The 71,078-nt window shown below is 41.7% G+C and overlaps 4 protein-coding genes across 11 annotated transcripts in view; all 4 read left to right on the top strand.

Annotated features, from left to right (window-relative positions):
- Positions 1 to 19,831: 19,831 nt before the first annotated feature.
- Positions 19,832 to 32,449, top strand: hepacamb (hepatic and glial cell adhesion molecule b). Its single transcript, XM_064350965.1, has 7 exons — positions 19,832 to 20,061; positions 24,507 to 24,848; positions 25,282 to 25,563; positions 27,724 to 27,817; positions 29,833 to 29,900; positions 30,719 to 30,789; positions 31,154 to 32,449. Exons 1-7 carry the CDS (start codon positions 19,974 to 19,976, stop codon positions 31,472 to 31,474), a joined length of 1,266 nt encoding a protein of 421 aa, XP_064207035.1. The 5' UTR covers positions 19,832 to 19,973; the 3' UTR covers positions 31,475 to 32,449.
- Positions 32,450 to 34,339: 1,890 nt separating this feature from the next.
- Positions 34,340 to 43,193, top strand: ccdc15 (coiled-coil domain containing 15). Its single transcript, XM_064350960.1, has 10 exons — positions 34,340 to 34,898; positions 35,433 to 35,582; positions 36,413 to 36,601; positions 37,877 to 37,993; positions 38,203 to 38,364; positions 38,770 to 38,889; positions 39,549 to 39,652; positions 40,333 to 40,527; positions 41,146 to 41,294; positions 42,352 to 43,193. The coding sequence occupies exons 1-10, from the start codon at positions 34,689 to 34,691 to the stop codon at positions 42,468 to 42,470; spliced, it is 1,515 nt and encodes a 504-aa protein (XP_064207030.1). The 5' UTR covers positions 34,340 to 34,688; the 3' UTR covers positions 42,471 to 43,193.
- A 530-nt stretch (positions 43,194 to 43,723) lies between these two features.
- Positions 43,724 to 60,369, top strand: slc37a2 (solute carrier family 37 member 2). Of its 4 annotated transcripts, none has more exons than XM_064350961.1 (18): positions 43,724 to 44,527; positions 45,990 to 46,071; positions 46,340 to 46,430; positions 46,796 to 46,874; positions 47,419 to 47,554; positions 48,149 to 48,225; positions 49,502 to 49,668; positions 50,051 to 50,088; positions 50,199 to 50,336; positions 50,525 to 50,615; positions 50,973 to 51,035; positions 51,148 to 51,233; positions 52,583 to 52,631; positions 53,489 to 53,562; positions 54,304 to 54,382; positions 55,515 to 55,612; positions 55,822 to 55,886; positions 57,979 to 60,369. In XM_064350961.1, the coding sequence occupies exons 1-18, from the start codon at positions 44,469 to 44,471 to the stop codon at positions 57,992 to 57,994; spliced, it is 1,488 nt and encodes a 495-aa protein (XP_064207031.1). In that variant the 5' UTR covers positions 43,724 to 44,468; the 3' UTR covers positions 57,995 to 60,369. The 4 variants fall into 4 exon arrangements, with proteins under 4 accessions (XP_064207031.1, XP_064207034.1, XP_064207033.1 ...); XM_064350964.1 differs by lacking the exon at positions 43,724 to 44,527 and adding an exon at positions 45,131 to 45,363; XM_064350963.1 differs by lacking the exon at positions 43,724 to 44,527 and adding an exon at positions 45,319 to 45,456.
- Positions 60,370 to 63,248: 2,879 nt separating this feature from the next.
- Positions 63,249 to 71,078, top strand: part of pde9ab (phosphodiesterase 9ab) — a 16,974-nt gene continuing 9,144 nt past the window's right edge. For all 5 annotated transcript variants that reach the window (XM_064350955.1, XM_064350956.1, XM_064350954.1 and 2 more), the window contains exons 1-8: positions 63,249 to 63,332; positions 64,729 to 64,923; positions 66,261 to 66,331; positions 66,616 to 66,693; positions 66,976 to 67,019; positions 67,502 to 67,556; positions 68,290 to 68,360; positions 70,033 to 70,120. In XM_064350955.1, the coding sequence (XP_064207025.1) occupies positions 64,855 to 64,923; positions 66,261 to 66,331; positions 66,616 to 66,693; positions 66,976 to 67,019; positions 67,502 to 67,556; positions 68,290 to 68,360; positions 70,033 to 70,120 (476 nt within the window). In that variant the 5' untranslated portion in view covers positions 63,249 to 63,332; positions 64,729 to 64,854. The remainder of the gene's footprint in view (positions 63,333 to 64,728; positions 64,924 to 66,260; positions 66,332 to 66,615; positions 66,694 to 66,975; positions 67,020 to 67,501; positions 67,557 to 68,289; positions 68,361 to 70,032; positions 70,121 to 71,078) is intronic.

Here is a 71,078-nt window from a genome sequence, read left to right as displayed (position 1 = left end):
AATAAGGTATTGCTGTAAATCACAACATATTCACATATTTCACTTCAACTGTCTTGACTCTAGCAGCTCACTGTTGCATCATTTTCAAGTGGGAATTATATTCTTTTCATCAGTTCAGTGGTCTAAAATATCTAGGGGGCCAGAAACATATCCAAAATCTCTCCAAAAATGAATGAAATGCTTTTGTCCATTATAAAGCATATAAATGGCATGGCATAATTTTTGAAAACTTTGTCTTGTTTATTTCATGATTCAGTGAGCAGTGTTTTCACTGCTGTATAGGCATATCTTAGGGCTATTGCCGGGCTTATCTTGTTGCTATGACAGAATACGATTTTTGAGTGGTGAAAGAATATTTTTATGAATGCCCAGATAGACAATATTGTCCATTATGTCATGGGTGGGGGGTGTAGTTGCAGGTGAGACTGCAAAGAGGGGGTGCTTGTTACATGAATGACCTGAACGACAATGGTGGCGCTGCGAAACTCCGTATTTGGCATAGTTGTCGTGTATCGCCTACTAATATAACTACCAACGTAATGGCATACCGACCACTAGGGGGTATGTGCTGAGAGGTTAAAAGACGTTAAAATGGCTCACCAGAATTATAGGCCGGGTCCAATAGTAGGGAGGTCAAACCTGTTTTGGCGATCTTTCAAAAAATATATTTTGACAGTTTATTCTTCATGAATATAGACGTTATGTATTCATAATTATAGACGTATCTGGTGCTCGAGAATCATGATGACCTACCCCTGGACTATGGTACTTTGAGTTGTCACTGTCCAATGTGGGTAGCGTAGCTGGACATTTTGATTCAAATAAGGTGAGAATGGCAATATTTGTATTTAAAAAATAAAGAAAAAATCTGTTTGCGTGTAGCTGCATATGCATGTGTAAATATAAACATAGTAAGAACAGACTATTGGTCTGTAAATGTTTTTTCTTGGCACCTTAGAGAGAGGTGTGCTTGCCACTGTCATAACGTCATGTATCTTAAATGAAGGATTAAAAAGTACAGAGAATTTTCTGAGACAGCACATGTGAATTCTTGTCATTGCTGCTCAAAATTGTAGCGCTAAAAAACCAAATAATGAACTAAAAACACAATACTGAAATATTTGGGCTACTACTGCCTTTCATTTTATGCTCATATGTGTCCATTTTCATTAGTTGCATAGCACAGAAATTTAAATGGATTTTGTGAAGTGGCGCGGAACTGTAGCTTGTATCAGAAGTATATTTCTTGATGAAGAGCAAACACTGAGCACAGCAGTTGGCTGCTGTAGAAAAAAAAGAGTAGCTATTAGCTGAGGTACAAAACGACAACATCTATAACATAGGCTGCTGTGTAAATCAAGCACATCTACTGCCTGCTAGTAGCAGAGTGGTTGTTGCTTTCCCCTGTGTTTGTGACTCATAGGAACAGTGTCACAAATGGAATGCATCTGTCACTTCAATTAAATCTCCGTTGTGGGCAATGGAAACCTCCAGAATCCCAGGACTAATATGATTGTGATGGGTATCTCAAGATTAAGTTTGTCATAGTTTTCTGCTTTGCCAAATCGCATGCTTCTTCATACTTCAAGAGCTGCAAGTCCCAGATGAGGCTGTTATTGGGTTCTTGCTGGTTTCTGGCCGCATGCATTAGTCGTCCCTCCGATTTCATAAATTTGTCCGTATAAGCTCTTTTGTGGACAGTACGGATTACCAACCTGAATCTGGATGGACACAATCAAGAAAATAAGCATTTACTCACTGTGCCTGCACTTTTCATGCTTCATTTGCTCTTCATTTTAAGTAAAAAAAAAAACATTTAATGTTTAACGAATAACTAAAAGAAAGAAAAGTGGAATGTGCTTTGTAGTAGCCAGTATTATGTGCTTATGATCCTGGGACACCACTGATTTTTAGTTTACCATTGATACTGTATGTACAGTATGTGATTACTTTAATTTACCAGATGCTTCTGCAGAGCAACTTATAGTGCAAACACAAACAAAATGCAGAGATTCACTATCAGTGTTGTCCCATTAGAGACAGCAAACGCAAGAACGGCAAACTCCGGACAACCTGTCAGTTACCCTGTTGTGCATTAAACTAAGAACGAAGCTACACCAGTAAGCATTAAGCTGCATGAAATGGAAAGCAGAAACAGATGCGCTTTTGGCGACTGATCTGATTCACTGGCGGTGCTTTGCAGCGCTCTTTTCACGGCGTGTTTCCTGTGGCGTTCGCGCGGGGGCTTTCGATGACGAACATAACTCCCATTGACCTGTAGCTGCACAGCCCCGCTGATGCACGGGGCCAGGTAGCACTGTGGCCCCTCTCGGCGAGGCACTGGAAAGAGTCTTTTCCTCATGGAATCATTAACCCAGCTGTAGCCCTTCAGCAATTTCCCAGCAGTGTCTGCTTGTTGCTAGGCAATAATGCAGACGGTATCCAGTAAATGTCATGAGAATACTGTATGAGCAGTCTTAAATACTAAATGCTATACTAAATAGGCCCTGCTTGTGTCATTCAAAGGCTGTTAGGTTCTCTGCAAAAAAAGAAAGTGAGCTTTTATGGTAAAGCAGTCAGGCATGGATACTCATATTTGGTAGTTTGTACTTTGGACTAAGCGGAATGTTCCTCTCCCTGTTAACAAGAGCAATACAATACCTAATTTTTTTCGACTGTAATTTACATACTTTTCATGAAGTGTTTTCTCATTTATTAACACTTTTGTTGGTTCATATACACAAAAGGGGTCATTTGAAAATGGCTCTGAGCTCTGGTATTTTTTGGAACAGTAAGCCTTTTGGCAGAGAACACAAAAATGATTTTAGTGGCTACTGGGGGACAGGGCTGCAATTCTATTTCAATTCAGGAAATTAACTGAAATTCAGTTCTTCAATTCAAATATAGCCAACATATTCCATTCCAGATTTTTCAATTACTTAAATTCATTTTCTGTTTCCTGAATTGACAGAATTAATAAGAACTTAGTGCCTGAACTTGTGTATGTTTAACTAAAATTGCATAGCACATTGGTATGTTTCCTGACCAGCACCAGAAAACAGGACATTTGGGGAGGCATACACATCACCTGGTTTAGATTGTAGTGTGGACTCTTCTGATTGGTTGAGCATACCGCCCCACCCAGGGGAGTCTGCGTCTCCCTTCCAGATTTAGGCCTGTCCTGCACAGTCTGCTGAGGTCTAGGTTGCTAAGCTTCTCTGACACAGGAGGGTTATTTTTAACTGCTGGTGCCACCACTGGAGATCCCCTCACAGGGAGCTTCAGAATTCATTTGGGCTGTCATGTTTCCTCTTCTTTCAGTACCCTGATGTCTTGTGTGTGTGTGTGCGTGTGCGTGCGTGCATATGAGTGCGTGTGTGAGTGCATGTGTGTGCATGTTAGGTAGGTGCAGTTCCAATGCTAAATCTCATTGCTATAATTAAGAGTTTCTGTGCACATTTAATGTGTTTTACAAGAAGCAGAGTGAAGGACAGTTGAGAGTGGGGATATTGTCTCTCTCTCTTTTTCTCTTTCTCTGCGAAAAATACTTACATTCCAAGTGGGATGCTCTTCCTCAGTCACTCTGTGTTTCTGCTCTCGGTTTTTTCTTGTTTCTTTTTAAACAATGACCCCGTTTCTGCTAAACACTTCAGTGCTGAGCTCTCCTTCCCTTTTAATTAAAGAGGGCTGTCAACAGGAAGGGAATATCACACTCATAATGCATAAGCACTGTAATGTGGAGACATTTGCTCCTATTCACACAGATGCTTCTGATCTCTCTGGCAGGCTAAAAGCAGAGATGCAGGGTTTACAAATGTTTGTTGTTTTTATTATTAAAGCTGCCTCGCCCCCTGCATCCTTTGCATTAAACTCCCGTTATATATCACCCCCCCCCCCCCCCCCCACACCCTGCATTCTCTTTCCATTCCTGGTGCCTGGATGTCATTAACTATCCTCACAGCAAGCCTCACAGCCTGCCAACTGGAGATTGTAACCATCTGGCATGGAGTGAAGAGAAGTTCACAGTTCTCTGGTTTGCCACTGCATTGAGAATGTGTTGTGCTTTGATGCAGGAAGCCTCTTTAACCCATGTCATATCCTCCCAAGACCCACCAATTCATTTTTGGTCCCTGTATGGGACATGAGTCTCTGGTCTTAATCTTAAGAATTATATAGTTTGCTATACTGAAGCATACACTATGAGGGATATTTGATTAAAAAATAAAATAATGTTTTAAAAATTATTTTTAGCACTTAATGTTTTTGCCGACCAAGACATTTGTATTTTGTCAAAAAATGAAACTTCTTAAGATTTTTTCGCGGTCAGGTCTCTGGAGTATATTAATAAAACTGTTCACTGCTGTATTAACAAAGTGGAAAGGATGCCACCCACTTCACAACACAAGAAGGGACCTGCTTCTCTTGGCTTGAAGACAACTGGGCTGTGATACAACTTTTTGTTGTGTCATGTAGGGTTTGCATGGGCAGTGGGTTTAATTAAGTAACTGTGCATAGGAGAGCAAGCAGGTCACAAATATACTGTATACGAAGCACTCTGTGCAGCTCTTGCAGAAATACAAATGCACACAATTCTGCATAATTGTGATGTTGGTAAATTGAGGCAAACATAAGAATGAGAGAATTTGTGAACAAATGTTTTATTTCTTCTCAATTTCAAGGTACAGGTGTTTTACTACAAGTCTGGGGTGAGGCATTGTTATTCCCGAAGGGGTGGAGTCACCATATATTACCTTTGTTTGCAGATTAAACATTATAATGCAATTGCCATAGAAGATGTGTATTATCTGTACTATTCACCCTAATGTGTACATTATTGACAACTCATAAGTTATCTCCAGCCTCTGTGGTTTTTTTACAAAGGTGTTAGACCTCATTTATCACAAGGCTATCAGTCACCAGTTGCCTAAATGAGGAAGATTCCTCACTTTGACCCAACACAAATAAGGCATATACCTGTTCCAGATTAAAAGCATTAAAAGATGTCTGTGACAGATTTAGCCTGTTCGCTAGTCTTCATTCTGTCAAGTTTTGTGTTTTTTGTGCATTCAGAAGCAGCGGGAACGGAAGTAGCGGAGGAAGATAAGGATGCCACAGCGACTGAGCAGCTGGGTCCCAGGGTTGGCATAAGCATAGAACAGCATGCCCACTGCAATAACAACCACCGCTATCACCTGAGAGAAAATATCAATGTAAAAATGAGTATATACATATATAAAGTAGGTTTGGGGTGTGTCTTGTTAGTGAGCTCCATCTCACTTTTTTCTGTTTCCTGCATTATCCAATCAGGGTTGATGTCTGTGACCCAAGCTAGTGTTTCACAGCATGCGTTTTTGTCTGTTTAAAAAAAAAAAAAAATACTGCTGTTGGTGCATTCCTTATATAAGCACACATTTAAACATGAGCTAGTCGGTTTAATATGGGGTTAAATGGAATCAGTTTGGGGGGGGGGGGGGATACATTGTTCATGTTATGTACTATTTATGTTCACTTTGCTACTTTTGGTCTTATGATATAAAGAATATAAATATACAGGAAGAGGGAATTATGCATTCAGATGACATGACAGATGAAGGACTTTTCTAAGTTACAGGGTGATGTCGCTTTGCCGGTTTAATAAAGCTGAATCAATTGCAATAAACTGACCCTTCTGTTTTTGTGTTCATTAGTTTCTTTTGAATCTCTGACAACATGGCAGTATTATTACAGTGTGTCCAACCTCGCTTAAACTTAATTATCACATTTTGAAAAATAGGCACGTATCTGAGGTTACTGCATGACTATGAACATGTAAAGCATGCCCACCTTACATGTCTGAAAGTTAGCCGACCAGAAAAGAGCTCAGTCAGAGCGCAATGTACTGTGCCACAGATTACTGATGTGCCGTGCTAGGACTCACTTTTTCAGCCACTCAGAAAGAGATGTCTCCGAGCTCCTCAGTGACGCAGCAGGTGTTCATTGGAACAGGTGCAAGAAGTCTTTTCCAAGAATGGTGTTTAGCTGATTGCCTTTGTCGCAAACACCAGGTAAGTGCAAACATAGCAACAAACATACCAAGATGAAAACCATCCACAGGGTAGCTCTGGGCAGAAGATATAATTCTGAGATATTAAGCTTAGGGGTTTCATAATACTGGATCTTATCACTGTTTTATAGTCGGTTTCTCTATAAACACGCGACGTCTTCACTTTACTACCTGAAGTTACAAAAAAATTAAAACAGGACAAAGGACTAATTTAGAGTTTTTTTAGGGTGGGGACCTTACACATAAAATCTTGTAAGCTAAAAATGTAGAAAAAAAATTGTTGAGTATTTGAGAAATCATGCATAATATATAAAAATTAAACAAGCAAGTGAAGATGTTAATTTTGCAATGCTTTAATTTGTTCATTATAATAACAATAAGTCAATGTCCTTTTTATTTATTTTTTAAAATATTAATGATATAATTGTTTTATAGTGGGTTTGTCTATAGACATGCGATGTCGTCACTTTGCTACCTTCACTTGGAGTTTCTTATGGTGGGGACCTTACACATAAAATCTTGTAACCTAGAAATGACAGATGTAGTGGAACAAAATAGTTCAATCTAATATCAAAAACATGGTATACCTCTTCAAATTTGATTTTTCTGTGGCTGCTGGACACACAGTTCGTAGGTACTTTAGTGAGACGATCTGGGAGGCAGCACCTCGCCTGGACGCGTATGCGGCTCGCCTGAACGCGTACACGCTGCTGCAGCTGCTGGTCACTGACTGGGCCGGGCACAGGAGAAGAGAACATAAAGGTGCTGCTCGGTGCAGAGTCTGGGACAGAAACAGGAGCACAGGCCATGGGGAAGTGAGAATCTCTTTGGACCCAAAAACCTGGTTTAGAGTCTCATTCTTCTCCATAACAAATAAAGCCAAAGCATTAAAAATGAAAAGCAGTCATGCCAAGGAGCTAGCTAGTGCTTCTTAAAAGAAGACAATCGGTACTATTTGCTGTGATTTCTAAACAGCACCAAAATATTATGTTAAATACAATGTTTCTCTCTTGTGTTTGAACTATATCAATAATAGTTGGTGACTTGACAGAGAATTACCCTTCATTCGGTTGAATACATGTTAAAACACAGTATTACTACAGAACATATCTTGGTAAAAGTAAACATGAAATAAGAACAACACCTACCTGTAAAGTTCAATGTAGCAGTCATTGTACTGTCAAATTTAAAGGAAGGGACAGTATTGTTGGTCCTGGTAACAAAGCCCTGTGATTGGAGTAGGCCCTTAACTATGTTTGAGGGATGCTTGCTGCTCTGTGGCATTCTGAAGTCAAAGCTCTTGGCGACATCAGACTTGGTGCTGATGCCCTGTCCAAATATTATGATGCTTCTAGATGGAGAAGCTGGGGCTGGGGTCAGGGAAGCGAGCGAAGTCAATCCTTTGATCCCAAAAGTTAGCTTGGATGCTCCTGCAATTGCTAAACAAAAACCTCTTTACAAGTGTAGACAATATAGTAAATGCACAGTATGTAGAGAGAATGTTTTGTAAGTTAAATTGCAATGATCGCTATGTTTCTGATGTGGATACAGTGCAGACTAACAGGTATAAGGAAGCTGATAAATATCTATTACCCCTTTCCATGGCTCTGAAATTGTTTCGTCTGTCTTTACTTTGTGAATTCTCCATATTGCTTTCATCACCCTCTGCCCTGGAGGAGGGCCTTGATTTAAATCTCTCTCCTTGGGGAGTGACACTGAGTTTGATTCCACTCTGATCCCCAATTCTGTAGTTCCCTGAGCCCCAACATCATTGTCTACAGGTTCGCCCTTAGTTGGGTCAACCTTGGTAAAGGACTCAATTGCATCATCAAGATACTCTGCCTCCTTCTCCCCATTGAGGAAGCAAGAGGACGTGATGCTGGTTGTACTTTCCTGTTTCTCCTCTGGTTTCTTAAATGTACACCTTGGGGAAGAACCTTGAGTGACAGAAGGGAAGATGGTGGTGGATACGTCCAGGTCATCATCCACAGATTTCTCAATCATGTCCCCTAGTTGTAGCTGCACCTCAGGTTAATTAATCTCTGGCAGCTTCCCAAAATTCAAGGGTGTCGGTGCTGCAGTCATAGAAGAGACAGAGTCTGGATTTGTTTCAAGCTCATCATGAGGGCTAGAGATAGTAAACTCTGTTCCCCCAAGCATTGATTCAGTGGCAGTCTTATCCTCAAGTATGGAGAGCACTGAGAAGGATGCTTCAGTAAGTCTGTTTGGTGACTTTTCTGAGTCATCATTGCTGTCTTTGCTCTGGGACTCCCCCTCCTTCCTGTCCTTGCCCTCTTACGTGGGCGAGGAGCTTGTAGAAGCTTGATCACCAATTTCAACATTTTCTGTGGTTGTGGAGGTGGATTCTGAGGAAGACTCAATAGCTACAGTGGTAGTGGTAGATGAACCAATAATCTGTAGCTCACCCTCCTTCTTGTCTTCAACCTCTGCTGTAGAGGAGTCTGGTTCCAGTTTGAAGTCATCTGAGGTGTTGGTGCCAAGTTTGATCCCATCTTGATCAACAATTTCAACATTTTCTATGGTTGTGGAGGTGGAGTCTGAGGAAGACCCGATGGCTACAGTGGTAGTGGTAGATGAAGCAATGGTCTGTAGCCCACCCTCCTTCTTGTCTTCAACCTCTGCTGTAGAGGAGTGTGGTTCCAGTATGAAGTCATCTAAGGTGTTGGTGCCAAGTTTGTTCTCATCTTGATCACCAATTTGAACATATTCTATGGTTGTGGAGGTGGAGTCTGAGGAAGACTTAATGGCTACAGAGATAGTGGTAAATGAACCAATGGTCTGTAGCCCACCGTCCTTCTTGTCTTCAACCTCTCCTGTAGAGGATGGTGGTTCCGGTTTGAAATCATCTGAGCTGTTGGTGCCAAGTTTGATCCCACCTTGACTAGCAATTTCAACATTTCCTGAACTGGTGGATGCAGTGTAACTGGAGGAAGTGGGGGTGTAACTGAGGCCTAGAAGGAACAAGTTGGAATGGTCAGTGAACATCTCTACATGAGTCATCTTATATATAAGCATTAATGCGAAGAAAACAGATTTTTTTCGAATGACTTAAGAAGAAGTAGTGCAAAATATAGAGCAGTTCAATTCATGATTTTCATTTCAAATCCTTGAGCTCAAAGGAAGACTTGGGCAACATGACTCAGAAGTAAAAGTAATTATAAAAGGCACAAACAGAAACACAGTTTCACCTGATCTTTGTTGGTTGCTGTGGGTTGTCACAAACAGTGTTCTTTTTCACTGGATTGAGACCAACAGGAGAGAAGTTCACTGAGAAGAACACAAAAAAAGACTAACATGTAATTACAGTATTCGTCCAGCTATACCATGAGAGGTCATTTGAGCAGCAATGAGTAAATTAGCTTAAACCACCCTCAATGGGATGCCTTTTTACCTGATCATTTAAATAATAAAGGCATAACATTGCTGTACCTGCTGTCATGCATATATATTATACTACACTGCCACTTTTTATCCTAGATGTTGTTTGCCATTTTATTGCACTCAAACCAATGAACTGGATTAGCAGGGTGGTCGATGGACAAAAATTGTGACCATAGCACACACAGATTCACCTAAACACACACTCACACACACACACAAACAAAAGCAGCACAAAATGACCAAAATTTCACCTCATCCTTTTGGGCACATTTTAAGGCAGCATATGTGTGTCCCTCTTTCTTCATTCCTCCTTTGGAGGGCCTCACTTTCTTCATCTTCCCAACAGAGCACATAGTTCATATGCAGCTCAGTGAGGCTGTGGCATTGACTGAAGAGGTGCTGGGCAGATGATCCTGACTTCTGGTGCTGAGGAACATGTGGTAAAGTTTCAGAATTTGCTATGGGTCCTACAGTAAATACTGAAGGGGTCTATGGGAGTCTAAATGAAAAAACTTTTGACTTACACAGTTTGCAACATCATGTCAATTACATTATCAGAGTCTGCATAGGGACTCACTTTACAAACCACTAAGGCCTCAGTTGGTGGAACTGATACTGATGCAAACTGGAAGGTGAGATTCGGATTTACTGCACTATGCATACTGTGTAATGTATTCATGCTTCAAACACCTACACTCAATACCTGAACATGAACCTTAAGTTTGACAGCTTAAACCAGTTGCGTTGCATTTGACAATGGCTGAGGAAATCCTTACTTCCTCTTTGCCGTTCTGCCTTTCCAGTACCTTTTGAATCTGACATACACTACCGGTCAAAAGCTTTATAACACCTCCATTTTTCCAGTTTTTATTGAAATTCATGCAGTTGTCTCAATGTACTCTGAAATTAAAGCATGGAACAAATAAACAATTAGAGTTAAAAAAAAAAAAAGAAATCATGGAATCATTCTGTTTAACACAATTAATTCTTATTTTTGACTCATCAAAGTAGCCACCTTTTGCAGACATAACAGGTGAACACACTCGTGGCATTTGTTCTACAGTGGGAATCAAATATTGTTTGGAAAGATCTTCCCAACACTGTTGCAGAAGTTACCATGTTGCACTTGTAGGTTGCTTTGCTTTCACCCTTCTGTCCACTTAAACCCAAGACAGTCCAGAGACTGTGCTGGCCATTCCATGATTTGAAGCCTACCGTCTTGTTCTTTTCTTCTAAGATAGTTCTGACATAGCCTGGATGTATGTTCTGGGTCATTATCTTGTTGTAGGATGAACCCCTGACCAACTAGGTCTGAGGAGCACAGCTTGAATCTCCTTCTGCGTAGGGGGGGCTGTGGAGTCCCGTGGGACAGAGGAGTTCAGGACCTGCTACAAGACATTTTTGATGGTTCAATGTCAAAACTAGCAATTTATATATAATTCTTCCTTCAATAAACTGCCACAGAAGTTTTGTTGCAGAGGATCACACGCTGAGAATGAAGCCGTGTCCCTTTTATGTTCACTTGGGAGTTGAATGTTATGTGGCACCTGACCTGCTGACCTGTCCATCAGAGGGCAGGGATAGGTCCTTTCTGTCAGGTGGCTGACTCATCTTACTGGACTCTGACTGGCCCACCACTTGCCCTCTGGTCGCCACTCGGTCTCCATGCAGGGATAGGCCTATTTGTCATCATTATCATTAGTATTATTAGTTATGTCACACTTACCCCTGTTCTATGCCAAAATAATATTTAGCCATAGCCAGATGACACTGTTGTTTGTGTCACATTTGGCATAACATGCTGTATGTTGCACCCTTTATGAAGTATGACATTTACTTATGTATGATTTATGAAGCCATAATGTTGTGAAGGCATTATGCTACATTAAGCCTTTATGAAAAGCACTTCATTTGAAGTTTGACCGGGTTTTCCGCATTTTCGATTGCAGTACCAATAATTACAAATATTATAATGGTATGGTGTTAATCACGTAAATTCTTTTTGTAGCTAAGAATGATCGACTTAAAATTCCCTTACTAATTTAATGCTGTTTCAGTAAATCTGGAACTGAAGCTGTGACCGTTTTGAAAAGAAGAATAAACGTAAAACGACTGGTTAATAAAATTCCCTAAAGAACCAAACCCTGTTGTTGTAGTTTGATAACTAACTGGCTAAATTATAATCAGACGTGATTTAAAAATCGCACGTACAAGATATAGGCCTACATTGGGCTAACCCGTAGATAATTTTCCATGTGCGCTGTTATGCCCTACAATGTTGAATGATTCTTTGATAAGATAAAATAACATGATGTAAAGTAAATGTCTCTTACTTTTGAATACAAAACAGCAGTTTCAACAGCAAACTGGAATTTATTTTTTTTGCTCACCATGTTTTACACCAGTTGGTGCCTCCTGGCACAACTGATCTCCCACACAGCCTGTGAAGCTGAATAATTGGTTTGTTTATTAAGTGATTACGATGAAATACAAGAGAAAAATGTAATATTTGATTGCGAAAATAAATTATGACCTTGCGTTTTATATATCAGTGTAAGAATTTTATACTACTGAAGGTCACAGTGCAAAAGTTTGCCATGATTCTGGAACGTTAACTGTGTCATGCAACACGCAAGCTTCCCTGAGCAACAAACTGACTTTGTTTACACTCATTCCCGATCCATTGATAAATCATTTAGTCGTCATCTGATCAGTGGTCTATTGGTGGTTATGTTTCATGTGTTGTATCCTGTATATCCAGTCCCGTGCTTTTTGACAGAGAATTTCTCACAGTTGATGTACTCCTTGTCCAAACCGATTTGACAACCACCACCGAACAACAGGATATCTCGCTACTCCCCCGCACACTTATTACTGGATGTAATGTGTCAGTAGAATGTTGGTAACAGGAGAAGACGGCACGCTGGAGTGTTTACATTCACATCCAATACCGGTGGTATCCTGTGATTCAAATTCAATCTACATGCGATTTCTCTGTTTGGACCTCATCAAATGTAACACGTATCGGATTAGTCAAGAAATCGGATATATGTTGAATAAAATACACTCTATACAAGTGTACACAGGGGCCTAAGTGTGAGCATAGCTGTGTCAGCACATAATGTGAAAATATCAGTTAGAACCCTGTAATTATAAGGTCTAGAGGAGTCAGTTCCACAGGGCTGCCTATTCTGCACAGTGCCAAGCAGAAGTACAACGGAATCTGATGATTACAAAACCATTTTTGCAAGACTACGGTGCGAAGAAATTTTTTCTATAAAAATTCACATACCTGCACTCCTTTGAGTGGCAGCACACCTGACCTGGCAAAGTGACTCATCAGCCTATATACCTTATAGACATTGCTTATGAAAGGCATTTCTGGCATCCTATTTAATGCTTCCTCCTTAGAGAACGCGAAATATCACTGTGATGTGCGTATGTGTGCGTTAAATAAGTAATTTAATGCAGGATTGAGTCGTTTGGACTGGTCTGAAGCGCTCCTCCCACTCACTATACAAGGGAGTAAAGCCAGACACCAAACTGACTGGCAAATTGAATAGCTCTGCCGAGATAAGTGAAGTCCTCTCCATTGCTATGCATCCAAAAGCCACTGAAGAGCAGCAACAATAGTTGAGTGGCACAGGCTAGTCATGAACAAGCTTTCAATATCCAACACAAAGAGAGCCAAGCTCCCTTAAGAGCGGATTTATAATTTTATTTAAAGGTGAATCTTGATGACGTCTTTAATAAATCAATACATGTCATGAAAAAAAGTGGTTATGTAAACATGTTTGGCTGGGAAGCAAACAGATAAATAACAAACCAAATGCTTTTTGAAAGAGTTGTGTTTCAATATTTAACAGGCTGCAAAAACAATGATCAGGGTGGAATTTTTTCTTTGTTCGCTTGTAGGGAAAAAAACGCCGCCCCGCCACAGCTCATGTTTTAATTACAGTGTACTAATCACAAAGGAGAGGAGAAACTGGAGCATGCAGTAATTACTGCGGTGTTAACTTGCCTTTTCTCCTGACAGAAGGTCACATTATGCTCTCAAAGAACGTGCTTCTTCAGGTCCCTTCATGTCAAGTTTTATCATGACCTGAAAGGCCAGAACCCAAAGAGTGTTACATGCTCCTGATGCATTTCACATCTCCTGTGATCAACCTAAATGGAAACGGCATGTTTCCGGTGCTCGACAGTCCTGACTGTTGCTGTTGATTCATTCTTCTCACCTATTCATTCTTCTGACCTGAGGTTGAGGCCACTTCACCTGGGAGGGGCGAGGAGTATGGCCAATCCTAACAAATGATGTCGGCCACAGACTACAACTTCGCCGTTCATTTATTTATTGAGTGTGGGGTATTCCCCAAGACAAGGTAAGCCTAGAAATGGATTGGGTGTTAAATTTGTCATTAAAAACAGATCCTTTATAGATTCATAGATGCTTGGTCTATGAGTATCGTGTATCATGTCTGATACATTGAAAAGCCTTAGGAACTTCCCTAAGTTTAAGGCTGCTTTAAAATAACAGCATTGCTGTACTATAACTATTAGCTAAAACGTTTTTAATAAAGACACAGAAATGTCTCTGCTGCAGTGCTCCTCAATGGCTTGATACCGGGTCTAGTTTCTTGTAGTCTGATGCAGCAGTGAAAAGAACAAAGGATTTACATTTGAGTGGCTTTGAAATATCTATATAATATAAAGCAGTCTGTTTTAAATAGTCTGAAAATAGTCTGTTTTTCTAAATAAAAATGGATGAGAAATAATTTATTTACAGCAGACATTCTCCAATCTTACAGAACAGTTCTCTGTGTTGAATATATATTTGGCAACAATACATGCTCTCCTCTATTTAATAATGAATCAACATCCTTTTCTGCAAGGCAGCAGTCTATGCCAAGGGAGGTCTTTCTAGTTCAGAGTGGAGAGGGGTGGGGTGAGAAATCTTTATTCCCTTTTAAAGTGAATCTTTTTCTCTGATCGATGGCCATTACTGTGCAAAATCTGTATTTGACCATTTAAAGGCCTTAAATACGGTGTTTGTGGACACAGAAAATATTTCTTATTTCTGCTGTCTTTGATTTTAGTGCACTTCCATGGGAAAACCCCATATAGCAGTACTTTAGTTATTCTGGGCTGATAGTTTCAAGGCAAGGTGGAAGTTGTGTGGATGGATGTTATTAATTCTTGTGATTTCTTCTAACAAAAGAAAAGAAAAGAAAAATCACCTGTGAAACCTGTATGGCTACATATTTAAATGAATTCAAACTGCTTAATGGAGTAAATGTATGGTTAACAATCTGGAACATTTAAGAGAACCTGGAAATACGGTGTGTGCCATTCTAGTTTTAATAATCTGAATAATGTTTTTTATTTTTAGTGCCTTTTATCCCAGCATATCAAAGGGGGGAAATTCAACCCAACCACTACAAATGTGTAGCAGTTGCCCGAGAGATGCACAGCAGCTGGATGCTCACCACGTATCAGGTGAGGTGGAGACGGACAGATTATTAAGCCAATTAAACTGGGGTTGATTAGTCGTCCAGATTGAAAATTTTGCCAGGGCACCCCCTGCTCATGATTAGCAGCTCTCTTGCTGTTGAATGAAGTGTGTTTTTTTTTAGGGTTGGAGCGAAAGCCTACAGGATGGTAGATCTCCAGGAACTGGGCTGGGCAGCCCTGACCTATAACAAACCAGCTCTTCTGGAAGGGTCTATCATCCAGGTACTGAACAAACACAGTCCAACTTTACTTGAAGAATGTAGCAGGAGACTTCACAAGGTGATAGAACTGTCAGCACTGACCAACTTAATTTGTAGCTCACATAAAAAACTTTACATTTGCAGCAGTGATTTTATAATGATTTTATACTCGGCACATGTGCTGAAATGACACCATGTGAGACTCTTTCTGCAGCAAAGCAGAGACATCCTTACGCCTCCTATTGTACAGCACCCACGGGCTCGCGGGCATCTTGTTCTTTTTGCTTCGTAAATCTAGACTCCGCCTCTGTGTAAGAAGTGAGCAGGATTTCAGCCGTTTCGGAGTGCTGCCACCCCCCAGCCCGCCCACTCGGTCTCCCACGCACCCTTACACCCTGCATGGAAATGCTGATGGAGGCTGCGTTTGGAGGGGGTGGACTCCGGCTGGGAGTCAGGAGACGTGAATATTCTGCAGTTTCCAATAGCAACACACACTGCCATTGCCGCTCACAAATTGTCCTTGTTGTTTTGAATGCTTGAGTCAGTGTAATTACTGTTTGCACACCATGAATATGGCTTATATTTATTAGCATTGTAAAGCATTCTGAAGCTTCTACTGAACAATGTTTACATGTGAAAGAAAGAGAATGATTGTGTGTGTATTTTAGAGACAGTGTGAAATGTCCCAGAAAGACAAGGTGCAGTACGCATGTGTCAAGTTCATGTATGTGAGAGAGAATGTGTGTGTGAGTGTGTGTGTGTGGGGGGAGGGGGGAGGGTGGAGAAAAAGAAATAGGGCATAGATTCATGAATTTATTAAAGAAAAATCATATAACTGATCTACAGTGACTAGTTGTGATGTGATTGTTACAGACATGTTCTTTTATATTGTATAATACATGCAGAAGTGTGGCAAAGGATTAATGGGACAAGGCTTATGACCAGTAGCTTGCAAGCATGACTCCTAGGAATTAATTCCATGAATGTCCCCAGCAATGCAAATGGATCATGTAAAGTCCAGGTTGTGTCAGGAGATGTGGATAATGCATATCAGCGCACACACACACACACACACACACAATGTTATGGGATGTGTTATTTGTCACTAAATATGCAATATTTCAGAAATTTAAGAGTAGGCCAAAATTAGAACAAGTGGTAGCAAGGCTTTGTTTGCCAGAGGTTAGAGAACAAGTCATATTTTGACAGCTGAAACTGCTGGGCTTGGATCCTACTTTATTTGCTGAATATTGCCTGTACTTGTAATGAACAGCTCACCCGTGGTGTTACCCCTACGGATGGACCACTGTTTTCAAATGAAATCCTTCCTTGAAATAAACAGAGTTTTCTCCAGGGCAGCAATTAGAGATTGTTATTAACTAATATCAACAGCAGTGGGCACGGTTACCTCCGCAAAAACAGTTAAAAGACAGCAATATAAATTCTTGCCAATTTAACACTGGTATTTTTTCAAAGATATGGTAGCATATCTGATATGTTGGAAAATGGGAATTATGTAAAATATGTCGAGTTCCTGATTCCACCAATTTCAACAGTCAATGCCCTGGTATCTTTTTCAGCACTTGCTGAATGCTGAACACAGGTGATATTGCATGCTAAAACTCCTAACTCCTGTAAAATATGTATTATTTGTCACAGTTCATATATACCAAAGACTGGCAAATCTAAAAGCTGACAGAATTACTATTATTGCCTCTAAGTGGCTCTAAGTATTTGAAAGCAGAGCTAAGCACCATAATATTATTAACAAAAGACTCAGTCGTGAGGTAGTATTGCTTATCTATTCAATACCTCTAATGGAAATGAAATTCATTCCTGTTTTTTGACAGATATGATGATTGTAGGAAATAATTGGTAAGTCCATCCAGTAGCAAAATATACACCTTTTGGCAAACTACCAGGTGAAAAATCCAGTGATGCCTCTGCTGCCTAAGAAATAATGTAAATTCCAAACTGGCAGGCCTCATTGAACATGTCAACATGAAACATATGACTTTCAGTTGCCTTCTTCGCCTGGATGTTACAGACTGGGAATTTAGAATAAATCCTTAAGGCAATAATGACCCTGTCGTATGGTGTGGCCAAACTGTGCCCCAGCTTTGTGTTCTGGTGTTTCTTCAGAGAGGCTTTAAAACCTACTGGAATAGGAGACGCAATGTCACCCTAGATTTGTGTGCATAGATAAGATCCTCAGCATGTCTTTTAACTGCCTTAATTAATAATTTATTTGAGTTTTAATTAAGGAATTCGCCATGTACCCATGGGATAACATGTAAGAAAGTGGTAATGTCTGCTTTATTTCTTAGATGCTATACAGGGTCTTAGATTTTTGTTTTTTGCTTGTTTGGCAGGTTAAATAAAGTTGTATTTATATGGTGCGTTTTACAGTAGCGTCTACACAATGACACTTTACAGAAAAAAAACAAACAATAGAGAGAAGAAAAAAACACTAAAATATTAACCGTATGCTCATTGCTCACAGGTGAGATGGAGGATGCAAAGTATAAGTATTTTTGTAACAGTTGTTTTGAAATCTGCTTTGTAACACAGTAAAAATACAAGCCGGCATTGGTTTATATCGTATAGTCTTTTTTTCTTCTGTGGCATCATATTTTGGCAGATTTTTAAAGTAACCCCTGTTGAGCATATTGTTCTCTTCTGCATGTTATTTTATTTTACTTTTTCAAAAAATATGAATATACATTACATCACAGGCTTTAAAAGTTTATATACAATTTGGCTTGTGTCTGTGTGAAATATCGCCCTCTGCTGGCAAAACGAACAAAGAGAGGCTTGTGTAGTATCAGCTCAACGGCAGACCTTAAATGGGTGCTACTGTTCTGAACACGTGCAGTCAGTTCACCATTCTTATTTGCCCTTTATTGTCTGTTCTTATGTTGTCTTTTCAGACAAGTCAGAGGCAGTCTGTGCTAAAAAAAAAAATAATAATAATAATAATAATAATAAATAAATTTATAAATGCTAAAATATACAGTCTAACTTTAAAGGAAACTATATACAGTGCTCTCGAAAATTATTGGTACCCTTGAAAAAATAATGTAATTTAACTTTTTTTTCCAGGAGTAGACAATATAGCTAATTTCCCCCATTTATTCTATGTTTTTTTTCTATGTTCTATTACGTTTTTGCTCGTCATTATCAGCAGTGTCAGTTTTGAAGGGTATTGTGTGATATAGAATATCACAAGATGCATTAGTACATTGTATGTAGTGTAATGTAAATCTGTAAAGATCAAACAGGAAAGATCAAATGTGAATGTTGTGAATTACCTTTTAAGTCATTCTCAAGGGCAGTTAATCTTATTGCTCCACTTAAATGCATAGAAGGGCTGCTCTGTTCAGACATTGCTGAAGGAATGGTGGGGTCTTGTTCACAGTCCCTCTGACCGTGACAGATACAGATAATGGACTTTGCCAGGATATAAAAATGTAAATGAGAACTGCTGAACTACAAAGGGAAATTCCTTTCCTTTTAGCTACCCCCAGACCCCCCCCCCACAACTCTCTCACACACACACACACACACACACACACACACACACACGGTGAACTTTGTCTCCAGCCATTAATCCTGAGTCAAAATGTCAGAGCAAATGGGAATGTCTTACTTTTGTCTGAGCCGGGGCATATATTTTCTCAGTAACGGTTCCCATGGCTTTTCTCATCTTTTCTCTGCACTCAAGGTTCTTCTCTTTTTTTACTTGGGGAGCTGGGGAAGGGGAGCCCTCATGGCCCCCCAGCCCCCCTCCCCCCACAGAGTGCAGGAAGGCTGTGCAGAGTACAAGTAGGTGCAGTGTCATGATGTCTGAGGGTCCAGAGTGGAACCCTCCTTTGTAGAATCTCGAGGGCCTTTATGAGCACCGGCCATTCTGTTCATCTTAATTTGATGGGTTTCTATGCAAAAGTTCAACCAGAAAAGGAAAGTCTGAGCGCTAGAGATTAGCTTGGAATTCCACTTGTTTCACCAACCTATCCCCGCCACTGCCCCTTCCCTTCCATAACCCCCCAAACCCCCCCCCCCCCCCCATGAACTCAGAGCCCTGTTCTAATTTATTGCACTTGTGTTGTAAATGCGATTGCATTTGCACTGTTCTAATTTATTGGCAAGCAGTGTTTCTTTCTATTGGGAAAGTGCAAATTAGTATGAGAGCATGTACTCAACATGCCCCCCCCCCCAATGGGTATAGGACTCCTTAAATAGCTGAAGGAGCTCAGGTGTGGGTGGAGTTATTTTCCTAGGGTGGAGACAAATTGACAAGTGATTTTAATACTTAAAAATTAATTCAAACTTTCACTTTCACTTCCACTTCTCTGTGGACCATCACTTCTTAAAAACCACTGAACTGTAAATGATAGAAAGATTTTATAGTATGGTTTTAAGACATGACTAAAAATCTTACCCCATAACATCTTTATTAGAAATGTGTGACAGAAATTTGACACACATACGCATGGAGGTACGCACAAGCACACTCACCCACAGAAATGCACACAGTGGCACACGTCTACGCACACAAACACAGGCACACGCAGACACACAAAAGAGACACACACAGTCACACATACATGCACACACACACACACACACAGACACACAGACACACACACACACAGGCACACACTGCTCTCTTACTGCGGGGTTCTGAGTGAAAGAGCCAGTGTTGGCCGGCCCCAGGACTCAGGAGCTGCACTGTGCTGTGCTGTGCGTTTCCAGGGACGTGCCCTGAGTGGACAAATCATGCTAATTGTCTGGGAGAGAAACCCAGCGCTAGACCCAAGATGAAGGCAGAGAGAGAGGCTTCCTCAAAAGCGTTGCCTGTCGCTGCACTTTTGCTCAAATTGTGCCTTCTCCTGTTCTCTCTATCAGGTAAGAGAACTTCTACGGACTTGTTTTTGAAGGAAAAAACTTTTTTTTGCAACTTTTCAAACAACTGCAAACTGCCTATGCGGTGCAGGGTGGGAGGGAGTGAGAGTGTTTGCGTGGGCATGTGTGTGTTCGCATGTGTTTGGCTCTGTGTGTATGTGCGTGTGCCCGACTTCTTCGCTGCTGAGCTTACAGTTCATGCTGAGAACTTTTGAAAGCACTATAGCACGGATTTGTCTTTGCACAACATTTGTCTTGAGTGTTTATACCTGAACAGAGCATCACTATGTACTTCTTAATTATGTTGTGTAGTTTAAAGTCTTATTTAAAGGTTATTTATTGTATGAGGGAATGAGTTGAGAAAACTCATAGAAAATAGTTCTGAAGTCCTGCGTTTATGTGGATAAGAGGATGGAACAAAAGCCATTGAGATGCTATATCATTCAATAACATGCAGGTCTAACAGGGCTGTAAACTTGCATTAAAAAACAGTTTCGTCACTATCATCATTCAAATTTACTGAAAACCTATTTTCATCACAGATGTGCTATTTATTTTCAGATGTGCATACACTACTTTAAAGAAATTCTTTATATACTCTCATTTATTCATCATATTTCCAGGGCAGAAAAAAATAAGTTATAAATAAATATTTTTAAAATACAAAAATGTTTTCATCAATTAAGATGTTGAATTTTTTTTGTTTTGTTTTGTTTTTTTGCAGTGTACCACTGGCTTTATAGTCACCTGTCTTTAATAGCATATGAAGTTTTTGCAAAAAATTAAAATTAAAAATGATTCTGAATAACCAATATATAGATCTGAAAACTGATCTGTCTACACCGAATGCTGGGAAATAGTTAATATAATACATAAATTTCAAGAATCATAAGCTTACAAGTTGTATGTATGGAATTTTATTTTTGACAAAGTATTTGCAAGAATGAATCCCAGTACTTCGGCTCTAGTGTAAAAGATTTTAACCTGTAGATACACTGTTCAAATCAAGCTATAATAATGGTTAATGTGAGATATGAGCAATGTGAAGGGAAATCTGCCAAGCGAATGCGCATATAAGTGATGAAACTGCTTGGATGCAAAGTATTTCGAACTTTGAAGGCAGAGAACAAAGGTCTGACATTGTCACATGATCATTTCGAATATGTGGAATTTTCCCATAGATGAGCCAAAAATAACCAGCCAACTTATTAATGTGAAAGAATAAATCTATTGTTTAGCAGTGTCATTTGGCAGCCAATCAAAATGGAGCAGAGGTCAAGTACATTATTAATGACTGTATGGGTTCAGAAAAAATAAGGCAGACTATTTTATTAATCGAGCAGACTTGGATATGTTTGTTTCACAAATATCATTCAATTTGAGCATGTAATCTGAACACAGAACTACTGAGGAACTTCAGTATTTCAACATGATAACCATAATGGATGTTTTTAACTGAATATTCCAAGATACCTTACAAGGACAAAACTGTGCCTGGTTCAAAACTTTAACTAGTTTATTTTTTTCACCATTTTACTGTACAAAAATGGGGACCATTCAGGGCCAATGACCACAAAATGTTCTTCTTCTTGAATGCTTCCTCTGGGGAATATAGGATGGTGGCTCTAGTAGATTTGAGTAATGTGCAGTAATGACAGTTGTATATTTAAGCCACATGAATCCTCAAAATAATTCAACACAAGAATACATAATATATAGAACAATAGGCCTTGTAAAAAGGGTGATGCAGTCCAGTGAGATAAGTTTAGCATGCATTGAGATGGACTGAATGGTTATGTCAGCTGGCCAGCTCAATATGGGAAAGCAGTGGACACGTGAATGGCGGAAGAGAACACTTCACTCTTGGCCTTGTGTATGGGGAGGTCTGTTTGAAGGGTTGGCGGAAGTCGTGACCCCAGGAACAGCAATCAGGAACTGCAGCATTCAAACTAACTTCCTGTGTACCAGGGGATGCCCAGAATCCTCCATTAATACCAGCAAGAACCATGACGTCATAGTACTTCGGGTTATGTGGTCGTGGGTGGTGGGGGGGGGGGGCTCGGCTGTGAGGGGCAGAAGAGGAGAGACAAGGTGGGTCGCAGAAAGTGGAAACCCAGTTTGGGGATTTAGGTGTTGGGGTATGCCTTCTGTTCTTGAAGGTGGGAGTAGGAGATGAGCTCTCCGTAGGCGGCGGCCATGACAGTGGTGTCTCAGGGGCTGCCTCCAGCAGAATCACTGTGGGACCCTGTGTCTCTCTGGCTCTCCACGGTGACAAAGGAGGCAGCGCCTCTCTGTGCGCCCTTTTTCACCGGCTGCCAGGGAGGAAATCGGCCCCAACAATCACGGCCATTGTGCTAAAGCACTGGCAAAGCCTCTCTACTGCCTGAAAAATTGTCGCCATGGTGACAGCGCAATGCCACCGCAAGGCTCTCCCCGGAGACCACGGGCTCCAGGGCAAGGGTGGGCGGGAATCTCCTCAGCCAATCGGTTCGAACCACTGCCCTGGGTGACGGCCAGCAATCTTCACTGTCAAGGGTTTCCTTTAGCCCCTGTCCACCTCTTTCTCTCACCCCCAACTCATTGGACTTGTCTAACTATACTAACAAGGAAGTGACTTGGACTGGTCAGGCAGGATATACGTTACAGTATTCAGTAGTGTTTGTCCCTCTTGTGGCTGATATAATGCTGGCATTGTGGCTACGTCTCCAGGCCGGGCTGTTTTCCATTGGACAGGACACCAGTTTGGATGCAGTACACACTGTGTACTACCTCTTCCCTCTGTTCAAACTGATGAGCAGTGGAGGACATATCCACAATGAACGTTGATATAGTTAATCACCATGCATTGGCTGAAGTGAAGAGGCATGGATGTAAATAGTCAAACTGGGAAATGACTGAAAGGCAAGACTGAGAACGCGAGAAACAGACCCCCTTACTCTTTGTGATACTGTAAGTATGAATCATGGCCTCAGGTTAGCTTCCATCTGAAAATGCTGTCTCCCAGAGCACATTAATAAAACTTAATAGTTTCTGACAAATAGTTGAGCCCAAAAGTAAAACAATGTCATGTTCTTTATGTATGCTGAAGTAACCCTTGTCAAATGGTTAAAAGACTTAAATCTATCTATCTATCTATCTATCTATCTATCTATCTATCCAGCTACAGTATCTATCTATCAATCTGTCTGTCTGTCTGTCTGTCTGCCTGTCCGTCCACCCATCCGTCCGTCCGTCTGTATGAAATTAAACATATCTATTTATTAAAATAGTTTAGATAAATGTACTTAAGACAATTGTTCATCCCTCCTCTCACAATGGAAAATATACTGGCAATTCCACTGCCAACACATAAAATTTAGTTGTGTTTTGCAAGACACTGTGATAATGTGTTTTAGCATTAATGAAGAGTAGACCTGAGAATAAATATGGAGAATAAATGCTTTTGATACATGTAATGTGATTGTAATGCTATCAGAACAACCTTAGGATTTGGTCTTCCCTCTGCAAAGCTATGGTAAACCCCATCAAAAAGATTAAGGGTTGGTAGATGGGGTGGCAGTGACCTGTAATGGTTGGAGATCTGCCCAAAGGTTGCAGGTTTGATTCCCAGGTAGGGTATTGTCATTGTACCTTTAAACATTGAATCTAAACTGAATTGCATCACTATATATTGAGTGGTATTGTTCATTGCACTAAGAAGAAATTGTGTTTGTCACTTTAGATAAGAGTATCTGCTAAATACTAATGACGTAATGTGTTATGTGCAATACAGTGCATGGATGTGTTAGACTAAACTGTTTGGAACAATAGGAAAATATTAACAGACTAACTCCTGCTGAATGTCATGTTAATGTCCTCAGGCCATAAGTCTTATCTGTCCCTTTTTTCTGGGCATTCTGAACCTGGCTATCTCATTCTGCCCATGAAATCATAAAACCTGCGTAAGTGTTTAAAACCCTCCTTCTCCTCCTGCACTGACTGTGATAAGCATTCTAGTACAAAATTTCTGTGTATCATTCAGGAGGGTTCTACACATTGGAGGTGGTTTAGTTCACCATTATTCAGCAGTTGAGGAACACAGTAAATAAAAGCTATTATCAGCATGATCGTTTGTACCATTTTACTTCAGATTGCTTGTCTTTCCCCAGTGGGTGTATAAAACGCATTTTACGGCAAGAATCAGAGGTTCAATCAAAAGATCAAGAGCCTGAGATCTTTTCATTATGCTTCAAACTGATCATAATATTTTATTTTCAGCTGTGGTTCATAGAAGGAACCATTAAAAAGGGGGAAAAATACAGTCTCCTGTGCTATCGATAGATTATACATCTCCACAGATCTCCACTGTGCTGTGGAGAGCCACATCCTTTTGATTGGTCAGGAGAGAATAAATGGCAGCTCGGCTCTCCTATCACACTGCGAGTTCTGACCGTGCCTGCTCCCTGCAGACGGTGTCCAAGGCGTGAACATCACCAGCCCAGGGTCCCTGATTCGGGGCACTCTGGGCGGGGAGGCCCTGCTCTCGGTCCGCTACTCCAGTACCAGCGCCGACCAGCCCGTCATCAAGTGGCAGCTGAAGAGGGACAAGCCCGTGACGGTGGTGCAGTCCATCGGCTCGGAGATCATCGGGAACCTGCGGCCGGAGTACCGCGACCGCATCCTGATCTACGACAACGGCACCCTGCTCCTGCACAACCTCAAGCTCTCCGACGAGGGGGCCTACGAGGTGGAGATCTCCATCACCGATGACACCTTCACCGGCGAGGGCAGCGTCAACCTCACCGTGGATGGTACGATATTGCCGTGGTGACGGCAGAGGACAGGATACCAAAGTCACTTGGTTCGCCTTATCTGTTTATTTGTTAAGAGTATTAATATCATTATGCATCCAAAAATGTTTACTGAGCACAGGAATCAATCAATTTTTTGTGGCCATTGCCCTCAGTCTTCAGATTAAAATGCTTTGGAACTTGTCTTTATTTAGGGTGACATGATCTACCTATCAATAAGTACGTACAAGGCAAATACTGTAATTTTTCAATCGTCTACACTCTTCATAAGAAGGCTAGCATGTTGAAGCTAGTGAACTTCATATTTACTTGTTTTTCCTGCACTTAGTTCTTGGAATCCTCATGAACTGCTACAAGCAGCATAACTATGGCAAACACTATGGCAAACTGTTGTGAGGGTTCCCTTACAGGTGCCTGCTATGTTTTTCGACAGAGCCGGTGTCTAGACCCTACGTCCACATGGTGGCCTCCACAGTGCTAGAGCTGAGCGAGCACTTCACCCTCAACTGTTCCCACGAAAACGGGACCAAGGCCATCTACAGCTGGCTGAAGGGAGGGAAGCCGCTGGCCAATGACTCGCGCCTGCAGCTGTCTCCAGACCATAAGATCCTGACCATCGTGCGGGTGCTAATGTCTGACGACGACATCTACAGCTGCTCGGTGGAGAACCCCATTAGCAGCATGAAGAGTCCGCCCGTCAAACTCACCGTCTACAGTAAGTGGAGTTTCTCTGCCCCACCCGTTTATTACTGTCAAATAAGGACTGATTTTAAATTTTAAATATAAAACTTATAAGTGTAAGGACAACTTGGGAAATGCTCTTACAATTATGTTTAAGTTTATACATTTTATGAATGAGGCCTCTGGGGTCCTGTCTTCTCCTGAAGGATATTTTTCATTTAAATCATTGACTTAAATCGGTTTTTGTACAAAGCATGGTGATAAGATATGGTAATGCAGTTTAGAATTTGAATAGGAGTTCTGCCAACATATCTTTGACTGTGGGTGACTGTAGATTCTGTTATACAGTGGTGATTTTCCATTTAGCTCCAGATGCCCTGAGCTCACTGAATGTGCTAGAAGACTGTGCTGTACTGTGCATATAGGCATGTTTTAAAATGAATAGATAGAACAAACACATTTATCTAAATAGGAAGAACCTACAGTATTATTTATTTAGCTACCTGTGCCCTCTGGCCTGGCCATTGATGCCTCAGCACTGAAACATTGTGGGGGGGGGGGAGGGGCACACGGGCACACAGCTGGAGTCACCACCACACCTGTGAGTAGAGGCTGGCCAAGCCCAGGGAGGTTTGACCACCTGGTCTGGAGAAAAACAAAGTGCGACAGATACTAAAACCACTCCACGCTCTGTACGCGTAAAGACTGTGTTCCATCAGGCCAACCCATGCGATTAGCTGAGAAAAATAGAGGTGTAGAGAGAGAAAGAGAGAGGGAGAGAGAAGGAGAGCAGTGAGACGCGGACAGGAGTACAGTACGTAACATCCACTGATGCCTGCCTCCTGCTCCTCTGCTTAAACACACTCCAGTGCCCCCATAATGAAGACAAAGGCTGCATTGTCCCTCCCAAGCACACAGAGAAACAGAGCAGGGCTTTCATTTGCTGTCAGACCACAGGGATACATTCCACTTAGCGAGCATGGAATTCTCACGCACACTCTGTCACAATGATGATGGTTATGATAACAGTGATAAATGGTTACTGAATTGTCATTATTATTATTATTATTAGTAGTAGTAGTAGTAGTAGAAGTAGTAGTAGTCATAAAGTTCACAGTAAGTACATAAAAAGTAAGAGAGCTCTTTAATACAATTATGAATATGTGAGCTGCATAATTATCGAATCAGGGAATTAAATTAGAAAATGGATTGTAAAATATTTTGTATGTTTGTTTCATTATAATAATGGTCATATTATTCAGTTACTTCACCTGCAGAGATTTAAAATAAAAATTAAATATTATGCATGCAGGACACTCTCTGCTTCATAATTGAACTCCTCCCATACCATTTTTATACTTTGTTCAGTGGGACCTCTGCCTCGCTTGGTAGCTGGTCCACATTAACGGAAAGAAAAACAAATCTCTTTGAGCTTCAAGCACGCCCTCATCAAGCAATTAGGGACAATGGGGTGAGGTAGAGTGGGGACACTCCTTACAAAGACAGGAATGTTTGTGAAAATTTGTCCATCAAAGACCAGACAGAGTGTTTGTCCCAGTATTTTGATACAGTGGAGAGAGAGAGAGAGAGAGAGAGAGAGAGAGAGACCAATTGAAAGAAAGGGATGGAACCCTTTTTCTCTCCTCTAGCCCTCCCCCTCACCCTGCTCACACAGACAAACACAGGCCCAAAGTGCCCCCATTCAACCCCTACCTTCAGACTAGGCAGCTGGTGCCAAAGATTTGGTTCATTTACCAAGATCTCTATTCTTTTCTGAACTCTTTTTTCATTCTTCTTGTTTCCTACCGAGTTGTTTCTGTCAACCCAGAGGTCCAGATTAATTCTGTAACCTGTTTTCGCATAGTGTTACAGGACTGTCCTCCGTTGATGTTGTGCTAGTTCGTCTTTCTACTCAGCATTTTAAATCAGCAACTCAGCAACAAAGCTCAACTGCATTAAATGCAGTCTTCATTTATTGGTGCATTCAAGAGTTCTGGAAAAAAAGAAGTGGTTGGGGAAATTGTCCCCTAGTATTAAACATTTGAAGCACATTTCGCCAGAACTTTTCCCTGTATTTTTGTTCCCTCATGGACCCATACTGAGTTGTCTTTTAAAAGTGTGTCTTGTACGATTCACCTGCTTTTCGGTGTGTGGCCGTGTTGATTGCGCTGAACCTCCTTTCGACTGTCCGCAGGGCGGAGCTCACTTTACATCATCCTCACCACCGGGGGCATCTTCCTCCTCATCACCCTGGTGACGGTCTGTGCCTGCTGGAAGCCCTCCAAAAAGTAAGACTGACCTTGGATGTGTTGCAATCCAGTTTTGGGTCCACCCTCATACACTTTACTTGTAAACTTCACTTGGGAGGATGTGATGCACATACCAATAAAGCAAGTACACACTTGCATTTAGCAAGTGTGAGGGAGTGAGAGTGGCGAGGGTCATTTGCACTGAGATCCACTTCACCCCTTTCAAACCTTTTCTGTAACCTTACCTTTAAACTGATGATTTGTCTGCACACCCAACCTGTTTCCTTTTACATTTTTGGATTATCAATCAATCAATTAATTCCTTCAATAACACATATCAATAAATATATCAAGTTTTGTGTGCTAGAATTTTTCTTTGTCATAAAACTGTGTAAAATCCAAAAGAACAAAACACTTCTGGGTTAATTGACACTTATACAAAATCTTTTCCATTCTGTATGTGTTTTTTATTTATAATACTGTAATGAATATGAACGTGATTTTCACCGAACAGGAAGTCTGCTGTGAATTGTGGGCCATATGAGCTTGCAGAGTCTGCTCTGGTGCAGACTCTTTCACTTGAAAAAATTTGAGGTTGTATGGCACTGACTGAAGAAAAAATATGGACCAAGTCCCTGTGACCTCACCCATTGACTTACCATGGGCTTGGTGAACAGTGTTTTAAAACCACGGAAATGTAGTTTTTGGGCACTGCCATGTTGTACTAACATGAGACTGCACAGTAGGGAAAAGAGGAGACCATTATATGGGCGTGAAGTTTGGGTGAGTCTGGGCCGTGTACTAAGCGTGTGAGATCCAGTGACTGATATTAAAATCTTGTCCTAATAACCCAATAACTTATCAAATCAGAACATGGGAGACATTAGATGAAAAAAAGTCCTTAAAGATGGCGAACCTTGATCAATTTCCAGTTCAGTCGAGGACCTAGGTGACAAGGACAAATAAAATAAGTTATTGGAATGAGCCCCAGATGTTACTTTCACATATTTTTGACCCATTTGGCCTTCCATACTAGAAAACGACACAAGGAAAGGAAGCAAGGAGGTAAAACATAAGCGATTGGAATGCTCCCCTCGGTTTTGGCTGCCTGGTTGTCACAGTTACTCACCAATTTGAAGCTACACATGTGTCACAGCTTAATGATTGACAGCACATTGTGGCTCCAGTCCAGGGTTAGTGTACCTTCAGTAGATACTTTCCCTCCTACACAAACATAAGCACACACAGAGTTATTTTTCTGGCTGTGTTAAATAAATAAATAAATAATTTCAATACAGTTTTATTTGTATAGTGTTTTTCTACAGAGATATAGTCACAAAGACGCTTTACAGAAAAACAGGAAATAGGAAAACTGGGAAAGACTGAGCATGAAACACCAAAACAACAGTGAGGTAAAACTATAGAAAACTTGTAAGCTATAGCAGCTATATTAGAATAATTCAAATCAAAGCTATTCAGGCTACTTAAAATGTGCATTAAGATGGTGTGGATATTTCAAAGGGAGAACAGTAAGAGAATGATGAGATTGGCAGATAATATCAGTGATGACACCTCCCAAGTGTTACATTCAGTCTCAGCTTATGCCATCATGAAGGTGATGTACTGTCCCACAGTACAGACACATATGTTTTGAGTGCTCATTCATTCCAGAATCCATTCATATGCTGAACAGAATTTGAGGCCCAACAATATGATTTCAATTTGATCTAGGCGGCATTTCTGTGGATATATTGCCTATATTTTGTGTGAATGTATCTGTCTTTCATGTTTGCAACTATTGTACTGTATGTGAAACTGTGCTGCATTTCTGTGTAATCAGGTAACGAAGTATCATCCTATCAAATCATAGATGATGAAACTGAAATGATATTCACAAATGTGTTCTTTCCACTGAAAATGTTTAGTATAGTCAAGAGCAGTCCACAAACTTGTGTAAATGATTGCAAAACCACACTGCGAGAAACACAATATAAATGCACAAATGCATGGGTGAATAACAGAGAGAATTGCATGATTTGCCTTTTTTGTATCAGAAAAAAACGCCAGAGAGACATGCAGAGTTCCTCAGAGAGTCCATGCCATAATGAAGCCAAGCATGAGGGTGAGTGGCAAACAAGACCAATGGTTGCAACTGTTCATCCAGCTCAAAGTTCAAAGCTCAAACATCATGGCGCAATTACCAGTGAAACTTACGGTCATGTTATATCTGCTATTCCTGTCTACTTAGTACAAACATTATATATACAGTTGTGTACCTCTATTCTCCTGGGAAGGCTTTATACTAGATGTTGGCGAATTGCTGCAGGGATTTGCTTTCAGTCAGCCAGAAGAGTATTAGTGAGGTTGGGCACTGATTGGCCAATTAGGCCTGGCTCGCAGTTGGCTTTCCAATTCATCCCAAAGGTGTTGGATGAGGTCAGGGCTCTGTGCAGGCCAGTCAAGGTCTTCCACACCATTCCTGAAAAAAACCTTTTCTGTATGGACCTCGCTGCGTGCCCAGGTTGGAAGCAAAAGTTGGAAGCACAGAATCATCTAGAATGTCATTGCATTAAGATTTCCTGCACTGGAACTAAGGGGCCTAGCCCAAACCATGAAAAACAGCCCCAGAACAAGAGGTATCCATATACTTTAAGTCATATAGTGTACGTATTTATTATATACTAAAAACAATAGCCTATATATTTTGAAAAACAAAATTTGAATATTGTGATGATGCAGAATATGTTAATTTTATTCCAAACAGTGGCAAAAACAGATGCATTTTAATATATGCTACATATTTTGACATACATTCCTTGTATTTTCCAATTAATATTGCATTTATTTAATATTTCATGCACAAGCTACGTCAGTATATTTTCAGATGCATAAGCACATGACATGCTACAGCCAACTCTGCTTGCTGCTTGCTTCACACAGTTGATGTTGTACCAAAAATGACAGATCATGAACGGAGGAACCCAGTGGCCCTGTACGTCCTCAAGGAACAGGTGAGCTTTTTGTGTATTTATCTTATCTGGTTCTCTTGACAAAGCAATCATTATAAAGCAAGAAAGAACATAATTTAAGTTGTATATATTGCCACTGAGAATACGAAACAGTTTTTTTTCGAATGTATTATGAAATATGTGACTATGGCCAAAAGGGAGATTGAGACTGGAGTGAGTGGGTGGCAGTGAAACAGAATAAACATATATGCTCCAAAACCGTCTTGAGTGAAAGTGGCATATTAGAAAATAATGCATCAAAATGTTTTAAAAGTTACTTATGCTCCAAAGAAAATGTGATCATTCATCTGACTATGTGGCACTGAAAACATGAGCACTGAGCATTGTATTTGTTGCGCTGTTGTAGGATTCCCCCGAGAGGGAGAATGGGTCACCGTGTAACTCTCGCAGCCCCTCGGAGCCCAGCAGCCCACCGAGCTACATCAGCTCTCTGCCCCCTTCCTCATGTTCCCCAGACCCCCCAGCCCGCTCCTCCCGCAGGTACCCCCGAACCCCAGCCAGCTCCCCGCCTTCCCTCCATCACAAGTCCCACGGCCACTCCGCTACCTCCCCCCCTCACCCCCGTGGTTCAGGTCGTGTGCCCCGCTTGCCAGTGGGTGTGCCCACGGTCCACCAAACGGATGAACCAGCCCCCTCCTTAGAAAGCGCTTCCCAGACGCAGACCTAACTACCCTCTGATGTTCTGCCCTTACCTTTCATCAAACTCCATTTCCCATAGGCCCCTCGTCCAGTGGCACTGCAGAAACATGTCCTCCTGCATTTCTGTTTGACTGTTCACAAATGTGCATAAAGCCAATTTATGGTTCCAAGAACATTCCCGGAATATCAATGTAAATGTTATGATGTATTTAACTGGCTTCCTAGATATTCCTTCAACATCATTTGACACAAGAAAAACAATTGCAGGAACATTTAGAATGCTATTCAGTTCTGTTGTTTCAATTAAAGGAGAAATTGAATGATTTATTGTTATACATATTCATTTTATTCTGTATGTTTTTTCCAACAAAAAAGAAATATGGCACTTCAGTATCTCAATTCAGAACATTATAAACATTGTAGAAAGAACAAGTACCCATAATGTTTTTGAAATAACTAAATAATAATTATCAGGCGATTTTACCAATATAGGGAAATGACACATTTATGATTTTTTTTTTTTTTTGTGATTTTACGGAACAATAAAATACTTTTTAAGACTACTTGAGAAATGATAACTCACCAAATGGGAATGTAACTGGAATGTTCCTCATTCTTCTTGAAATGTTGCTGATAGATGGGTAAGAGTGAAACTGTAAGGATGAGAAGCAGCTGCCCTTGTTCATTTGGCTGTAATCTAATGTCAAAATTAATTTTAAAGGATCCCAGGGTATCTGACTCCACTACACATCCCAGAATGTTATTCTACACAATAAATTAATCTGTGTGTGAAACAAATATTTTCTGGTGTTAATGTGAAATGTATGTATGTACCTGTTTTTTTTTGATTGTTTGATAAGTTTACTTTAGGAACAATAAATTCAGACACTATCACTTCTGCAGCAGGTGTGTTTCAGTCTCAGACCTGTCTATATATACATTCTATATATTATTGTTTAAACCCCTCTGTTCAGCTGAATGGGAGGGGCTAATTGTACAAAAAGTGCTCTCTTCCAATTGGTCCTGTGACTTTGAACTGGACCAAGACTACCGCATACGATTTTCTTGAAACATATGGAAATTTATTTTTTCCTTGCTGTATCTGTAATAGGATTTATTAAAAATAGGTCACTTTCTATCTACATAAATAAATTCCACCCTCAGTTTCTGCAACAGTTTCTGTACTTGCTAAATTTTAGCCTGTTCAGATGCATGTTTTGATTCATGTCAGTTTTTTGCAATAAAAGAAAAATATGCTGTTCCAACCATCCCAGTTACATAATATGATATTTTTAGCTAAGGCACTTTTTCAGGCTAACAATCTGCTGAATAATATAAACTATCAGTACACAAATATGTGAAAATTAGTTTTGAACCCATTGAAATATTGCATAGTCTGCACTGCATGCCCAAACCCATTTAATGGTATTTCTATTTTTTTATATTTTGTATTTATTATCTTGACAAACCAACATATTGTTCATGTTTTCTGCAAAGTCTGGTTCTCTGAAAAAATACAAAATACAATCCCAAGTCAATATCATAAAAGTTATTGAAAAATGATATCCATTATACATTATTTTTTAGATTACAGTATGTTACATAACAAATCCTTTTATGGTATGAGCCTTTGTGTTCAGGAAAATGTGTATAAATATATTGTATATGATTTGTATATAAATACACTATATTTCTTGTTTTCGTCCTTTTTAATACAACTAATGTACTGTGCTGTAGCTTGAACATTTTCAATGATGATGCATCTATTATTGTGATGTAAAGAGTTATGTAGAAAAAGAAAACACAGAAAACAAGCATGTAAATGTTCAAAGAAAACACAATAAAAACAAAGGAAACCATGGAGGTGACTTTAATGCTGTGGTTGTTGTGGATTTTTGGGGCCCAGTGCTTTGTGAGGTTATTTATACGAGGTGTACATGTTCACTGACTCCGCAAATGGGGAAATGAGAGCAACAGTACCAAATCAATACAAAAAAAGAAACAGATTCGTACATGCAGAGATTCTTATTATGATTTTCATAAACTGATTGAAACATGATTGCATGTCAGATCTTATGATGTATCTAAATTGGATAGGTGAAAAGAACAGCGTTTTTGTTTACAGTGCTCTGTTGAAACATAACTCTTTTTTTTCAAAAAAGATGTGTCAATTCTTCCACTTCTTTTTCTTCTCATTACTTTTTTCCATGCTCAAATAATAAAATTGAAGATAGATACTGTAGATCATACTGTGCTTGCATTCCAAACATATAAGCAGTGTTATATTTGCACAATAAAGGGGAAAACTGAACAGACTTCATATTCCTATCTGGCATAACACTGACCATGCTTTACATAACAGTGTCCCTTTGTGTCTAAAATTGCATTCTCTAGTGTTCCCTTGTCTCACACAAAGAGAATGTGCTTGCTGATTCACACATATTGGACAAATGAGCTTTTGTTCAACGGATGCATTTCTGTTTAATACAAGCTTTGTGACGGAGTCAAGGAGTTAAATGGACAAAGCTTACTCATACATTAATGTATAAGATGGTTATAGCAGCAGTCTTAATGTACACTAGCTAATAAGTTATATTTATAGACAAAGTAAAAAATTATACACGTAAGTTCACTTTATACAAATATAAATATTTAGTATTGAAAAATTATACCTATACCACATATTATATAAATCGATTTTTGACTTAAATTTCAACTTCACACTTAAGCAAAGAAGAACACAATTCCTTGCCCATTTCCCGGAACTAATGATGCTGTAGGGAGTTTCCTTGTGGAACGCATTTTAAACGACACCGTAGGCGTGGTCAATGCAAGCCTTCACTTGATTGGCATCTCATTTAGCGATTTATAAAAACAGTATACTGGTAGTAGGCGGGTCCAAAGCCGTTGCGAAGACGCAGCGTCATTATCAACAAACTTTTGAAATGGCAGTTAGGTGAAATGCAGGGATAGTTAGGTCTTGTAGCAGTTACATGTACCAGTAAATGAAAAGTTAATTTTAATTTAGAACAATTATAATTTATGCAAGCCGAATGTTGTGTTGGGGAGGTTACAGGCCTAGCTAGCTGTAACCTATCGCGGACCAGTTTAAGCAATAGTCTAGCGAGGAATAAACTTAAATTAGCTAACGTTAGACAGTACATTAGCTAATGGCTCTGTAGTTAGCCAGCTGGATAGCTAGACAGTAAATTAAGTTATGCGATGCATAGTTTGCGAAAACTATGAGTCGAAGAAAGGATCATGCAAAGAGCACGAGCAAAGAAATGGCTCAACAGGCTGCACGTGGAAGCAAGCCCATACCGGTTCGACCGATTAAACCCAAAAACCTGAGACTAGTAGTTGACTATAAAGTTTTAGCCGAGAGGAACCAGGCTGTGATGCCGGTAGGTGCCTGGGTGGAAAGCGGACAGGACTGCCAGGTGCATCCTTCTGTGAGTAGTAACTGTTACTGATACTGTAGCCTTACTAAAATTTGTTATGTGACTGTAGAGCTTGTTAGATCTCGCGGTCGCAATTCAAGTATTCTCAAGTTTAGGTTCCCATTCTCTTGTACTCCTTTTTTGTTTCTAGTTTTGCCTAGTTATAACTATCATATCAGCATAGCACATTGTTTTTTTTCCCCCAGAGAACATTTACCTAGCTAATTGCAGTAGCAGTAACAATTCATTGGCTACGATGAAATATTGTATCGATACCTAATTTAATTAGGTAATTGGCTAGTTACATAGCTATCTGTTCTAAAGCATGCCGTCAAATTTAGCTAATCCCGACCTTGTATTACAGGTGTAATTTTATTAGTGTTTTTTTTAATATATTGTTTTTGTTTTACTAGCCAATTGTTTCAATTGTAGAAATGGACAGGTTTTTACATTAGAACATTAGATATTAAGACAAGCTGTCAGTAAGTGTTGTTGGCTAATTATATTAACGGTCCGTGTGTGTGTGTGTGTGTGTATGTGTGGCAGCTCCGCGCAGTTCTGACGGAGGAACATGAGGATGCGCTGTGTAGGGAGAAGGAGGAGAGTTTGCGCAGGTTTCAGGAGTCTGTGCGCAAACGCGTGGCGCAACAGGCCCGCGTTCGGAAGAGACAGCAGTTGCAGAAGTCCTATCAGACGGTGAGAAAAACAGTGTTACTGCAACCATGACCGTCACAATGCCGTTGTCTCTGTAAACAACCCTAAGGTCACAGCCTGCTCATAAATGGAGTAGAGACTGATTCTCATGAGAGCATTGAATCTCAAGATATAGGAGCCTATGAGCTAAGTAGGATGCAGCAGGTGTACCCTTTCACAGGGTAAACTGCCTAAATTACACTTATAAAGGATCGGACCACAGGGTGTCAGATGACAGATTGTTGATTGTCCTGAGCACACACATCAGTTTCGAAGCTCAATTATAATAGTAATAACAACTTTCCCAGTGCAAGCCAGTTTTAACTGACTTCCAGACTTTATTAGAAACAAGCTGTTGCAATAAGGCGGAAGCAGCCAACGGGGAGCCTGTTATCTAATCCCAGATATGTATTTTACTGGACCAAGTAAGGTCATTTACCCTGCATGGGTTACACTCACTGTCTCGCTTGGCTTAGGGATTCCTATGCCTTGAGATCTATTGCCCTCATAAGGATTAGTTCTGTAACCCACTTCTCCAGTGATGATTGTGTGCTTGATTCAAGTAAAACCAGGAATGCTTGAAAGTGTGTCATGCATTGCTGTGTACATCTGTAGAGTAAGATGAGTTACATTAATAATAAAAGATTTTGCCTTGTGCTTCCTAATTCAGTGTGTATGTAAATGAGGTTACAGCTGGTGTAGAGTGTGTTTGTTACTCATTTGCAGCATTCTGTGGAATGTGGTAGTGAGGTGGTGTGCGGTTTCAGGAATGTGGAGAGGTGAGGGTTTGTCTGAGGGGCGGGCAGTGAGGTGCTTGTTTTGTTTTTGCACAGGTGGAGGAGGAGGGCAGGGTGCTGCAGCAGTCCAGTACTGCCGCACGGCGGCTCACGCCCAGGAAGAACGTGTTCCCCTCCGGGCCACAGGGGGAGCTAGCTATCTGCAGCCCCGGCTCGCGCTGGGTCAGCGCCCAAGGGCTGGATCCCAGCGATGCAGATGAGGCTGGAACGCAGCACACGCACCAGGTGAGGGGCAGAGCGTATGCAAAACTATGGCTTTGCATATTAAGGCTGATCTGAATATGCTTGCTGTTAAAAGAACTTGTGTAGGAAACGGGCTGGTTAGCAGAGGGTTCCAGGTTTGAATCTTTGGTGAGGCACTGCTTTTGTTCCGACAAAGGTAGCTGATCTCTTTCTGTAAATGTGCTTCTGTGTATTTGGGCATGGAAAAATGCTATTCCCAGTCCAAAACACTTTTAGCTCTGCCAGGTTTTGCTGACGCTGTGTGGTAGTCTCCTGCTAGCAGATTCCACTCCGAACACCAACCTGCTTCCAGTAAAATCTGGAATGACTCAAACTGTCATGCATTGAGTATTTGCTATTTGTGTATATGCTGTTTCCATGCCTGGATAAAAAGGGCGTAATGTATCAGATGCGAGTGATGGTGAAGAAAGTTTTTCTTTTTTTAATTAGCAATAAAACCAACATGCAAGAATATTGTTCTGTGTTTGATGCTCTGTAGATCACTGCAGTGTCTGTTTTTGCTCTCTTTTTTTGTAGGAAAGGTTGTTTCTTCACTAGGGACACACCCTAGTCCAGGGCTATTTACACAGCATACAGTGCTTGTTTTTTTCCTTGTCTGTGTTCGTAGTGTTGGATAATTGCTGAGGATTTATGATGTCACGTGCCTTGCTTCAGGGTACAATGGAAGCGCTCCACCTGGAAACTGTTGCTATTAAATCACAAGCCCCACTCTTTTAACGCTTCGTCATACTGCCACATGACTGCCATGTCTGCCAAAACCTTTTGAGTCACGGGCTCCTAAACTGGAGTGGACAGAAAAGAGCAGTTCTTACAGTGTCATCTGGGCTAGAGGTTTTGGCTGGACTGCAACACAACAGCGGGGCCAGCCCTACAAACGTGAATGTCTATGACTGAGTGATGAAGTTACACCATTGGTCGGCCAAGTTACGAAGTTACAGAATTGGTCGGCCGGTCCAGCCATATACTATGTTTTGATCTGGTCTTGTTTTTTTTTTTTTTTTTTTGCTGGCTAGTTGTCCAGGCAAACGTAGTAATGTTATCTCTCAAACTGTTTTAATCCCAGTTCTCCCTGAAATGACTACCCCAAGTTTGTGTAATTATTTAGTGTGATGTCAACATTTAATTATTACAGTGATAACAATATTACCTAGGACTGGGTGTACTCAACATGAAAATGTACAATGTGTACGTGTCCTCAGATGCTATTTCAGGAACCCCTGGTATTGTGTGTATGAAAAGCGTATTTTTCATTTTCAGCTCGTCAAGGTGACTAAGCAGGTGCGGCGCAGGCTGGCGTCCTGTCAGACGGTGTCGCCCGGGGCGGAGGCGTCCGAGCTGCCCGGGGGTCTCTGGAAGGTGTCTCCAACCAGAGACGTGAGTGGGTCGCCTCCCGCTTGGTGACTTATTATCAGTATATAAATGCAGCCCCTCTCCCAGTGCTCCTCTGTCTACTGTGCCTAACAGAGAGTGTGGATGAGTTTGACTTTCAAATTCAAATGTAAATCGAAATTCGGAATTCAGTTATTGGTTAAATGCTGACAGTGATCAACGCTTTTCTGTGTTCACTCGCTCCCGCAACACAGAAACCGACGTCTCGCCTGCAGGGATCGGCCAGGGCTGACCAGGGGGCGGAGGAAGACGAGGAGATCCCTCTGATTGGGCAGCACGACCGGCCGCTCGGCCTAGAGGGCCCTGCCTCTTCCGAGGGCCAAAACGGCAGGGCGGCGACCTTCCGACGTGGGCCGGTCAGTCACAGCGCCGTGCTGTACACTGTGCCCTGCAACACTGTACTGCAGCGCTACAAGGGAATTGTAGTCCATCAGCTAAAATTGAATTAGTCATTCTGAACTACTGTGCCTTGTCGGTAGAATTCCCTGAATTCAGTGACTTCTTGGCACTCCTTAAGGATACTACCAAACTATACAATTGAATGACTCAAGTCAGCTGTCTGTCATTAAAATGGCAGTGCTTTTGTTTACACATGAATTCCCCAGCAAATTTTAACAGCTCATTTATTTAAATATCTCTATATTTCTGGCAAGTGCCCAGATCAATTGACTGTACTGTACACAGTGTGCGTTCTCTCCACTAATGAGGCTGGAGCTGAGGAACCTATGATGAGCTTGTGTGTCCCTGCGTGTCCACTACAGGTGTGCGAGAGGCTGCTCAGAGAGCCGTACCCCACAGGCCCCAGTCCCGGGTTCGGCACTGACTACAGGGCCTCCCAGATACTGTGGCCTGGGGAGGACCAGGAGGAGCTGAAGAGACAGGTATACGCACACACACACACGTGTGCGCACACACACACACACACAAGACTTACACCCACATAGAAAGGTACATGCACACACATGAACAAGCTCTGTCATGATGTTTTGGGCGGGTCACTGCAAAAGGATCTGATTCCTAACAGCTCTTCTGAGCTGCACAGATTTGTCTGTTACTGTGTTTACAGACACGTATACATACTTGTAACCTGATACCGTGGACCGATGTGTCAGGTACCACTCTAATAACTAATACACTATGTGCCATGTTTCCAGTCATAGCTTGCACATTTTTTCCTTTAGATTTGCGGTGTAGATGAGGTTGGTCAAAGCATTATTGATAATGACAATTATAATGTATCATTCACAAAGCAGCTTTACTGTTTAAGTCTACTGCCAGTCTGTACCCATTATCACTTGACTATAGAATAGCTCGTTTTAAAGCTATTTATAGAACCTAGTTGTGAATGCTATGATAATGCATCAGATTGCTGTTTAGAACAATGTATCTATATCAGTTTGTATCTATCCCTAGAAAATGATTGCTCAATAAAAAAATATCCTCTCCATATCGAGGCAGAGCTTTCCTGTAGTTTTGAACATCCGTAAGGAATATGTCCTCGGTGTTAAAGGTTTCCTTTTGCCGTTTGGTCCCTTCGTAGCGCCAGTCTCAGTTCCTGATGTACCGGCGCCTCTTCATGGACATCGAGAGAGAGCAGGTTAAGGAGCTTTGTCGTCACAGGAAGCATCTGAAGAGGATCGCTAGGTGACGTTCAACCGGCAGCGCCTCTCACTTCCTCATCTGTACTAGAAGCACGCCACGTCATTTACAGTTTCACTCTCAACCTGTTCCCATACCCCCCCCCTCCCCCCCCCAGTTACTGTGGCTTGGCCTCACTTTCGACTTTGAAGCATTAATCTAGTTCATTTATCTTATCTGCTTGTTCGTTGTTCATTTTTGTTGACTTACCGCTGTGTCTTCTACCTGGAAATGGAATTTGCTGTTGCCATAGCAGCTGCACACTTCCTAGTATGGGTTCTTCTTACACGATCTAGCTGATCTGTATACATTTTATAAACCCGAATGCAACTGCAGCCCAGACAGGAAATGAGAATAAATTGCGTATTTATGTCTAGTTGCTTCATAGCTATGTGAAAGATGATGAAAGTGAGATTGAGCTGGCCATAAAGCAATGAGAAGTCATGACCGAGATTAGCTGCTGAAAGTGCAGTAAGTGTGAAAGTGAACGGTGTCTATATTTAGAAATGTTTTCTTTCTAATACATGATATGAATATAAAATGTTTCGCATCTTAAGGCATTTTAAAGAGTGAAAAAGGTAAATAAAGTGAGCAAAGTAATTTCTATGCTTTTAGTTTGAATTTTTAGTTTGAATGTAGTCATTTGCACACACTTAATTAGGCTTTTACTGCTGTTGTTTTAACAGGATAAAGGCTGAGAAAGAGCAGCAGAGGACAGAGGAGGAGAGAAGGATAGAGAGCTTGAAGAATCTGAATGAAGAAAGAATGGAGATGGCTGAGAGGGAGCACCGAAACGTGGAAGAATTGAGGACGAGGGAAATGGAGTCGGCGGAGGAGACCGAGAGGAAGAGGAGAGCACGGAAGGACAGAGAGGCCACAAGGTGCACCTGATGCGCCGCGTGTCACTTCCTGCAGACGCCCCGTAACTAGACCGCGTTTCCCAGAGTCACGTTTCACCACACGTCTTTAATGCAGGAGCATTACGCAGGGTAGTCACAGCACTTCTTGGAAGTGTTGTGTCATAATGGCTGGGTTACATTAGCCCAAATAACTTAATACCGCAGTATGTAGTGTCATCCTTTACTGGAAACTGGGCTTTGTTTTTACTGTATGGCATGTTTCTAATCTTGTAATGTTTATTACTCTGTTGTTGCATTACAGTAAGCAGTAATGAAGCTTAATAAAACAGAGACTATGTCCCTCAAGGGGAAGTTGCAAATTCCCCTGCTGACAAGGGCATAGACCTGTTGGCATTTTCTGCTTGTAGGAACAGTAAATAAGACGCAGTTAGCTTGGGGCTGTTGTATCTTAAAACCAGAGAATGCAGATATCAGGAATGAGTAGTCAATGGACTCAAAATCAAGCCGGATTCATACTATGCAATAAACCAGTTAAGGGGAGTTGATTGGATACAAGCTGAACTACCCTGCTGCACTGGCCATGGTTGGCGGTTGTGAGGAATCTGGTTGGCGGGGCTAACCGCGTCTGTCCTGGGGCAGGTTCGTCGAGGCTCTGCGGGTGCAGATGGAGCAGCGGATGGCGCTGGAGAAGGTGGAGTTGCCCCCCCTCTGTTGCTGTGGCGACAGCTTCTGGGACTCGCACCCGGAGACCTGTGCAAACAACTGTGTCTTCTACAACAACCCCAAAGGTACAGGAGAGGCAGGCCCCTCCTACAGAGAGCACAGGACTCTCTCAGTTCCAAAAATTTACTCAAAATTTAAAAGTGCTTTATTGGCCCTTTCGATGAAGGCTGAAGATCTGCCTCTTCAGATTGCACCATTGCTGCCCTGACCCCCTTTAGATAACCTTTCTTTTTTTCTTTCTTTGGATTTTTGTTTTTGATGTTATAGCTGTAGCTGTTTGAAAATAGGTTCTCTATCTACTGGTATATTCTTTAGTTACAATATAATTGTTTGTTAGGTTAACATTACACTTATTGATTATATATGGGCCTCCTCGCCTTCTTGGTGATATCTCATTTTTGTATTCCTGAGAATAACACTGATGTTCTCCAGTACTGTACGTCACTGAGGATGAGAGTATCTGCCAAGTGATTGTAATGAATGAGTGAATGACAATAAGCAAGTATTTTTAAACACAGAATTGTAAGGCACATGGTAACATTGCCGGCAAATATTATGCAAGAAAATACCCTTACTGACCCTTATTTGCAAATTCTTCCTATTAATCAGCTAAAAAAACACTCATTAATAAATATTAAATTATATAGTGTATATATAATATAAACAATGTTAAACAATTCAACTATATTAAATGCATTCAGTGCAAAGGCTCTCCCTTTCTCTGCAATCACATTTAGTCTGTTCTGCTCTTCTGCACATTGTTACTTTTTTCTGAATTCAATCTACTACATCATGTGCACAATACTAGGGATTGTAGCTCATAATTGTTAAATTGTGTTCCCTTGCACCCTTAGAATAGCCCAGTGCCAGAAGTAATTCACAGCGAGCTGCGAGATCTCTTGGGCCGAGCGTGCTGCCTCTTACCAGTCGCCTGTAATGCATTACTCTCTGGTGTTTCTCACGTCAAAGGTGTCGAAGGCTGCTTTTGGCCCTTTTTTCTGTCCTGGCGTGCACTCGGTCGTCAGCGCATGGAAGGTTACCTGTCGCTGTCGGCTCAGTTGAGATACTGCGGTCTGATTCGTTGTTGACGGTGTCTGGTTTTTTTTGTTCCCCCCCTGCCAGCTTACGCCCACGCGCTGCAGTCGGTCTTGTTCAGCTGCGAGCTCAGGGAGGGATACCTCAGTCACCGGGCCTCTGCCAGGAAGATCGCATCGGCGCACGCACTCTCTCCCAGGAAGTGAACGGGCCCCGCCAAAGAACCCCACAGCCAAAGTCACAGCGCGTTGTAGTGTGATTGTAATTGGGGAAAAAAACAAAAATGGCTGTATTGACGGCTGTATTTTATTTTTATTTTTTTTTACTGATTCAGGAATCCCTTGTGAAAACCAATGCTATTCTCAAGTTTTTGTTTTTTTTGCTTCAGTTCTGAATGCGAACAAGCCTTTCCACATTCTACAGATTTTTAAATAACAGAATTCTCGCATCCCGTGCCTTCACTGCTGATTTGCTTTGATGACGTTAGTTGAAACTAAATGTATAGAATCGACTATGCTTATTTGTTAGTCTAATGAGTTGAGGGAAGTTGTGCCATGTTTATCAGGCTTGGATGTATACTAATTTGACCTTCATTCTGACAGGTTTACATTTGTTTTTAAGTGGAAATATATTTGGACACAAAATGAGAGTGGCAATGAACTGCGTAAAACAATGTTCTGAACTAGCTAGCCGAAAATTTTGCCTGAAGAAAATAAATATGCTTGTATGGGAGTATATTGATGCGACGTTTCTGTAAATGTGAAGCGTTTCTATGCATTTTATTTTGCTTGTGTTGTGCTTTGTTGAATGAAATTGTACAGTGCAAACAAATTAGCCACATCATTTGATGGAGTGTCCATTGTTTATCCAGATTTATTCAGTATTTTTATTTATTTTACACTTAATAAAGACCTTTTGAAAGAATAGAATATGCTTTGAGCTCTGTTATCCAAAGCAGCCATTGATAGTGTTTTAAAAAGACGATATCTCCGAGGGCCAATTCAACTGCGATGCTATGTGACTGCAGTCTCAGATCAGTCGCTGTTTCTTTTCAACCTCTATCTCGTACTACTGCCTATATTCATCACTAGTGGAAATTATGATATTTTGGGTTTATAAGTCACGCTGGCGTTTTAGTTTCCAAAGGCAAAAAAGAGGAAGTCACGTGCTTGTCTTTCCACTGGCCCTGCCCGGTCTATCTGTGCATCAATATTAATTATAGATGTATTCCTAAATACAGAAGCGAATATGGGGTGAATCGTGTATGTACAAGTTAGTCAGTGCATTGTGATTGTGACTGGTTAGATAGTTTTTTAGACATCTAATAGGGTTTTTTTTTTTTACTACTGGGATTTCGTTTATACCCCTAAGGATATGGGATGCCCCCTCAAAACTATTGAGTTGCGAACCCCTGTTTCTGTAGCGCGAAAAAGTCTGGGGTCGAACGCCAGACGGTTCCACCGCCGGTTGATGCAGCAGTACTCAAAGAGTTAACTGCTCGGTCGGAGTCATGACATCATGTGGGACAATCACATGCTTCCCGGCTTTGAGTGGCAGCTGCACTGGAAAAAAAACACATGAACAGACCGAAGGCATTATGGATGTCTTTCGTGGAGAGTGAGACTAAGGAAAAAAGGGACAGTATATGACGTATTAAGATGAGGGACTTATTAATATGAACCGAATTCCTTCCCGAGCGAGCCGACTACCGGACAAGCATGAGGCGAGAAGTCCATGGAAAAGTGAAGCTGATCGCGCTTGAGGGCTTTTGCATGTTTTTGAATAGGTGGCTATAAGCTCGCTAGCTAGTTAGGAAATGGTACGCAAAACACCTTCTTTAAATATGACTTTTTTGTCATATTCTTTGCTATAACGGAGTAGCCTATAACCCGCACACAGTGTCCTCGTGTTACCTTTTAACAGTGGACGAATAAGATTTTTTGGGAAGAGTGACCGAAATCAATTATTTTAGCTGCAATTTGCATTTTATTATATGTATTTTGATTTTATTAATGCATTTTCTTGAAGACTGCTTAGATCACAAATAGAAGTTTTTGACCTGATGTATTTGTATCAACCCGAAGGACTGACTGGGAATCGACTGGAAACGGCAAGCTAGCCTTGAAACCCGTTGCTTGTCAGCGATGTTTGAGAGATAGGCTACTTAGTTTCATTTTACAGTAAGCTATTAGGCTATATTAACAATGAGATCTTCTTTGGCTCCGGGAATTAAATTTATCACCTCTTTTCCCAGGGACAGCTGGTAAGAAGCTTTGATTTTACTTTTTTAAACAGTACAACGAAATGCGCTTTGTTGATATTTGGCTGCTGCAGTGTGGGAGGGAGAACGTATAGGCTACATTCTTTTGTTGTTCCATTTTTATCAGGGGAAATGCCGGTAAATCATTGGCCCGACTAAACGAACTTTGTAGATCAAGGAACTTGTTCTTCTTTAAACCTAGCTACATACCAACAAGCATTGTTAGCAATGCGGTCAGAAAGTTACTTATTTGACTGGGCGAAATGTTACCCGAAGCTAAAGCGGCTTAACTATACTGCCCTACAAAGCCTAACTGCAGTAACAGAAAAAATGTTTTAACTGGCCAGCCAAATGGGTTATAGGTATATGAGTGATATTGCACTAATTGTACATGTATTCATAAGGTAATTTTTATACCCCATTTGGCTGGCCAGTTAAAACACTTTAAAGCAATTTCCTCAGTTTTACCCTTTGCGTAGTTACTGCAGTTAGGCTTTGTAGGGCAGTATAACATCAGAAGATGAGTTGTAAACACAGGCATGGTTTCATTAGTAGCCTATTCAAAATAAGAACAAGTAGGTTAGAATATTGGTAAACCATTACTGCCTGTAAGCTACGGATTTTTTTTTACAACGGTCTCAAAGGTGAACTTCCTGCTGAGAAAACAGGTCACTGTTGAGCTGCTGCCTTTTTGTAAACCACACCGAAACCTGTGGCCGACAATAAGCCTGCGGGTCTGTGAGCGATTTTCTTTTCTCCTGGGGAAGTAACTGAACAATTAGTAATCAGAACAAATAGGCCTACTGATTGGCCAGACTGTCTTCACACTTGACTCCCAGGTAAAGGGAGGCTGAAAAACCAGATTTGAAATCTGGTCACAGACAGTGTGAACAGCACCCCGATTCCTTTTCATGGAAAAGTTTCAGTTAACGGTATATATTAATGAAGTGAGAGAGTTGAATGTGTCCCTCTCTTTGAATCAATGCTTGTGACACGTTTGGTCTGAGCGGGTGGATCGATGTATAAATTGTTTTTGTTGCAGCATGTCACATATGTTTCCTAAACCTTTCATGACATCGCTACACACAGTAACAGCGGAGTTAATCTGTAGCCTTTGTCACAATACGTTCACGTTGTTCCAGAAAATTTCAAATTTAGCATGAAACCAACACATTCTAATGCATTGCATCCTTTTAGAATCTGCAGCTTTCCAAAGCATGACATTCACCGTGCAACTGTGCCTTGCTGTAGCAATGTCTTTTAAACGTGTCAGTGTGATTCAGGCTACTTGTTGCAGTAACATGCTTATTTACAGTCAGAAAGATTTTTTTCTAGCAAGCATTTTTGCTTTATAGCTATATTTCTGTGCTTGAAATGACATGGGATAATGTTAACGTGATGATGATTACGGTGGCAGGAAGTGTGTGCCTTTGGTGCTGTAAGAGTGGTTCTCTTCTGTCTTTAGGTATCGAGGCTTCATCCTTTTCCTTACCTTCCTCTTCTATACCGCCTATCATATGTCCCGCAAACCCATCAGCATTGTCAAGGTAGGCCGACATTTCTTTCTCATTAGTATCCCTGTAATTTTGTAATGGGAATGATATTTCTGGAGTGAGTCTTCTTCCGTCATGTTTTATGGCAGTACCTCCTCTTACTGTAGTATTTGAGCATAAACCTCTTTGTTGCAAATATAAATAATGAGAATTCCTGACTGGCTTAACTACTTATGGGTTAACTTTGGGGGGGATGGGGGTTGGTGTTTCTCTGTGGCACTACAGCATGGGCATGTCCATTTTTTCCTCTTCGCTTTCCCAGAGCGAGCTTCACAGAAACTGTTCCACTGTGATACGGCCAGCCCACCTCAACGTGACCGACAATGACACTTGGTGTGACTGGGCCCCGTTTGGTGAGTTTTGTTCGACTGTTTTTCACTCTAGATCCAGCAGTCTGTCCAGATTCAGCAGTCAGGCCAAGCAACAATAACTGAATAAACTAAGTAGTGTTTAGCCCAAAGCAATTTGATTTAGCCGTACGCTGTGAATTTTTAATCGTTTCTCGGTAGCGATTATGGCGATGACATTGACCAAACTGGTTGATGAGCCCTGTTGGTATGTTTGGGATTGCCCTTTCTCCTGTATAAGGTCAGAATGTAGACACTGTCATGAGCAGATGACCACTGACAGTCGGACTGAAGTGTATGAGTGGTGACTGTCTGGGTGTCTCGTGCCTCGAGTCATGTAGCAAATATCAAGGTGCTCCTTTGTTTCCCAGACCAGGACAACTACAAGACGCTGTATGGCGTCATGGATAACTCCTTCCTGGTGGCCTACGCCATCGGCATGTTTATCAGGTGGGGAATCGAGGTTCATTTCACCTGGGCTGTGCCTTTATTCTTTGCGCAAACTTTCTTTGGAGCCCTCTAAAGTGATCTCCTTGGTAGCTGAGTACTTATCTTGTTAAAATGGTTAGATTTTGACTTGTTTATCCAGAAAAGGTAAAGGTCTAATGCATGGTGTGTATAGATTGCATTCATTTATCAAAAGTGTCTTATAAGGTTCTTTAAAGGGAAATGTTTATTTTAAAATTTTTGCTGAAGGCACCAAAATCTCCTGAGTTAGACTTTGGTCTGTGTAAGAAATCTGTCTCTGATCCCGAGTCAACGGACGTGCTAATTCAATCACAGCATGACGGCCAGTACACTACAGCCTTGATAGGTGTCACAAAACTGACTGCATCCTTCCTAGTATGTGCATTCAACACTCCTGATCAGTTTTTTAGGACTGAAAGTGTAATTGCCACGATTGTTGTTCACATGAAAAGACATATCACTGTACTAGTTGTCTTATTTGCCAAAGTGCTAAGATTTTGTGAACTTGGTGCTTCTCTCCTGGCAGTGGGATATTCGGGGAGCGGTTGCCCCTCCGTTACTACCTCTCTTGTGGGATGCTCCTCAGCGGTTTGTTCACTGCCCTGTTTGGGCTGGGGTTCTACTGGGACATCCACTCCGTCTGGTACTACGGTTTTGTCCAGGTGAGGGAGCCGCGCCCACTGCCTTCCCCACCTGCACTATGTTTCGGTCATGACATTGTCTTTCATGTGTTTAGGAGAAACTTCTTTTCAGGAAAACAGGGCTCTGTTCAGGTTCTATTCTACAGCTGGGTTGATTACATTTATACAGATGGAAAGCTGTTGAGGCTCGCCTAGGGCAGTATTTTAAAGTGCGTTCATTAGTTCACCACTGTTGTGTGATATTATGGCCATGGACTCGAGTCAGCCATTCGAGGGTGAAGCCGTTGACAGGAACATTTTCTCAAACTCAAATGGAACCATCAGTGTTTAGGTCCATGTGCAATATAAACTGTCATGCCCTAGGGAAATTCAGCAGGGTAAACCAGAAAAGGCAAACAAAGCAAAACCGCCGTGTGGCCGTTTGAGCAGTTGGGAGGTATCACATGGCTGAGGTGTCACATGACGGAGGTGTGTCATGTTGCTGTGTGAGGTTTATGTTGGTAGAGTCGTGTCTTAAAATCTGCTTGAGTCCATGTCGGTATGCATGCGGCGTGTGTGTGCTTGTGCATGCAGTGTTCCCACGGTGTGACGATTCTCCTTTCTTTTTCTCCCTAGGCGATGAACGGGCTTGTTCAGACCACGGGCTGGCCGTCGGTGGTGACGTGCGTCGGGAACTGGTTCGGGAAGGGGAAGTGAGTACCAGAGGCAGAAGCACAGGCTCATCAGCTGTGCCACGTGGGACCAGGAATGCTGACTGAACAGTTTCACTGGCCGTATTTTACCCAGACTGCACAGCTCTACTGCCTGCATTTTACCCAGACTGCACAGCTCTACCGCCTGCATTTTACCCAGACTGCACAGCTCTACCGCCTGCATTTTACCCAGACTGCACAGCTCTACCGCCTGCATTTTACCCAGACTGCACAGCTCCACTGCCTGCATTTTACCCAGACTGCACAGCTCTACCGCCTGCATTTTACCCAGACTGCACAGCTCTACCGCCTGCATTTTACCCAGACTGCACAGCTCTACTGCCTGCATTTTACCCAGACTGCACAGCTCCACTGCCTGCATTTTACCCAGACTGCACAGCTCCACAACCTGCATTTTACCCAGACTGCACAGTTCCTCTTTCCGGATATAAATAAAGCCATGAGAACAGGCCATTCAGCCAACTAAGGCTTGTCATTGAGTCACAGGGGTGAACCGCACCCAGGTTCACCCCTGTGACTTAAAATTTGCTGAGGCTGGAACACAAAATGCATAAATCGATCAGATAAAATCCAGACCCTCAAGCTCTTTGCATCTTGCATCAGTAGACAGTGTGCACATATATGGACTGGGGACAGAGGGAACAGTTTATATAAAGAGTATCATTTTATTGTCTTCACGACCGGAATTTAATGGAAATGGAAAAACATCATGATTTGGTGTTATATTTGGAAAACATTTAAAACACTGCAATTTCGTATTTTAAGATCGTCATGTATATGGAAAGGGCAACTGTCTCGGGTCTGAAGCCACAGAGAAGCCTCTCCGTGCACACTACATAATGTCAGCGCTTATCAAATGTTATATTGCTCTCTAGTTTGCATCTCTTTTGTAATACTTTCCGTGCGCACACTGAAGCCATAAAACTTACAACTAGGGTTGTGCGTTATGCCATTATACAGGCTGTAATAATTGCTCTAGTGAGCGCCTTAGGAGTTGCTTCTGGATGTTTTTGATGGGTTTTTTTTTCTTCTTTTGGGTAAATCCTGTTTTTTAGAAACGTTATTTACCGTTTTGTAGCAATGTAGACTCCTGTAATGGTGACACTCTACAAGATTTCTCTTTAGAAAGCCATTCTGCTGTGTGACCTGAAGTGTGCTGCTGTCAGTTTTTGAAAGTCATGTGCCATTTACTAGGCCCCGCCCTGACTGTGCGTTCCTCCCTCTCTCCCTCTCTTCCTCTGTCGCCCTGCCCCAGGCGCGGGCTGATCATGGGGGTGTGGAACTCTCACACCTCCATGGGGAACATCCTGGGCTCCCTGATCGCGGGGGTGTTCGTGTCCTCGGCGTGGGGCATGTCCTTCATTGTGCCCGGGATCGTCATCGCCTGCATGGGGGTCGTCTGCTTCTTCTTCCTGGTGGAAAGTGAGTGAATCGCCCGCCGTGATTCTGTACCACAAAGGATCGCATACCGCAATAGATCATGCCGCAGGGCCTTTTTCTGCACACAGGGTCACAAACCACAAAGGGCCACATACCAGGGCTTTGATCTGGGTGTGTTGTTACTTAAGTGGACCATGTTCTTTCATCGGGACCATACATGTGTATTTGGGATATGGTCACATACCAAGGTTTAATTCTACATGCAGAATCATCTACCTCCCAGGCTAATATTTATATGCCATCTTTACAGACCATAATTATCTTGTCAGTTACAGGGGTAAAATGATTCACAATAGCATATATGTAGCCATTCAAGTGACTGCTAGTAACCTGTGGCTTTTTTGTCTTCATGTTTGTTTTGTAGAGCCTGAAGATGTGAACTGCAGTCTTCCCCAGCACCATGTAAGTGTGCTGGTCCAGATGGGCAGTGAATCAGTCCACTGAATGAGATGAGTGGCCTCTAAGCTTTGATTAGATTCTGATTTTTGGTCACATGGTTTTATCTTCTCTAGGAGGGTGACGAGGAGGAGCCCCTCCTTCGGAACTCGTCCAGCGCGGAGGAGATCTTCAGCAGCCCTGGGTCCTCGACCCCACAACCTGCTGGGGAGCAGCCAGGGGCGATTAGCTTTACTGGGGCCCTCCGAATTCCGGTGAGCACACCTCAGTCTTCACCTCAATATCACAGGTTTTTTTCCACTAGTGCTAAAACACTGGTTTGGGTAGTGTCTCACCCCATGGTGGGATATCAAAGCTTACTTGTGCCCTTGTGTCAGCTGTAGTGACAGCTCTGCAGGGAAGAGTCTAATTGGCTGATGCTGATGTTGTGATGTCATTTCAGGGTGTTTTGGAGTTCTCCTTTTGTTTACTCTTTGCCAAGCTGGTGAGCTACACATTCCTGTACTGGCTGCCTCTGTATATCGCTAATGTTGGTGAGTATTCGCTTTCACTAAGGTTTTGTCCTCAAACAGCACCTACAGAATGGCCATTGTCAGAAGAGCTGTCATTAGTCTACCTTTGAGATGATTTTCATGACATACCTCTTGAAAACAACATTCAGGAATTTCAGGAAAATCTAAAGGCTTATGAAAATTTACCTGAGTTTTCATCCTGCATCAGGTCAATATTGAAACCAGTAAATTCAGAACAATGCTTTGCAGTCAGAAGCTGAGAGGCAGAGACATACTGTAAGGGTTGATAGTTTGATGGTTTGTGCAGGTTCACTTTGCTTACGTGCCCGCTGATCTCATTTGACTCCTGTCTCTCTCTCCATTCTCTTTTTTCCTCAGCCCACTTTGAATCGAAGGCGGCCGGTGACATGTCGACGCTATTTGACGTCGGAGGCATTGTGGGTAAGCCGGGAGTAAGAGGAGGGCGGGGCTGCGGGTGGTATTAGTTACAGCGTCACCGTCGCATAGGCTAGCATGTCGATTCGTCGGTTGGCTGATTACGGTATTCCCGCAGGTGGCATCATGGCTGGAGTGGTGTCGGACTACACCGGCGGCAGAGCCACCACCTGCTTCGTCATGCTGACCGTGGCTGCGCCCATGGTGAGTTTGCCCCCTACAGGACGGCCGCCGCTTCTGCAGGTGGAATCATTTAAACTGCCACTGGGATCGCCAGCCACCTCTTTGTAGTGCACACGCAACTGATACCACTTTAAAAACAGGCTCAGTTAAAACTCTGTGCTTTGAGCGTAGGCCTTTTGTCTGAGAGAAAGAGAAAGAGAAAGTGAGAGAAACAGAAGGGATTACGATCCATATCTGAGGCGGTGAAGCTGTGTCAGGGAGCACAAAGCCCTGCGGGGCTTGGAGCCCACGACCGCGCGTTGAACTTCCTGTTTTGCATAGTGCGATTCTGGCTCGCACCGCGCGGGCACATTTTCATGACACGGTGCTAGCTCCTTTGGCGGCGGTGTGACAATCCGCCGCCTGAGCCCTCCGCCAAGTTAGCACATGGGCCAGAAGTGGGGTCCAAACAGAGACATCCACACTCACCTTCAGTGGTCACTGGAATGCCAGCACTCATGAAAGAGTGCGGCACAGTCAACTCGCATATGAATCCACCCCTGCGGCTTGAGTCCCCACTGTGGCATTTTATTTACTGTGATCCCATCCCAAAACAATGCATAAGGTGACTGGACTGTCTGCTCTCCTTTACAAAAAATAGAATAATGCGAGAATCACATCTTATGTTTTTTCTCCTTTCATTACTATAGTCAATTGCAGCGTAAAGAGGATTCTAGTTGTCTTTTAAAACTGTTCAGAGCTTGCCTTTCTGATTTCTAATGGTAGGGAGTTCAACAGTTTTGGCGCATAAAAATAAAGAGCTGCTTCTCCGCTAGTTTGTGTTTTACTTTCGATATAGTGAGTAAGCAGGCCATAGCAGATCTTGAGAGTTTTGCTCTGAACACATTCAGACTGGCAATCTCTGATGTATGCAGGTGCTAAACCAGTAAGAGCTTTAAAAACCAGTCAGAGAGTCTTAAAATCAATTCAGAAGGAAACAGGGAGCCGGTGTAATGTGCTGAGATGATGAGACAAACAGATGTTGACACGGAACTGCTGCAGTGTTCTCTTTGTTTTAAAGGATAGGGAGCTTTTCCTGATGCCAACATCTCAGACAGATGGGGGTATGAGGGACCATTAGTTGTGCATTAGTTGTTTTCATTCGTTCTTCTTGTTATCATTGCCAGAGGCAATGGTTGTGGTGTAATCAGTGAGCATAAGTATAATGTCAACTTTGCAGCTCAGAGAAGGAAAAGGGATCTCAAGTTTTTTTTATTTTAAGGTTGCAGTAGAAGGAGATAGATATGGAAGGTTATGTTAGGCTGTGTGCCAATGCTGCTGCTAGACCTCCTGTATGAACTGCTGCTAATTTCAGTCCATCTCTGTTTTAGCTGTTCCTGTACAATCATGTGGGAGAGAACGGCCTGGGCACCACCATCGGTGAGATGAGCCCCTCTCCTCTACCTCCGCCTCCTTACCGAAAACAGTTTGGATCACAAAGGCACTTCATGATGACCAAACTCATGTTACAGCCAGATTTGTTCATATTTGCGACTAGTTTGTGTTTTGGTTGTATTTTTCTGGCATATGTTCACCAAGGAAAAGGGTAAATCTGGAGAGTCCTTTATATCCAATAATTTTATTATTATTACAGTGTTTTGAGGCACGAAGCTTGTAGCCTTGATAGCATTTGAAATGAAACGCAATGACAGACCACATAAAATGCAAACTTTGGTGTGTTTGGCTTTGACCTCTGCATACCTCTTAGCAGGGTCTTGTGTCCGACTTCATTTAGCTTTCAATGCAGACAAAGCTGTATGTTTTCCATCACGAGTACTGAAACGGTGAGCAGCACACACATCTTCAAACGGCCACATTCTCTGCTTTTCTACCCCTATTTTGTCCCAGGTCTGAGCACCCGTATCAGATATGGGCCATTGTTTCTCTGAGCTTCCCCAAGTGGGCGTACTCAAAAACATAACGGAGCACGGGCATTTCCATCGTATTTACATGGTCCCAAAGCACTTTAAATGTCCTCAGCCCAAGACTTTGATGCCTTCACGAGCTGTTCCTATATACCGCAGTAGGTCAGAACAGTGTTTGGCACCGTTGCCTTTGTTCTGAGAGCGTATGATAGTGTGAACTTTGGTCGCATTTGCATGTCGTGGCTGTGTTTTCGCGGTCTTAATATATTCACAGGAACCGAGAGTCAACAGACTCATAAACTCCGTTCCTCTCATCTGTGGTGTTGCTCGGTGTTTCTGTGGAATAACCCTAATTTTTATTTTTTTGGCCAGGTATGCTACTCTTGTGTGGAGCTCTGGTCAACGGCCCCTATGCCCTGATCACTACCGCCGTCTCCGCTGACCTGGTAATCTTTTATTGACTTTTCTCATTAGTGTATTTATTAGCAGACACCCCCCGCCTATTGAAACATACTTAGCAGGTAACGTTACGACATTTCCTTTGGAATGGCCGTTTTGTCCGGGCGTGCACTCCCGTCCTCCGAGGCGCGCAAAGTCAGCCGCCGCTTCCCGCCGCTTCTGCGGGTCGCACGTCACGTGCGGCTCGACAGGCGAACTCGCAGGGCGCTCGACCGACCAGCAGGGGGCTTTTGTGAGCGATGAGCCGCTGTCATTCGGGCCAACTGAGTCTCCCGTCAATGGGAGACATTACAGTACATTATTACATTGCAGGCATTTAGCAGACGCTCTTATCCAGAGCGACGTACAACAAGTGCATCAGTTCAAAGTGCAGACGCTCGAGCCAAAAGCGTGCGTCGCCCTGCGGGGCTGTTGGCTACAGTCAGCACGGCACAGGCCCTGGGGCCCATCAGGTCTGCATTTTACAAACCAGACCAGTATAGTTTACAGATGGATATTTACTGGCACACTTTATATCCAGTATTTATGTGTGTGGATATTACATATTACTCATTGACCAGGAAGGGAGATTGAAAAGTCAATAGGGGAGATAAGCCTGAACTCCGAAGGGCTTAGGCCCACACTGAGCCTCTTTCCTTTTAAACCAGACTCCGCTGTTTCTGTTACAAAACCCAATTGTTTGAACTAGATTGCAAGCTGCTTCTCAGTGCGGAATTTCCACCTTTCAGGGAACTCACGAGAGCCTCCAAGGGAACTCCAAGGCGTTGTCAACGGTAACCGCCATTATTGATGGGACTGGGTCAATAGGTAAGTGGTGAAGGTCTGGTTTGAGGGGCGGGGAGGTCTTTTTTTCCTGGGGGCTTTTTTTTTCAGATTTGTGAAACACTTCACAGTTCTCCCCTTAAGTCCCCTTAAGAGACAAAGCGCTGTTCTGTGGAAATATAAATGTATTTGGTTGGACAAAATTTTGAGTTTGTGTAAATCCATCTTGTAAGTGACATTGGAGATGCTCTAAGTAACTTGCTAAGTAAGCTTTTCATTCTGGAAAAGTTATCTGACCCAGAACATTCCATCCTGCAATGTTGAAAGGTTGTGAACTTCGTGAACTTGCTTTATTGCTTGCTCCTTACAATCCAGGTATTTTACATTTTATTTTTGTTTAACGTTTTGCAGTCTGTTGGACTGTTTCTATACTGTTGTTAATGAGCGATTTCTGACTTGTCTCCTTGCAATACGTTGACAGAAGGTTCAGCATATTTATGAAATAAGGACATTGATGATTGAAAGAAAGTGTGTATATTTTGCACAAAGGGAAGTCAGCCATTCAGTAATAAACTACGTTTACAAGATTAGAGCGGTTGATATTAGATATTTTGAGACAGACTTTGAGCTGGAGGTTCAAAGGCTGTGTTGAATTACACTACTGATAAAGAGACTCCTTATCTGCTACCACAACTGTAAGGGAAGTAGTTTGACTAGAAAAGCTTAAAGAAAAGCCTGCTTCAGGCGGTCAGATACTCTCTCACATAAGTGGAGAGGAGGTTTAAAAAAATTTTTTAATCTTTGACGTGCAAACATGAACATTGGTTTGAATACACTGGCTCATACATTATGTGTTATTGAGCGTTCCAAACCACATACTGTATAGTCCCAGAGCCTGACCAGTCTCTTCCTGTACACAGCATACTAGCCAGCTTTGCTAGCAAATGAAATGGGGAATACGTATGTATCTGTACATTTGAGGTATCTGATTGGAAAACGACTCCCAGAATCATGTCAATAGTTTTTTTTTGCTCTTTGACAGTGTTCCTGATTATAAAGTACTCAGATGCAATCATACTTTTTCTCAAGAATTTTTAGCAGTGTATTTTTTTTTTTCATGCAATGTCTAAATCGCTGCCTCTTTCTTAAACCGTGCTGTTTTTTGAATTTCCACTAGGTGCTGCTCTTGGTCCTCTGCTGGCTGGCTTGATTTCTCCAACTGGCTGGAATAATGTCTTTTATATGCTTATCACAGCAGACATACTGGCCTGTTTGGTAAGTTGAGATAAGCATTGCTTAAATGTTTATACCCACCCCAATAACAATTACATTTTTATTGGATCATTATGTTCTGATGCGCTGCTCTTGTAATGGAGTGGAGTGTTGTTTGATTCGTTAGTGATGGCTGATTTTTTTTTTTTTTTGCCTCTCCCTCTCTCACTCTTTCTCTTGCTCTGTCTCCCTCTGTTCCACACCATATCCAGCTGCTGTCCAGACTGGTGTTCAAGGAGGTGAGGGGCTGGTGCTGCCGGGGTGGAAGACACAGAGGGTGAGCATTTATTTCTAAAAACACTCAACCCTACTTCTCTCTGCTGGCCAAGGAATGAATTGCAGCAGTTACACTTTGCATTTGGGTTCAATATCAACCTTTGACCTTTCATACTGATTCTACTGATTCTATACTGATCTCTTGATCAAATGAGGCTGTAACCTCTTCAGGATCATTTTAACACAGGCTTGACTCAATGCCATTTGCTTTGTGACAAATGGAACGTTTGGACTGGATTGAAGTATACAACCTGGATTGACTTGATTGAGATTTGACGATTGGACATAAAAAGCAGATCCATAAGTATATTAAAACAGACAAATGGCAAACAAAAACAAAGTCAACATACCCTTTAGCTAGAACCTGTGTGATCAGAATTGAGAATTTATTAAAGAGGTACAGCACATGGCTACGCCTCTCCATGAATCTTCCTGTGAACCAGTTTTCACTGCACAGAGTCACAGGAGAACCAAATCCACTAATCCTCAAGACTCATCGTGCAAGATGTGGTTGAAAAAGTCAGCTAGCACCTTTAAGTGTACAATCAATGTGCAAATGTGATTCTGAAGAAGCGACCGTGCGTTTAATCAGAAAAACTCTTACATGACGGTGTCCTGGTGGCTGTTTCCACGTGGACTGCACACGAGGCATCTAAAAGGCTATGCTATTGTGCATAAATATGCTATTAGAGCACAATTTAGTTCATCCAGTGGCTAAACATTTCAATGAGGTCCATATGAGTTAAGCCTTTTTATTAAGATCAGAGGGAATTCGACTGGTGTAGAAATTCAAGGGAAGGGATGGTTTCTGTAATTAACGAGGAATACGGGCCAAAATGTGCAGATTATAGTCCCTTTGTTAGCTTAATGTATTCACATCTCATTCCCCGTAATTCTTTCCTTATCTGCCTTCTTTCTGATCGTTTACATGGCAGCATGTTCAAAATGATTGATTGACAGCACACACAGATTCAGTTTATATGCAGCCCTCTTTGGATTCAGTCAATGTTCAGTCAAAGGCCATTTTGTGCTGAAATGCATTGCCATTTAGTGTCCGTATGTTTTAATAGATCTGGGATGCATCTAACATAGGCTTTTAAACATCATTTAAATTTCCCTCTGTCTGCATTGAATATCAGTTTATCTGAGAAATGAAATCCCTCCCTAGTAACTGATTACTGAGTGCACGAATAAGGGTCTTAGCAGCCTTGTTCAGCCTTTAATTAATTGTATTGAATTGGTTCAGCAATTTCCAGTCCCCTAAGTCTGATTTGAGGCAGAGTAAATCAGAAGTAAGTGTCATATGCAGTTCCCTTTATTGTGCTTAAATAGAGGGGGCTGGGTGACTCTCTGTCATGGCCTTCCCTTTTTAGAAGCACTGATTAGGTTGGCTGGTGGTAATTGGGACCCCTGTGCATTGCAGCAAGGGCTCTAATGAAGGGTAAAAATACTGGCCCCTGTTATAAATAAAAAAGCCTGTGCCTATCTGTTCAGGAGCTTTCAGGTTTTCCTTTTCATGCTTTCCAGAATTCCCAAATTATAGATTTTTTTGAGGCGTTTATCAAAATTTGCAGAGGCTATTCTGCGTGGAAATCGCAATCTGGCATTAATGCTTATTAGCCGCCTGTCTCTCATTGCGTTTTCATCCACTTCCCCTTGGACGTGTAGGCTCCACGCATGTTTTTCAGTAAGAGGGTTAGTTGCTTGTAAACATTTGAATTTTTAGAGGAATACTAACTGTGAGGTGCTATGAGATACCATTTTGCATTGTTTCATAGTTACAGTAGCGGAGGAAATGAGTCTTTGTGTGTGTGTTTGCATGGGTGCATGCTTGCATACATGCCGGCATGCTTCTGTTTGTGTGTGTGTTTGTGTGTGCGCGGGTGTGTGCATACATACAGGCGTGCTTGTTTGTGTGTGTGTGCGCACGTGTGTGTGTGTGTATTTGTATGCACGAACACATGCAGGTGTGTGTGTGTGTTTGTGTGTGTGTTATCCTGACGTAAATCCAGCCCCCTGTTTCTCTGTCTGTGAAGTGGTCACGTTTTCCTTGAGGCTGCATAAATCTGACTGGGTCATCCTTTTCCTTACAGATTCAAAGAAATCTGAAGTCCCTAACAGACCCCGAAGACTGCGTCCCTGTGTGCAGAGAACCAGCGTAATCATATGGGGGGGGGAGGGAGGGGGGTGGGGGGGGGGGGGGCCCAGACACCGATGTTCTGCGGTGAATGGGCAGGAAAGAGAAAAGCGAATAACAATAGTCCGACTTTCATCCTTGGCGTCGGCCGAGGCGCGAGAACAAAACATCAATGATGCGGCGCGGAGACGGACGCAGATTAAAGGAGCGCTGAAGGACCACGGGGCCGGAGCCGGGGAGGGGGGGGCTGGGTGGCCCCCCGGCAACCTCAGCACACCCGCTAATTACCGTGTACTGTTTTATTTAATTATTTTAGTATACTGACTAATGCCTTTCTTTGTCATCTCCCGTTTGTTCCGTCTTTTATCATTAAAATTGCTCTCGGCTCTCAGGCCTATTTCGTTGGCATTCGTATGTGGCCCCTCGTCTCCACGGTTACCTGATTGTTACCCAGATGTTCCTGTTGTTGTTGACGATGTTTTTTTTAACACTTTTTTTCTGTTCTGTTTTCATGACGGTTTGCGATGCGATGAATGGCCTTATTTGCATTTGCTCTAATGAGCGTTGGGGCCTCCACACGCAGCGCACAGAGCGCTACACAAAACTTTGCCCTTAACCACTGACACCCCCCCCCCCCCCCTTCCTCCCTTGCGGTTATGTTATGTTGTTCTTGGAGGTTGATGCGCTTTTCGAGGAGCTTTAATCTCCAGATTCACCTGTTCATGTGCTGACCTTACCACGTGGCGCAGAGCGGGTGCAGTCGCCACGGCGAAGAGTAGCGTCCGCACCTCTGAGCACGTGACCGTACGTTAGGGACCCGCGCGCCACCTCGCACCTCTGCGAAATGAAGCCGTTTGTCACCTCTTCTCACCCTGCCCCCCCCCTCCCCCAGGCGGTTAATTAGCACATTCTGCGTGTGGTAGCGGAGACGCCCGGCGTGGGGGGCAGGCTCGCTCTTGTTTTGACAGCTGATTACAACGCTTAAGGTGCACGGCGCGGGGGAGGGCGTGCACGTCAGCCAGCACACGCACGGCCAGGGAACTAGGTCACGGTTCTGCTACAAGCAGCGTCGACGGCCGAAACATTCCTACATGTGTAGTGCATTTATAGTGCGCTACGTAATAATCAGACAGCAAGGGGACGCAGGCGTGTGAATTTCATATCACTGAAAGTCTGGTCATGTGACTGGACAGGTGTAAGATTACAAGAAGAGGAAAACAATCAAAGCTGGAAAATCCATAAATCACTGAAATTATTGATTAAATTATTCTTTATTGTTTTTTTTGGGGTTTTTTTAGGCCTTGCCCAGCATTATTTGGTGCTGGAAACAACATTGTGGCTGTCTTTCAGGGATGATTCAGGGCTCCCTTCCACTATGGAAAAATGTATGGTGCAACTCTATCACAGGAAAAGGCTAGGCTGTCGCATGTTAGCATTTCAGCAAAGCTCATTTTGAACAGACCCTTAGACTAGGCTGAAGTCTCTTCATAACCAAAGTATTTATGTGGTGTGACGTTTCCCTTTAACCTATTTATACCTATGTGGCAATAGAACCTAGTTGGCTTTGGTTTGTAGAAAAATTGATAACTTTTTGAGCTTCTTACAATTGAAGACTTGCCATCGCCACCGTTAATATATTTTCCCATTTTAGAATATATTATCGCTTTGGAGCGAGTGCAACTGTGGTGATTCTAACTAAGAAAATGTGCGGTATCCCCCCCATTGCATCGTTGTTCGCTCAAGACAGTCAATATATGGCAAGCAATGGCAGCTTAATATTTTGTATTATGTCACAACAAGGCAGCACGTGGTTCAAGTCTGCGTTGTCTTAACAGGCTTTATTTTTTAATAGTCACTTGGTTTTCTTGACAAATCACTACTACTCATTAAGTCAATAGCAGATTAAATTTTTGCCAAACACGGCAGAAAGGCAGACTTTGTTTACCCTGTGACCTCATATTGACGTTGTGTCGTCCTTTCACTCAGCATGTGTCAGTTGCAGGCATATTTTACAGCTGTAATTTAAATAATTTTGAATGGCTGTGGGTCGGTGTGGAAGCCTGTTTTGTTTCTCTAGGGCAGAGAACCAAGCCAGCGTGCACCTCCCAGCTCAGCTTTAGAAAGAGACAGATTAACAAAAAACGGTTTTATCTGCTCGAGTTCAACAGCTGGGACGTAGATTCTTCAGACCAGAGAAAACAAAGTGTTTTTTTTTCCACAGTTGGCTGTTTTGACAGGCTGTACGGAAAAACAAACCCGTGCTTTCCCACAAACGAGGGTATCCTTGAGGAGTTCACAAATTCCCAAACATGTCATTTTAAAACAAATAAAGGGCTTTTATGACTGACCTTTTCTCCAAGACTTGCCAAGTATGTTCTCTTTCAAACTATCCCGATGGACATCCTCTTGACTCATTTAAACATTATCGACTGTTGTCAGAAAATTGAGTTTTTGGCTGCTATAGACAAAGGGATTAAGAGATATGGCTTTGAAACTGACTTTGTCTGAGAGAGAGAAAGAGAGAGAGAGAAAAAAGATGCTTTTCATGTTGTGACACTGGGGGGGGAGTTTGAGCACTGTCCACCAGGGGGCAGCGCTAGGCCTACGCACTGGTCTGGCAGCAGCTGTGGCTGGTTGTAATCACTGCAGCTGCTGCCTATTGCCTAATCACTGGGCCTAATAAAAGGCCTGCTTTTCAGCACTATGGAAAGTGTTGTGAGGACTCTTCCTTGATGGCTGTAAACGAACCGATTGCTGTTCTCTGTTGAGGACTGTTTTTGGATGTTTGAGGTGTTTTGGTGCAGAGGTGTAATTTACGGGGGTTCCATGTGACTGAGATCGGTCGTATTGCAGTATTTTCCTCTTTAAATTCACCAGAAATGATCATTTCACTACTGTTCTTTTAAAAGATTTCGTCTGGGGCAATACAAGAATACCGGAATTAAAATTATAATGAAAAAAATACAATGAACAATAAATGCAAAGTATACATTTCTCTTGCTTCTGGAATTTATATCAAAGTCAAATTGGACAGCATATGCTCCACAAAAACCATTGATTGCCTTTAGAGTAGGCTGTGAAACGCGTGGGATGGCAATCAGAAATCTGCTGTACGATGGCCTGCGCTTTACACCGTACACATAGTCACATGAGCTGGCCGGTGTCGAAGGTACAAATCGCACAAATGTTTAATGTGAGAATGCACAGTATATACAATCCAATTCCAGAGATGATAAGATGCCCTGGCAGATTGATTAAGTCCTTATGTGTGGGAAGTGTATGCAGAACAGGGCAAATTGGGTTCTCTTGAGTCATAAATTTATGCTTGTCATCATTTATATGGCTAAATTGTTTCAACACAGGTGTAATTCCTCCAAATTTTATGTTAGGGTCCGAATCTAGAGGAATTTAAACTATTGTCTCTTAATTGTCTCTCTATTTCATTATAATAAGAAATCTTGAACCACGATCGCCTTTATCAGATTGATTATGCCATCCACATTTGTCAACTCAACTGGAGCTCATCTCCAAATGATTTGAATACAGTATCTCCTCCTTATTTTGAACACACAAAACCATCACCTCCTGTTGCAAATTGGCAAAAGGTTCACTTTTATAAAAAATATGAAGAAGGGCAATGTTTTGAATGGTTGGTCACTCCAGGACAAGTAATCAAATTCCATGCTGAAAAAAATTACATTTTGGGAGTTTTCACTGCTGTCAATCTATGGTTATTTTTGATCCTGAGGACAACAGAAGGGTAAATTGCCCTCTAAATTTAGCAAGGAAGTGCAATAAATGAAATGTTTCAAATGTTGCTGCATGTACATCCGTAAGATGTGCTATTAAAGCAAAGCTAGGTTTTAGGGCAAAGCTGACCAGACCATCTGTGGCTATTGTCTCTCAATGAGCAGTGGGTTTAGGGGTGAGGGGCACTACTTGTCCCCATCAGGAGGTCACCATGTTGTCAAGAGCCAATCAGAAGCCAGAGCAAGTGACCAGAAAAACTTGAAATTTCATTGACAGTGCAAAACCCATAGCCAAACAAATAATGTGCACCTCATATTATCAATCTTTCTGAGATTAAAGAATTCAGTCACATTCACTTTCACTTTCAAAAGCATTAAAGGACTGAGTGAAGCATAGTATTTGAAGGTCAAAGCCACGATCTGTTCTCACTATCAATTTTCTTCACATGAACAGGAACTGCAAAAAAACTGCAAAAAGCACTGAATTATCAAAATGAATAAAAACGGTGGTTAAAATGCTTGCATAAGCATATCACACAGTAATACATCTTTAGGTGAAAAAGTACTTCTGTTATGTGTGTGAAATTTCCCTGACCTTGCTTTCACCTAAGTCTCTTCATTCAGCTGAAGGAACTGAAATCATAAGGGCTTCTGTAATCAACTTTAAGAAGTCAAATTTTTTTCTCATTGAAGTGGTTGGTCTTTTTAGAACTGACATGTGGATACCCAGACCCAGTACTGTTGCTCTTGTCCGTTTAGTTACCACTATAAGTGCCTCTGTGTTCTTAAAAGCTGTTGCACATTATGAAGACAAGGAAATAAAAACATTGTCTAACAAAGACATTGTATAACATTAATATATGCCTCTTCACATTGTACTCAACACTTTTCACTATAATCTTTCTTGCTGTTTATTTATAACTATTTTGGCAAAATGTCTAAATTCATGCACTCCTGTATGAATGATTTCAAGTCTTTCATATTGAGTAAAATAATATGCTTGGAATAATATTTTGTTTTAGTTTCAGTTTCATGTTTTGTAATTACAGAAGGACCCTGATTCCACCTTGATGTTGTGGGATGAGAGATGATTATTTTGAAACACAAAATAAATTCTCACAACAAATTAAAATCTGTATGGGCTTTAAAGAAATGTTTGAATTAGTGACCACCCCCTCCCCCCCTCCCCCTCAGAAAGAAAAGAGAACAGGTAAACAGGGAATTTTGTTTCCTAATTTTCTGGCTGACATAACTGAGCCAGTTAATCATAAGACACACTACATGATTGAAATGCAAAGCAGTGGGGGGTGGGAGTGGGGGGCTGCAAACCTCACTATGGCGACAGTCTCCTGGCAACAACAAGGTGGTCATTATTCTGAAGATCTTCAGGTTTCCCACTTCCTGAACCCACCCTCATCCTCACCCTGCCCCACCCCTCCCACCTCCCAACAGCACCACTACCACCACAACCAGCACGCCTGCTCAAACTCAGTCTGCAACAGCTGCAGGTGAGTGGAGACGCTCACATGCAATAAGGACGGAAGGAAGCATCACTGACACGGTAAATTCTTACTCATATTCATTCTTCATTTCATTCCTTTTATGTACTTGAATTTTAGAAACAAGGGTTATTTTTGTTAATATGCGGCAGCATGCTTATCTATGCGTATAGTCTTTGTAATTCTCAAACCCAACAGCTTCTAGAGGATAAATCACCCCATGTGCATCTTCTATGTAATAGTAATCATCATCAGAAAAAACTTTTGCTGAATGTAATCGTAGTAATCAGAATTGAATGTCAAATTTAAGTACCAATATTTCTGTGGGTCATTATGTACTTTACTAGAAAAGGCGCATTGTAGGAATTGGTAAAGTGGGTGGAATTAAAGGATCAGCTGCTTGTGATCTAGTTAATGGGATTGAGTTTGTGCAGTAATCCAGCATGCATTCATCAGAACTTAATTGTATGTGCAATGGAACAAAAATGCATGTATGTTTGAGGAGCATTTCTATTTCTCAAAATAAAAAACACTGACCAGCACAGAGTGAGCTTGAATGTGATAGTGATATGTTCACTGTGTGTGTATGCAATCACTATGTGTCAGTACAGCAGCGTATTATTTTCTATGAAATACACAGCTAATATCATGCATGCAGGATTGCAGGATCCTTTGAACAGGCTGTAGTGGTCAAGTGTGCTTAAGGTTTTTTTTTTTAGCAACCAAAAGTAGCATTCAATTTGTTTACTTGATGATCAGATATGTGAATGCAATTGACACTTACACTAAGTGCTCTTTTCACCCCCGTGGCATAGAAATGAACAGAGAGCGCTGAGAGTGCCCGTTTGCTCATTGCAAGCTGCCCACTTTATTTCCAAAATGAGTTTTCATGGTCGGTTAAATGGCCCTATGAGATATTGGCAGGTATTCATCATATCAAGCAGGGTACTTTAAGTGGCATACCTTTCAGAACACTTGCCCTGCCAAGGCTTACGGTCTGTATTCCCATCTCAAATGTGTTGAAATGGCTTGAAATATATCATAAAATATATTGTGGACCAGTCATTGCTGTTTTAATTTTAATGTACAGTATATATTTATGTTGCAATCTTTCTGGAATATGTTGCAAAATTCCATGCTGGGAAACAATTTATTGGAAGTATGAGCTAAACTGTGCAAACAGCAGCACAGATTGATGTTTTTAACTATACAACATATAGCAACATGATATAAAATGAATTGAAATGTAAAAAATGAAAGGTATAAGTAAGTGTGAGAGTGCATTAATGCCCACGTGCATGCATGCCTGCATGAACAGTGTAAGAATGCAGATTTAGAATGTAGTCGTGCTGAACACTTTGAATGTTTTGGAGAGGGAGAGCCAGTTAGCGCCCCAGGAGAGTTAGCAGCATCGCTAATTTCTGCTATTTTTGCTGCTGCCCTGCTCCTTCGAGACAGCCCTTCTCCTGAAATCTGACGCCGGGACCCTGGCGCCGCTTCAGGCAGCTCCTGAAAATAGAAGGACACACTCTTGACAGGCTCCTGTCAGTCTCCATCCTGAGCTGGTGAGGGAGGACACGTGCCATGGGCTCTAGCTCCTCCTCCTACGCTCCCAAAACCATCTACCTGGACGTAGACGGAAAAGTCCAGAAGGTTAGTTGCACAAATCGCCATGTTAATGGCATAGCAGTACTTTGAAATGTGTATAGAGATTAATAAAATTAGATGATAATGGGCCAGTTTCGCAGACACAGATTAAGCCAAGTCCTAGACTAAATTCAATTTTAAATGGAGATTCTACATATAAAATTCTATTTAGTTCAGGACTAAACTTAGTCTGTGTTGGTGAAAAGAGCCCAATAGGTATTGATATCAAATGTATTTACCCATTCTGGGCTACTAACAGAATGATTAAAATGCACATAGGAAGAGAGTTCAATATGACAAGGAGCACACCTACCTCAAACAAAAATGCAAGTCTGACCATTCAATTTGACCACTAATCCTAAATCTTAAAAAAACCCAAATTAATTTATAGTAGGATAAATGATCAATCATTTAGTTCTAGTTCCAAGTGCTGGTTAAAGTTGAAAATATGAAATCCAAACTGTAAGGGGCATAATATTCATTACAAATAATAATTACAAACCAAAAGAACTTTTTACACACAATAATTTATTATTGATTGATTTATGTATGCGACTTATGTGTGTGGTATTATTCTAATGTAAAATGTTATTTGTTATACGTGCTGGTTACATAAGTTTAAGCTGCTGACTAGATATAAGTCCCAATATATTATATAATTTGAAATATATGAATTTTTAAAAATATATATATTTGAGAGCTGCTGACTGTGAACACATACATAGCTGTCGGTTGAGATCATTCAAATGAAAAGGGAGCTTGTCGCGTACAGCATCACAGGTGCGTGTGGCAGTGTAGTCTGAGGTGACAGCTGGCGTGAGCATGTTCATTCTCTGACCACTGCCTGTCAGAACGCTCACCTGTCGAGCTTCGGATTGCTTTTTAAAGGTACTTTCCTTTTTCACAAGTTTAGCTGGGCAAAAGGCTGAACCTCAAGCAAACTCAAGATGTGTGTGTATAACTACGGGGCGTCCTCTGCTTGTGCCAAGTGCTTGTGACTGTGACTGACACCGACTAGGTTGATTTCAGTCACACGCACCTGTAATTGGAACATTAATCAATCAAATGAAGTCAATGTCAGAGGCTACTGGCCCAGTCTGTGTTCTCTGATGTAGCGTCTTCCCATGATCTCTTCATCATTTCACTGATCTGAAGTGACCACTGGTTGACTAGATGAGGTTTCTGCCATATTGCTTCCGCCTGTCCATGCTGTACAGATCAGGTGAAGAAAGAGAGGATTTGACCGTGTTTGCAGGTGATTTAAATTCAGTAGTCAGGGGATTAGAACAGCTCGCTGTGCATGCTTGGAAAAGATGCCATTAGCATTTCTCTGGCCCGTTTAGGTGATTTTCAGTCGACACTGCAGTCCGTGTGACATCCGGGAGCTTCTTTGTTCTTCTTCCAACATTCCCAGGTCAGACACCTTATACTTGTCTCTCTATCGCTCTCTGTCACTTTCTCTCTCTCTCTCCCTCTCTCTAATTTGTTCAGTCACTCAAATCACCATGCTTATTAATTTACCCCACACTTCTTTCATTCACACATTCACTCTTTCACAGACTCATTATCCTTCACACTCAATCTATCTCCTATCTCCTATCTCCTGTTGACTCATTCACGTGCGCACTCACACTTAATCAAGCGGATGGGAGAGATTTGTTTAAAGTGAGATTTCTAGATTTCTCGGTTTATCTTCAGGAACACTGCCATAATGCTGGTGGACCCAGAGGGAACCCTGGTCTCCATAGATCCTACCATGCCTACCAATTCTCCTAGGTACGTAATTCACACTCCTAGGTAAGTATCTCTCTCTCTCTCTCTCTCTCTCTCTCTCTTGCCTGAATGAAGGCTACAAGCAACTGTCTCTGACATGAAAAAAGCTTGTTATACATACATACATTCATGTAAAGTTATGATTGTTATGATATCATTCACAGTTGAAGTTCCCCTAAGGCAAATCTGATTATCTCGTATTATTATGCCTGTGCAATGGTAAACTGCCTTGATTATACTGGTGCGCAGTGCATTAATGTTCAATCTTTTCTCCCTAAATCACAGCAACTTATACAAGGTCATGCCTTTATGCACAGGCCAGCTGGGAGGTACAGTATAAATGCTATATTTTACCAGTTAGAGCATCTCTCTTCTTGTTTCTGTTCCTTTAAAACAGCACCATTGTCAAATTAGGAAGTGATTTGATTTCATTAGGGTAAAATGTATTCAGTATTCATAAATTGCAAAAGATGAATTACATTATGTATGTACCTGTAGTCTCTTAAGATCCCCACCACAGTTTGTATAAATATTATTTATGGTCATTAACATTAAGTACAGTCTAGACATTAATCATTGTAACCTGCTATAACACAAACTTGCATAGAGTGATAACTTTTTATCCAAAAGCTGGGATAGTTGTCACCCAGCTGAACCATTTCAACTGATGAAATCAATCCTTCAATTGATCGAACTGTTGATTCCAAATTAAAGACCTCACTTTTTTGTCGAAAGATCATTTATTCAGGCATTGGACAATAGACTCCTAACCTGTATAATCGTTGATTTGTGCATGTGACCCCCCTTGCAGAGAAAGAAGACATGTTTCAGAATGCGCTGTCTCAAGTGGCTGATCAGTTCAGCAGGTAATTTGTATTCCCTGTATTTCAGCAGGTAATTTGCATTACACATACGGCACACTCTGACTTCTCATTCATTATTCGTTCAGGAGTTTCAAAATTGGGGTCTGGAGACACCTAGAGGCCTATTGCGGAATTCCAGGGGATCCACAACCGAACTGAATATGTATATGAATGTGAATTTAAACATATTGCTTCTAATTCCTTATTTCACAAATTACATATCATAGACTGTCATTATTGTATTATAGGCTGCTGTATTGCAGGCTGTGGTGGGGTTGACTTGGCAGACTTTGCCAAGACTTCTTGAGTTTGGTGTCCACAGATAATGAAAATGTTTGGGGAACTCCTGGCTGAGCGCACTGTAACTTTTAATGGTGATGGGTTTTGGTGTGGTATAATAGTTAGGGTCTGCTGACGCACTCCCATTGTACCCTGAAGCAAGGTACTTGAATTGAACTTGAACCTGAATTGATTCAGCAACATCTAGCTGCATTACTCATGTAATGATGTATTACTCCATGTAAGCCACTCTAAATGCTGATATGTCTTATGTAATGCAGAACAATAGAGTACACTCTCCATCTTAAACATATCTTGCAAGAAACGCATTACTGCATTGCCTCTTCCTCCAGCTCTCTTTTGTCTGGGATCTGTGTGTCCCCTCACCTATAATAGCTTATCTGTTTGAAGAGGATCTGACATGAACGTGGCTGTGGGGGGGGTCTTCCTATTACAGGGCTTTCCGTATAAACGAGCTGAAAACAGAGGTCACCAATCGACTGGCCATGCTGGAGAAGAGAGTAGAGTGTGAGTATCAACTCAATCTGTGGCAGTGCTCTGTGTGTGTGTGTGTGTGTGTACGTGCATGCGAGCATGCGTGTGTGTGTGTGTGTGCATGTGTGTGAGTGAGAGTGAGTGGGAGAGTGAGTGAGAGTGAGAGTGAGAGAGAGAGAGAGAGAGAGAGGGAGAGAAAGAGAAAGAGAGAGTGTTTGTCTGCCAGTAAGTAGGGCCACCAGTCTCCACCATGTGACCTGCAGGGATTTTAACTTGTATTTCAATGGTTATCCTCGAGGGGTCCCCAAAGCCCAGGGGTGGCCAACCCTGGTCCTGGGGAACCACAGGGTCTGCTGATTTTTGTTTTCACCTGAAATACAACAACCACTTAGACCACAGAAACCAGGTGAGGTGAGTTGACTGTGCCATTGGCTCTCCAACGGCACAGTCAAGTGACTCATTGTAGAACTGAGTTTCTAATTGAAATTTTTATTAAAAAAACAATTAGTTTATCTAATATGGGGAGTCAGGAAGGAAAGTGGACATGGATGGAAGTTCAAATGTTATGAAAAGCATGTCTTGGAGCCAATGGGTCTCACTCCAGATCATGGAGAGCCACAGGGTCTGCTGGCTTTCATTATTATCCAGAACTTGAGTCGCACAGCACTTTATTAATTAATCAGTTGATTACACGTTGACTCAGGTCACCTGGTTTCTTGAGTCTGAATCGGTCACTGATCTTAAGGTAAAAAAAACTAAAATAAAAAATAAAAAACTGCAGAATCTGTGGCTCTCCAGGGCTGGGATTGAGTATCGCTGCAATAAAAAGAAAAACGCATCTGTACAAAGCAGGGCTGTCCAATCTGGGCGGGTGTGGGTGCAGGTTTTTTTTTCAACCCAGTACTAAGACACATGATTCTACTGAATCAGGCTGAAGACCATGATTAGTTAATTAGTTGGATCATTAATAACAACATTTTTTAAACGTTTTTCTGTTAAATTTATAGCTTCTGTCATTTTTAGCAGTATGCAGTTCCCAATGCTTCTAACAAAACCTATCATACCTACCCCTGTACAACCTTTTAAAATACCACAGCCTGTTCACAGTAGTAAGTAATCAAACTGAATTTAACATGTGGGTGTCACTTGTAAACATCGCGTCAATCGTCATCTGTGCTTAATTATTGGCAATTACTTTATCCACGTAGATTGTTGAGGTGGTCCAAATGGAATAATTGCTTGAGGGGGGGCTTGGCAAAGAGGCTATCCTGGCCTCTAGCTGGCAGAGGACTGAAGTACAACGTGAGAAAACAAGAGGAGACAAATTGCTGGCCCTACCAATAAGTCACTGTTCTCAGAAAAAGGTTTCTGTGTAGTAACACACCCCACGGTCTGGTATGGAATCCGAAATGTGCCAGGTGCCCTCTGTGGCTGCAGCCCTAGTGTGCGCTGTAGAATTAGCCGTAGTGTTGCCCAGGCAGTGAGAGCTTGGTCCTGCTCAGCTCAGCTGCTGGACTGCATGGTGGGCAGTTGGCAGCACATTCTTTGGAGGATGAGCGTACACACTTCCTGTGCTTTAGGTTCATACAAATATGACTGGGCATTCCAAATCTGTTGAAAATTTAAAAAAAATCAGGATTAAAACATGTTTAGAATTTAACAAAATAAAGCATTGCTGGTGTTTGCTGTTGGTTGGCTATTGCAGTGGAGGGGTTGAAGGTGGTGGAGATTGAGAACTGCAAGAAAGACCTGAAGAAGCTACGTGATGAGATGGCAACCAGAACAGGAGGGAGGTGAGAGTGCACTGAGCAAGTTGGGGGCGGGGCAGAGGTAAAAGAGACGGAGCAAGGCATTGTTGGCACTCAACATTGTGTCTCCATACCTCAGTCCAGTGAGTGTTGTGTCACTGGACTTTTTTAGAAGAGGCTGAAGACAATGAAACCTTTATTACTAGCTAATTATGCAGAGGAGTGGTTTGATAGTTCCTTATAACCAGAAGGTTGCAGGTTCAAGTCCCAGCTGAACACTGTTGTTCAACTCTCGAATGACAAACAATTTAAACCTCTGTATGCTAGATGGTAGCTATCTATTTTGCCCCTGATAAAATATAAGCAAATAATGACTATTGGTATTACTACTACAGCTAAACAACAATAATAATAATAATAATAATAATAATAAATTAGATAATAATACACTAGATACGTGAAGGATATCAGTCTGCTTTCAGTATATGAGATTAATTATATTTTATCACAGCAAACACATCCAGAACATTGCTTTTATTTTCTCTTCAGTAACAGGCCTAAATATTTAAATAGAAAATGATGTAGTTTGGAAGGTTGGACCACCCTGGGTACCCCTGAGAAGATGCCAGCTAATTCTGACTAGAATAATGGCACCAGTGAGGGGGTATCAGTAGGCGATGCACTTGAAGTGCAGTGCATTGTTCTGATGGTCTTTACTGTCCCTGTGGTTATTAAGCCTCCCAGAGCTCTATGAAGAGCAGGCGCTCATGAATAGTCATTAGCAGTGAGACTGTTACTTTTATGCTTCTAATTCTATTGCTATGGGTATGCGTAGAATCATTGTAACAGCCAGTTGTTTAGGGCCAAAAATATGTGCCACTCTTGCATCCTCATGAATATTTATGAGGCCATCACCAGATCTCTTTATGCTCCAACCAGAAATCTGTATTTCTGAATGAAGACTGCAGGGTTTTCAGTGCTGATTATGGTTTTCAGTAGGTCT

This window comes from Anguilla rostrata, chromosome 9 (genome assembly GCF_018555375.3).
Source record: "Anguilla rostrata isolate EN2019 chromosome 9, ASM1855537v3, whole genome shotgun sequence".
Lineage (NCBI taxonomy): Eukaryota > Metazoa > Chordata > Actinopteri > Anguilliformes > Anguillidae > Anguilla > Anguilla rostrata.
This window is presented reverse-complemented; position numbering and strand designations above follow the sequence as displayed.

Excerpts from the sequence above, each read along its gene's own strand:
- ccdc15 (XM_064350960.1), top strand. The coding sequence starts at position 34,689 with ATGAGTCGAAGAAAGGATCATGCAAAGAGCACGAGCAAAGAAATGGCT. Across the intron at positions 34,899-35,432 it reads ACTGCCAGGTGCATCCTTCT|CTCCGCGCAGTTCTGACGGA; the intron begins GTGAGTAGTAAC and ends TATGTGTGGCAG. Across the intron at positions 35,583-36,412 it reads TGCAGAAGTCCTATCAGACG|GTGGAGGAGGAGGGCAGGGT; the intron begins GTGAGAAAAACA and ends GTTTTTGCACAG.
- slc37a2 (XM_064350961.1), top strand. The coding sequence starts at position 44,469 with ATGAGATCTTCTTTGGCTCCGGGAATTAAATTTATCACCTCTTTTCCC. Across the intron at positions 44,528-45,989 it reads TCTTTTCCCAGGGACAGCTG|GTATCGAGGCTTCATCCTTT; the intron begins GTAAGAAGCTTT and ends TTCTGTCTTTAG. Across the intron at positions 50,616-50,972 it reads TCTGTATATCGCTAATGTTG|CCCACTTTGAATCGAAGGCG; the intron begins GTGAGTATTCGC and ends TTTTTTCCTCAG.
- hepacamb (XM_064350965.1), top strand. The coding sequence starts at position 19,974 with ATGAAGGCAGAGAGAGAGGCTTCCTCAAAAGCGTTGCCTGTCGCTGCA. Across the intron at positions 20,062-24,506 it reads TCTCCTGTTCTCTCTATCAG|ACGGTGTCCAAGGCGTGAAC; the intron begins GTAAGAGAACTT and ends TGCTCCCTGCAG. Across the intron at positions 25,564-27,723 it reads CGTCAAACTCACCGTCTACA|GGCGGAGCTCACTTTACATC; the intron begins GTAAGTGGAGTT and ends GACTGTCCGCAG.